The following is a 60,948-nucleotide window of genomic DNA, read 5'->3' on the forward strand; positions in this document are numbered from 1 at the left end:
GTACCAGACCTTTTTGTAGGGCCGGGAAGAGGTCGCTGACAAAGACCATACTGGAAGACTGGCGATTTCGACCAACACCGACAATGTGACTCTTGTGCGCAAACTTTTGAGCTCAGACCGTCGACTAAGTATTCGTTTAATTGTCCAGATGTTAAATTTATCAAAGTCTGTGGTTCATGACATTGTGACGGAGCACTTGAACATGCGCAACGTGTGTACGAAGATGGTCCCAAAAGTGGTCACTGGCGACCAGATATTGCGGCGATGGGAAGTGTGCCATTTGAATATGTGTGAAAGTGACCCCCAATTTTTTAATAACGTAATCACAGGGGACAAGTCATGGATCTTTGAGTATGATTCCGAGACAAAGAGGCAATCTTCCGAGTGACACACGCTACAGAGGGGATCCAAACAGCATGCACCTCGGCTCTCAAGGTTATTCCGGAGAATGCCTTCCGTGACGCGTTCAATGCTTGGAAATCGCGCAGACAGCACTGCATCGACGCAGAAGGAGCCTATTTTGAAAGCTTTCAAAGCATTGTAACGACTGGTAATAAAACTCTATCTGTTAGCCATATGTGGCTAGATAAAATCGGGTCAATACTACGCCTATATTCCATATGCGTGTGTACCGAATGTAGAAATTTCACAATGAATGTTGAATTCTTTCGAAACTATTTTTAGTAAAATAAACATTTAGCAACTACTGAAGGTATTTCGCACTTACCCGAACTCAACACTACTACTTGTTTAATATTGCCAATACTTCAAGGTAGATCGCAGTCTGGACTTTTACATGTAATTTATCCTTAATTTTTTCCAGCAATCATTTTCATAGGATATAAAAACAGTTCTTGTCGAACCCTCAAAGGTGATCTAGTGACTGATGCCCAGAACATACTTAAATTATGGAGGGAACACTATAATGCTAGGAGAAGGTGAACCCGATTCCCCAGTCCAAAACGATGGAGCAGACGATCCATTGCCAGACCTTGAAAAAGTTCGAATAGCAATTACGCGTCTGAAGAACAACAAAGCAGCGGGGGGCGATGGATTGCCGGCCGAGCTATTCAAACACGGCGGCGAAAAGCTGATAAGGAACATGCATTAGCTTCTTTGTACAATATGGTCGGACGAAAGCATGTCCAACGATTGGAATTTAAGTGTGCTCTGCCCAATTCACGAAAAGGAAAACCCCACAATCTGCCCCAACTACCGTGGGATAAGCCTCCTCAACATCGCGTATAAGGTTCTATCGAGCGTATTGTGCGAAAGATTAAAACCCACCGTCAACAAACTGGTTGGACCTTATCAGTGTGGCTTTACACCTGGCAAATCAACAACCGACTAGATATTCACCATGCGCCAAATTTTGGAAAAGACCCGTGAAAGGAGAATCGACACACACTACCTCTTCGTCGATTTCAAAGCTGCTTTCGACAGCACGAAAAGAAGCTGCCTTTATGCGGCGATGTCTGAATTTGGTATCCCCGCAAAACTAGTACAACACAAAAAGCTCCGTCAGGATCTGGAAGGACCTCTCCGAGCCGTTCGGTATCAAACGAGGTTTTAGACAAGGCGACTCTATATCGTGCGACTTCTCAACCTGCTGCTGGAGAAAATAATTCGAGCTGCAGAACTTAATCGAGCTGCAGAACTTAATCGAGCAGGTATAATCTTTTATAAGAATATACAGCTGCTGGCGTATGCCGATGATATTGATATCATCGGCGTCAACACCCGCGCTAGTAGTTCTGCTTTCTCCAGACTGGATAAGGAAACAAAGCAACAGTCGTCGCACTCGCGACTTGGCTCTCACGTCACTGTTGACTGTCATAACTTTAAAGTCGTAGATAATTTCGTCTATCTTGGAACCAGTGTAAACACCACCAACAATGTCAGCCTGGAAATCCAACGCAGGATAACTCTTGCCAACAGGTGCTACTTCGGACTGAGTAGGCAATTGAGACAAACAAAAACCAAACTCTGTAAATCACTCATAATTCCCGTCTTGCTATATGGTGCAGAGGCTTGGACGATGACAACAACTGATGAGTCGACGTTGCGAGTTTTCGAGAGAAAAGTTCTGCGAAAGATTTACGGTCCTTTGCGCGTTGGCCACGGCGAATATCGCATTCGATGGAACGATGAGCTGTATGAGATATATGACGACCTTGACATAATTCAGCGAATTAAAAGATAGCGGCTACGCTGGCTAGGTCTTGTTGTCCGCATGGACGAAAACGCTCCAGCTCTGAAAGTATTCGACGCAGTACCCGCCGGGGGAAGCAGAGGAAGACCTCCACTCTGTTGGAAGGACCAGATGGAGAAGGACCTGGCTTCGCTTGGAATATCCAATTAGCGCCACATAGCGAAAAGAAGAAACAACTGGCGCGCTGTTGTTAACTCGGCTATAATCACGTAAGCGCCAATAAAGAAGAAGAAGAAGATAAAAACAGAAAAAAGTAGCTGCCATGCTCATTGACGATAAGTATGTCTAACACATTCATTACACATTAGACGGCAATGTTGCTACGAACTCAAGAATGAATTTCGTACAAATTCATAACCGTCCACCCAGAACTCAGTTTGACAAATAATACTTATTCTTATCTTTTATAGCAAACTATTATGAAATCAAAACTAAAACAATATTTTGTAATACAAATCTCTTCTTTTCAGACAATCTAACAACTGAAACTCGTTTCTGTCCAAAAATGCAATAAATGTTAAAAGCTCACACAAAACAAAATATTAACGGTTATACATACATACATACTCGTGCATAAAAACTTTTCAAAGACTTGACACGCTCAGCGAAAACTTATCAAAGCTGTGTAATACGAAACGGAAAGGATCTGGATAATTTTTCACAAGGCATACCAAAAAAACGTAGCTTACTGAGAAACAAAATGTCGAATGTAAGTTTCAAATATTTTGAAAGTTATTTGTTCATTTTTAAACAAATTCAAGGAGTAAGTTAGAGAATATTTAGGACTGACCGAATTATTATCAGCTTCCCTAGTGTAGTTTTTTGACTTTCGATTTAAATATACATATGTACATATTTAGGTAGCCGCCTTCGAATCGCCAAGAGTTAGAGAGTAGCGAGACAAACAAATTGCACCATTTAAAAAGACTGACGGCACTTGAAAAAAGCGTCGAGAATTACTTATACCGATTGGACCAATTATTTGAAAACTCTAAGCTATTTCAGTTTTTTAGATCATAATTAACTTTGTGTATCATTTTGATAGTCATTTGACAGTCAAACAAAACTCGGTAGTGCAGAAAAAATGAGGTATCCTCACACTCTCTTGATTCGAATTTAACTCGCTGACTTTGCTGTTGCTTTTTCATGTAAATTTTTAAAGAGAGATTAACGACCAAAGAAAGCGAGTAAAAAAGATGTGCATCGATGTCAGCACATGTATGGTAGCAGTCTCTTCAACTAATAATAAATAGAAATTTTCCAAAGGCAACTTATCTTCATGGCGACTTGGCTTTTAGAATTTATATCTAACAGTCCATGGGGCAAATAAAAATTATAAATCAATATGCGGGGCCAGTAAATATATTTAATCTACATGCTTATATTGAATGACATCTCCAACGCTTCAAACAACCTCTCATAGGCACTTAATCCATAAATACGTCACATTTTCATATAAATTGGTGTCCTTTAATTGTTTATAGTTTTTAACAAACCACACTCAAGCATACGCTGAAATTTCATAAATAACTGTAAAGGCACATCCCTCGGTCACAACTAATATCAATAAAGTATTTAGCACATTTTTCTCTAGCTTACTCCGCTTCTTAATCAATTTTAACTCAATTGAAGTCTATATTCTTATAATCCACCTTAATATATGATGTATGTATATATGTGAAGCAGTATAACCTACCCATTTATTCCCATTTCTAATTACAATAATCCGATTGCTCAATGCCATTGCCAACTTCCTGCTACCGCACACTCACAAATGCCTAGTTGCTCTACATGGATGAAACGAATTGCAATGGCATCTATGCGTCCAAAGTCAATAGTACGGCATCAACACTAACAACAACAACATCAAACAACAATAACATCACTAACTGCAACGAAAGCAGCAACAATATTCTGCATGCAAGCAACATTATTATGAGCACGACCAACAACAGCAACAACAATAGCAACGTTAACGGCAATAGCACCAGTAACATCATAAATAACGCAAACACAAATAATATCAACAACATCAACATCATGAATATAGCAGCCTCGACTGTGGCAATGACAGCGGCGGTTGCCAACGCCAACGTCAACGCTGCCGGCACCGCCACCGGCCTCACGTCGACCACACTACCCACATCCGTCTCGAATGAGGATCTAAGTCAGAGTTTATCCGAGTACACGGATGCGGATGAAAGCATATCAGCACCGACCGAGTTTCTTGCTGAGGTGAGTATACATATGTACAAACATACATATGTACTTAAATATTATGAATAAGTTAAGAATAAAGCGTAGATGAAAAAATACAACGGAGCTGAATGCAGAAGTGCCTGCAGGCTTACAATTCGCTCTACTGTCTGCCAAGTCTATTCACAGTGGAAAATACTCGCGTAGCTGCCAATTGCCCTCTGCCACTTGGCAATTGACTAGCTTTAATAAATGCAAAAAAAAACAATAAAAACGTTAACTTCGGCTGCATCGAAATACCACCCTTCCCAGGTGCAATTTTTATAGAAAAACTGGTACACAACAATTTTTAACTTGATTTAGTTAGTTTACATGCAACTATACTATATGCTTTAGTTGTCCGATCTGAACAATTTCCTCAGAGATTTTAGTGATGGCTTGGATAATATTATATGCCAAAAAAATATACCCTTGATCCATATCTTTAATACGATCTCCAATAACAAACCAGAGCTCCTCAAACATTGTAGTAAACTTAATACAAGAGTACTTTGTTCAGGGTATAAAAACTACAAAGAAGCTCAAATGTTGTATCTTAATGGAAGAATGTATAGTTATATATAATATATATAGTATATACGATAACTCCTAGTTTTATAGCTGCAGAAGTATATTAACTGTACCTCAGATTTTATATCAAAACAAGAACAAACGTTAACTTCGGCTGAACCTAAGCAGCCTTCACAGGTGCTTTCTTTATAGGATAAAGGAGAATAAAAAGATCTTTATCTTGTTTTTGATCGGTCAGTCCATATGGCAGCTATGTGCCGCCACCACTACAGGTCGGAACTGAACTATTTCTTCGGAGATTGCTTTGTTGTCTGAGACGAAAATGTCAAATTTCATGAATATTCTTCGTCACATGAAAAAGTATTCGGTAGGTCAGTTTGTGTGACAGCTATACGTTATAGTGATCCGATGAACTGTTTTCTTTGGCAATCGAATATCGAACGTTCCGACAAATGAGCAACATCTTTAAGAGAAAATAACTTGGGCAAATTTTCAGATCAATATCTTGAAAACTGAAGGACCTCTTTTCTTCTTTACTTGCGTAGACACCGCTTACACGGTTATAGACAAGTTAACAACAGCGCGCCAGCCGTTTCTTCAAGAGCAGCCAGGTCCTTCTTCACTTAATCTCTCTTCCTCTGCTCTCACCGGCGGGTACTGAATCGAAAACCTTTAATGCTGGATTGTTCTCTTCCATCCGGATAACAACGACGGACAGATGGACAGACGGACAGACCGACGTACATGGCTAAATCGACTCAGCTCGCCACGCTGATTATTTATAAACAATTCACTTTCTGGGTGTTACAAACATCGTAGCAAACTTCATTCAGGGTATAAAAAAACCAACAAGCTCAAACGTTGGGTTTTAATGGAATACTGTAAAATATATTTAACACACATATTCCTAGTTTTGTAGTAGTAGGTATTTTAACAACTAAGTCTTCTAATGATAATCTACAATATATTGGTAGGCCACAAAACATCTGTTTTACAGCGAGCTCTTTTCAAATTTTAAAACGTAGTTACCAATGGCGTAGCTACAACTTCGGGCGCCCGGGGCCAAGGATGTTCTGCCGCCCCCCTTTATATATGTACCTACCTACACGTTTCATGAGGTGGTTCGAACAAGTGAATTTTTACAGAATATCTTCGATATTATGCATATAAAATTTAGGAACTAGAAGCCACGCAAATTCTGAAGTTCCAAAATTCTCACAATACGGTTTTTGAGGAAATTGATAGTAAATTTACAAGACATCTTATAAAAGCCATAGAAAAAACCCATTTCCACAATTTGCAGGAATTTTTGCCCGAATTGGAGTTTTTAAATACCATTTTAGAAAATATGGAGAAATAAAAGTATTTGCTACATTCAAAGCATAGGGTAACTGTGAGAGTGACACGTCGCTAGACAAAGCTAGAAAAGTGCATCTTTAAGTTCTATCACTATTTTTAAGAAAGATATAAGCCAAAAGGTATAAGTAAGACAAATTCAAAGACTGAAGAGTATTCGAGTAAAAATTAATATTTTTCATTGTTATTCAGATTATTACATTGTGAGTGTACAACTCTTTATCTTTTATAATAAATTTTGTAAAAAAAATTTGTGGAAGTATTTTTCTGAATATTAAAAAACAGCGAAGATCGTTTTGCCGCCGCCCAAGACGTTGCGCCCGGGGCGACTGCCCCCTTCGCCCCCCTAGTTACGCCACTGGTAGTTACAGATTAAGTTTTACTTGAAGTCCAAAATACAGACGAAACTTTGTTGATCCTTAACTTGCCAAGCTTAGTGTTCTATCCTTTGACATTTCTTACTCGAGGTATTTGAAAACAGCTCGTTGTCTACAATGAATCAAGTGTCGTTTATAGTTGCAGACACTACCATATTAACTTTAACAGGTTCAGCATGACGAGTTTGGTAAGACCTGGGTTTCTTGGCGACTTCAAATATTACATAATGTTTGTTAGAAAGGTTCAGCAAAAAAAGTTCACCCCACCTAACATTAAGACAACCCCTTGCCTGCTAGTATGAGAGCTTAAAGTTAAAGAACCGATTATAAAGGTCGGTGAAAAATGGAGCCCGCAGATAATAAGAAAAGATTTGATGGCTTTTCTCAGAACTGGAGGGACATGGAATGCCTATGTACAAGAGCATATTTCTTAGCAAATTAATCGAAGTAATGGTAAGTGGTTTAAACACAGTTTTGAGCCGTGACACTTTATATGTTAAGATTTCGCTGCACTAGATTAATTGGAACGGGGTCAGCGGCTCTGTTTAGCTCCTGAATTAGTCTATCGCCATCTTTGGATTCAATATATAATTTTCCTTGTTTTAATGTGTGTTAATGTAATGAAACCAAATTACATTCTCCTTAAAATCATTAGAATACAACAAATTTTTAGCTGCTGCGAAATTAATCCCTGTATGCATAATGAATAATGAATTTTCTTTTAACTATCCTCTCTATTTACAGTTTCTCTCTGCGGTGATGCTTAAAGATTACAAAAAAGCCTTGAAATACTGCAAACTGAGTGAGTTCTATTTGAATATCATAAAATTTTGAAATACTTACAAATCAAAACTTTTAATTAACTCGCAAACTTTCGCAAACAACAACTATCTCCACACCTGTCGCAACTGTCAACAGTTTTACAATACGAACCAAACAACGCAACAGCCAAAGAATTCTACCCTCTTATAATCGAAAAGTTACGAGGTAAGTTGCGCAAGTTCGTGCCGACAGTGCCAAAGTAAAGTAGGGAACAGCGACATCGTTATTGAATTTGAAATGCAACTTTATGTATATTATCTTAAAAATATTAAAATTAGTTTCTATTAAAAATCGCAAAAATAGACGCAGCGGCCAGCGACAGTGATGAGAATTACAATAAATCGTCTTCACCCGAACCAGTTTTAGAACTGCAATCCTCGGATCCATCGGCAGGCGAAAGTGATGATGCGGCTTTTGAAGACCAAGCGATCGGTATTATTGATGATGGGATTGATGAGTATGGACTGGCAGAGGACAACTGTCATTCTTTGGATGACTCAAATAGCCACGAACTAAATGTAAGTAGTCGGAGCGGCAGTAGTGACTCGGCGGGTGGTAGTATAAGTGAATCGATGGATGAAGAGGTCGAAGGAGAGGAAATCGATGACGAGGATATTGATGGCATTGATGACGATGATGTCGGAGATGAAGATGAAGACGACGACGACGATGATGACGAAGTGGAAGATGTCAACAGCAGCAGCGGTGATGACTTGCCAATCGATGATCCCAATTCGATTGAGGCTGCAGCAGGTACCGGCAATAATTCACTTTCGTCGCGAAATTCATCTAGTGGCGGTGGCGGCAGCGGACGCAGTCGAAGCGACAACACAACGCACTCATACTCCAGTTTACTGCTAGAAGAAGAGGACGATATAGCGCCGGTTAACCTGAAATTCACCAAAGAGCTGTCATCGCCCGATTTGGATGTCAGCAATGGTGGGTAGCGCTGTTTTAATTTGTTAAGGTTTTTATATATAATTTTTTTGTTGCTATTTGCGCTGTAGGCAACAAATTACCGTCAACTTCATGTAGCGACTCGGAATCACCAACGGAACCGCTAACGCAACGACTCGCTGCCATTTTGCGCTCAAAGTGTGGTGTTTCCAGCGCTGGTGACAACTATTGAAGGCAATGCAATTGACACACAAACAAAACGCATACGCAAACCGCATAGTTATCAGGAAAATACAAAACTTTAGTATGAAATGTATACAAATGAATCTAGTTTAGTTGAATATATAATATATACTAATATATGTACTGTGTATATTTTCATGTATTCACTTGTAGCTATTTAAGCGTTATATACTCGTAGTTTAGTATATGTATATATCCATGTATTTATGTACTGGCATATAACCAATTTCGTATACAACACGTATATTCAGATATATATCCTTGAAGTATATAATGTACACATATTATACATTAGCAACTAAAGAGTTGATTTTCTCAATTATAAGCTTATATTTATCAGTCACCACCACTGACATTTCCCATTAAAACTTGCCAATCACTCTCAAATTTACTCAGAGATTCAGCTTTGCTAAGCTTTTGACGAAGAATGCTCAATAAAGCGTAAAATATCGGAAGGATAACTTATAAAATGATCTACTCACCCTTAAAATACGAATAATTTTCTTATATACATACATATATAAATAATATTTGATCAACTTTTATAAATATATTTACTTACATTCTACTATTATTAGAAACTGCTATGAGATTTTGGAACTATCTTCGCTGAAAGGACTGATATCTAAGAATACCAGTTTACAGTTGGTTCACCTTAAAGCCAGGACTTTTGTATCAAAATCATTAAGATCGTAAATGTTAACGAAATAAGTTTCAAAATCTCTCAGCCAATACTCTTTATCAATGACCTATAAACTTATATACTCTTTTGCGTAATAGTTTAGTAATTAGTAATACCTAGTGCAGAGAACTGACTCTTATTTATGATATTCTAGATCACAAACCAAGTGGACTTGTAGTGGATTTTATATGCATGCTTTAGAATTAGGTTTTATAGGTACTAGCGAATTTGATAAATTAATACAATTAATATTTATTTAGTCTATATATCTATATTATTAAAGTAAAAATATACAAAGACAGGTGAGTTGCTGTCGCATAATCACCTTCTCAAAGACGTTTTGAAAATCGTTCAACGAAACTGCGAAAGAGGAATTCGGAAGTAGGAATTAAAGGAACTATTTTAGACGTGGTATCTTGTTACCAAAACGGTTATAAAGAGAAAACCACACATTCAGCTCTACATCGATCAAGGAAGGTTTAATAAGTCCAACTAAATTTAAAAACATTCAGAAACATCTTTTCATTAAGCAAATAAGATTCACATGGGCTAAATTAATAAAGCATTACTCGTAAAGCATTTAATCAATGATTTTATAAAACCGAAACTATATATTTTTTCTGATTCTGATTGGTGTTTGGATGACACCTATAAACCATTGTGCTTCGATCTGAACAATATGTTCGGAAATTGTACTAATACCTGGGGTAATATTCACGCCACATTTCGTGACGACAAATAAAAAACTTTTTCCAAGAAGGACTTAAGCTTGATCGGTCAGTTTGTATGGCAGTTATATGCTATAGAGGTCCAATCCGAGCAGTTTATTCAGAGTTTGAATCGGTCCCTCTCTGTCAAATTTCTTGAAAATATCTTGTCAAATAAAAAGTTTTCTGTACAAGAACATGAATATCGGCGGTTCGGAGAAATGAGCAATATCTCAACCTTAGGACCTGGTATATATACAGACAGACGGAAGAGAAGACAAACAGACAGTTGGATATAGCTAAATCGACCCAGCTTGTCCTGCTGATTATTTAGAAACGTACTTTCGGGGTGTCCGACGTTTTCTTTTAGGTGTTACAATCATTGTTGCGTGGCAAACTTGTTATACCCTGTTCAGGGTACAACTGGTTAAGTGGAAGTAACATCACAGTGGGAATATCAAAGTAAACAGGTTAAAGAAGTTTTAGAAATTAATAAATTTTTAAAAGAAATGCAACTACCATTTCGTTCAATAAACTGGAAATCAAATTTTACTAACAGAGTCTCAAAATATCAGGTTCAGAAGAAATACTGAATGTAATAATATTTATTAGGCATTATAGAAGCAATAACATTTTATTTCGGAGACTGAGACTAAAAAGTACGTTCAGCGAAATCAAACAAAATTAAATTTGGTATCTAATTTAATTTCTGAAACCATTAAAAAATACGTAGAATATGGGTTGGGTTAGACCATAGGCAAGTATGTATTTGTTTGGTTAGAAGGTACTAGATGAACATATCGTACAAAGAAAACTATATACTTTTGTTAAATTAATTAGAATGGCAAATCTATTTCATAAGCATTAAAACACAAACTGAACTATACTGCATACTAATTTATATCTAATAAATATTTAATAATCACAAAATGAGTAAATTATAGAACTGATGTTCCTCATATAATATAAAAATTGATATTTGAAAATATCACAATTCGACAGTTAAATTGTATTTATGAGTTTAATCCAAAAAATATTTTCCTTTTTTGCAAAACAATATAAGCATTCACAAAAACAAACAACATAGCATTAACCGTTCCCACGACAGTCGGGTCTAAGTATTTGGAACGGACCCGGAATTTTATCCGGCCAAGGACTGTCAACTCGGCACCATTCCTCGAAATTACTTCAGGAATGTTTTCTGCCGCGATAACAACAACATAAACAACATAATATAATATATATGTATTTATTCAAATTAATTTTTTAAATACCTATTATCACCACTTAAATACCTATTTGAAAAATCGAGTATACATAACTGATTTAAAATCGCAAATGTTTCAAAAACATTATGGAATAAGAAAGAATGTTAAACACAAACACTCGTAAAAGTAAGCTAACATTACAAAGACTTCATTAATAAAGAGACTTTAAACTAGGAAGACGGTGGATTGTTGCATATTAATTTCCAAGTGCATATATAATATATATACCATATACATAAGTATTTATAAGTTATAATCTCAACTATTTACTATTTATACTAATCTATATACTCAATTTAGGTGCGTGTAATAACATATAGGCACATTTAGTATGTACATATGTGTATGGATCTATTGTAAGTATTTATATGTAGTTTTCCTGTAAGCATATTTGTTAATAGCAATGTAATATATCAAGGAAAAATCAAGTGTGAAAGGAACATTTCTGAAACATGACACATAGATACATATATACTTATAACACGTAAAACACAACCGCATACATATTTCGTATAAACCAAATAAAAAATATATCAAACAATATTTCGTAAACATGCAAAGAAAGCAGGAATAATTGAGTTCTTCATTAATATCGGCGGCAGGTATGATTTAGTAAAGTCGCGCTGTTGTAAACTCGGATATAAGACAAAACAGGTGTGTAGGCATAACCGCACCAAAATTGGCATATCTTACTTTTGGTGGGAGTGCCAAAGAATGGACCAGTTTAAATCATTTTGGTCTTAAGGGCCATTCAAGATGTTTTAACTAGGAAGACTGTTTTATATGGAAGCTGGGCGGGTTATAAGAAAGAGCTGAAACGTTTCGACCCCGTCTCAACCCCGCTCAAGCGATAACTTGAATAAATTTAAGATACATCGGAACGTTGGCAAATGTATTCATTGGCACTTTGGGCAGGTTAGTATTGCAGATGGGCATAATCGGAACATATCCTCGCCCAGAAAAACTTGTAATCCACTCTAACTAAGCCCCAAATTATAATGCAAAATTCTAGTTCCATACAGGGGATCACAACAGGACAAGTCTCTAAATGCAGAAAATTTTTAAAAAGTTCAATTTATTCTAAACGGTTTCCTCGGAACGGTCATTTGAGTTTGCCGAATAGCCGGAAGTCAAACAAAGCTACGATGGTTGAAAATTTGCGAAAAGCTCACAAAAAGTCTATGCAGTATGCAATGGTGCATTATCTTATTGAAAAACCCGCTCCTAAAATTGAGACCACTGACTCCTATTTTCGGTAGTAAATTTTAATAATATCGACTCGTTGTTGGATCGTATATCTTTCCTCGATGAAATGGCAAACCTTACTGAAGTGAAATGTCAAAAGAGCGGGAAAAAATATGGCGGTGGTCGCTCTACTTTTGTAGTGCCCTACTAAAAAACCCTATAGTTCTTAGTGGCGATAGTTTCTTGATATTTCACTGCTTTGACATTATATTAAAGAAAAGGGTTCGTAATGTGTTTGGTAAGTGGAACTACTGAATTTCTTTAAAATATTATCCAAATTATTGAAGGATACAGAGTTGAAAAAATTTTATGTTGATAGTCGAAAATTTTAACTTGATTAAGGTAATTATGAAGAAATTAAAAAAATATCCTTGCTTTCGGAGTTTAGTAGCAAATATGATTATAAAGTCAGACTATCTTCAGAATCATCTGAATAAAGTCTCTGAAAATTTTGGAAATACTAGAGACGAGCAAAGGTAGAGCGGTTTCACCAGAATATAACCCCATGCGTCGAGGTTGCTGGAGATTGTCAACTGGAGAATTATAAATGAAATGCTCATAAAATGCATTTTATTACAATATAACAAGTGTTTTTTTCTCTCAGTTTACTTGAATGTGTCCATATTTTTCAAAACAAAACTGACATTATAAAAATTACATAAATAATACCGGCCTACCTGATCGCTGCTCCAAAATGCTGCGGATGGTAGGAACGCTTCTATTGATAAATTTTGATATCTCCTACAATGTTTTCCTTCCTTTCGAACGTTAAATATTAGTTTTCTTTCTCCGAATGTGGTTTCTTTTGATTTTATGTATTAACATATTTTGTGATTTTGGTTTGGTCGAGTTTATACCTAAAGTAGTTAGTTCAAATTCATGTTTTTGATCAAGAGAAGTTTTGATTTTCATTTTAGCTCAAAGTTAAAAGTTTATTTGAAGTAATAATAAAGTCTCCAAAACCGAAAATCTTTTAGGTTATTTTTATTGAAATAAATATGTTTGTTACTTTCTTTCATATTTTCTGATTTTTGTAACATAAAGTGGAAATAGAAATTTTAAAATAAACGAGAGCAAATCTTGCAAAATCATTGATAGTTTATGACTTATGAGCCTAAATATATTCAAAATATCTTTTATTATATACAAACCTACTGTAGAGTGTTTTCCTGTGCTAGTACGTATCTTGCCAACAAATGAACAACAAAAATAATTATGGATAAAATTTCGCAAAGACAAAATAGCACTTGTTTTATTCTTTATTCAATATTCTTAATGAAATACGTTAAGTCTGATAAATACGCACATATACTCAAACGAAAAAGGTAAGTAGACAAGATTATTTATTTGAGTTCCGCTGATATGAAGATCAAAATTCCTTTAGATTTCCTAAAGTTTCACTGGTACGTGAACGAACGAAACAATTCCAAATATGCCGTGCTAATGACCTCATTATTTTTCAAGTTGGTGACTTTTGGGTGATATATTGTTTACACAAAGCCATCTATAAAATTATCATGATAATGAAGCATGCGCTCAGCACCTCGGTGAAAATAAAATGTCAACACCGTTAGTCATTCATTGCTCAAAATCATTTTATTTATCCTTTTCACTCTGTTGACATCCCGGAGACGTCGCATAAAAGTTAATCGTTCATATACTTAGAAGACAGAGAACTTTGAAGAACAGGTGTCATCTCTTTGAAAACCTTAAAGTTACGAAATATCAATAGGTAAATCAACTAAGCGGAAGCTTTAAATCTAAGTTAAAAAAAAATCATTTACTTCTAAGTCAACAAACTCATTAATCCGGGTAGACGTAAGCCGATTTAAATGCACTCTCAATTTATAAGAATTGATTTCGATATGTCTGCAAAACTTTATGATAATAACAAGCAAGGAGGGGATAAGTACGGATGTAACCCAACATTTGCAATTTGCAGAAATCAAAGCCGAAAAAATACATTCAGGTGTTAACAAAGCTATTACGTATACTAACAAGTAAGGATGGGGTAATATTTTCAGATGCTGCTAAAGCTTTATTCTAACAAGTAAAGAAGGGCTAAGTTCAGGTAAAACCGAACATTTTATGCTCTTGTAACTAGAATAAAAGCCGGGAAAATACCTTAAGATGTAAAACTCAACAGAGGATCGGAATCTAAGCAATTTTATACCTACATAAGATTTAGAAAAACGAAAGTCACGCTACGTAGTAGTATCGACCCGATGTGGCCATCATCATGCCATATACTAAAAAAACAGTCCCTGAATTTTATTAAGGTACCTCACATACAATCACCAATCATATGAAGCAAAGTCAGCGGATGTTCAAAAATCCTAGCAATAGTTACATACAGGGGGCTAGGTCAAGTTTCCGCCCAATTGTATCTATTTTGGGCACAAAGATATACTGTTATATGTTAGATATATGGGGGCTCAGGGAAGAATTGACCCGATTCATCCCATCTTCTATACATAGAAATACTATTGTTAGGAATTCTATCTGAATTTCAATTGTATATCTCACACATTAACCGATATTTTCGGGGATGATGGTAGACTTGTAGAATTTGGTCCTTGTTCGTCGAGAGAGGACTTTACTTCTCAATTGCCTACTCGGTCCGAAGTAACACCTGTTGACAAGAGATTTCCTGCGTAGGATTTCGAATCTGACGTTGTTGTTGGTGTTAATGCTGCTTCCAAGATAGACACACTGAAAAGGCCCAGCCAGTTTGTTGACGGTAGGCTTTAATCTTTCACACAATACGCTCGATAGAAATTTATAAGCGATGTCGTGGAGGCTTATCATACGGTAGTGGGATGATGCATGCTCCATATCAGTGCTTGGTCGCCGTGTTTCAATAGCTCATTCGGCAATTCATCAACCCCCGCCGCTCTGTTGTTTTTCAGACGGGTAATTGCTATTCGAACTTCTTCATGATCGGGCAATGGCACGTCTGCTCATCTCTATCTTTCCCGCCCCACACGTGTTGTGGTCGATTGTAACGTTGCGAGGTATGCAGTCTGTTTTCTCTTCCAATATTATACGTGCAATTAATTTTTCTAAGATATCTATCATATGGTCCGATATATGTGATCGGTAAAAAGTCAACCGAAAACTTATATTAGGTGTATGGTAGATAGGGGTAGTATTGACCCGAGTTTATTTTTTTTTTTTAGATTTACCACATATTTTTAACAAAAAAACAAGCTCTATGAGTTGCATTAAGGCATTTACTTCAGATACCAACAATGAGCTAAGTGGGGCACACCAAATTTTTAAAGATTTTCCAAACATAGCTGTGGCTCCCTAATGCGATTCATTATACCAATGTACATTTTGTATATTAATTTCCTGGCATAGTTTTGGCAATTTATTATTTTTCGACTAATGGCGTCTTGTGGGCGTTGCAGTTCTCCAATTATCCCCATCTAAAATACTAAAATTAATGTGATGCCAAGTTTCATGAAGATAAAGAGCTTTTAGGAAGGTCCCTAACCTACTCTCTACCCTTACCAGTAGTGTGGCAATAGTGTTCACAATCAAATGTGGTTTTTTGAGAAAATCACATTTTTGTTTCAACTTTCTAAACGCTCTAGCGGCTAAAATATTCGACGCAGGTGGGTGAAATAAATTGCATCGGTTAGATTATTTAAAGAGCTTTTAGGAAGGTCCCTAACCTACTCTCTACCCTTACCAGAAGTGTGGCAATAGTGTTCACAAACAAATGTAGTTTAGTAGACGAATAGACAGACATGCGAATTTGAACTCGTCTCGTCACGCGGATCATTTATGTATATTTATAGAACCCTGCATCTTCATTGATTACTTTTATGTGATACAAACAGCCCTTTAACTAATTAAACTATTATACTCGGTAACAACATATTGCAAGAGTGTAGAAATGACGCACCGACGCCCGTTACGCAAAACTTATTAAACAGCGCTACCGCAATAGTTTTACCCAAATTTCAATAAGTTAAGTAAGGTAAGCTTCAAAAGTATTTAAAAAATTTACTTGAGAATCGGGTTTCTTAAGAAAGTTATTGCCGATTTTATCAATGTTTTTAAGTATTCCAAAGTTTTTTTATATGGATATGTAACGTATATTGTGACCACAAAGTACCTGGAAATTGTAAATAAAACGCAAAATATTCAATTGTTCATCAATATTTATTTCGTTACCTTCAAAGTACTTGTAATTCCCACCAGATGTGATACACTTACGCCAACGAATTCGAAAAAATTCAGCTTTATTTTGGCGTGTCGAGTAATAGCGCGTTTCATACCTAAAATATCAACCAAAATCATTCGAACGGACTACTCATCATTTTACGAGGCATAGAAAGAGACTGTTGAACTCCGTTGCGTGTTATGTTCGAAGGTACTAAGCAAAGAACTAAACCATGGATAAGTATTAGTAGCAAACTTTACTTACTTGGTCTTGGCACCACTAATTGAATAAGAAAACCACATTTATGAAAATTCAATAATCAATTCATTATTTACATGTTGACATTTTTATGTATTTATGTATTTTTTTTTTTCAATTTGATCGAAAATTTCTTTTTACAGCTTGATTATTGCCTCATTAAACTGCTTCCATTACTTTCACTTACAAAATAGTTTTTTTATGTATTGTACAATGCAAAAGTGATAACTAGAATATTACTGTTTCGTATTTATTTGATTTTTTCTCTCGCTTATAAAATGCTATCTTATTTAAACACATACGTCAATATGTGTGGAGGTTTATAATTTATAAAAAATATAATTTTCAATTACTCAGTACTGTTGGAAATACATACATATGTAATTCTAAGTACACATAAAATCTTTTTAGAGCAACTAAGTAAGTAAAGTGTTAATACGTAGATATCAATGCTCTTATGTTTACTTGTAAGTGATATGTTAAATAACGGTCTAACGCGGATTTCAATTCAATTGGTTCAATATGGTCGTGAAAACAATTCATATAACTAAACAGAAAATCATTAGAAATCGATGTCCCTTTTTCTTTTGCTATCTTATTCATTTTCTTTATCTTTGCTTCTTATTATTTTAATCTGTTGGAGTCCAGATCATTTTCTCCCTGACTTCCAAACTCAGTTCATTCAAATGTCAGTTGTCCTCAGTTTTCCAAATGAATCTCAAACTGACACTTCAGCACCATAAATAGATTTCAATAAATGTTTGTATGTCTGTATGTAGCAATGCAAGCATTGCTCTAAGCCCGCAAAGCAGTTCAAGCTTTCAACATAGGTATATGAAATTATGTACATACGTATTTATGCACTATTCGTACTGCTTAAGTGCTTTGTAAATAAATCAGGTATATTAGCATTGCCATAAATAATTTGCTTTTAAATATTATTTGCACTAAATCATTATTATTTTCTTCTTAAATTTTAATAGCCTTAATCGAAAGTGGTAATATTATTTATACTGATTTTTTCTCGTCGTTTTCGCAGCTTACTTTTAGGCGTCTAAACTTTGTTAACGAAAATCAGTAAAACTGTTTCTACAGAATAAAGAGACTACTAGGCGATTATAAAAATGTTTGTATGTAAAGTCGAAAGTTTAAAAGAAATATACAGTAACAAATCGGCAGAGTCAAATATGTTTGTAAATAGACGTTGATATATACATATTTTTAATTTAGGATAAAAATAAGACATGACAGTACTTTCTAAACAGATTTTAGTCAAGGTTACAAGTGGGTGGTATAACCCTCCAAGAAAACTAATTTCCCCAAATGCATACATACATATACATATGTATATAATATCAACTAAATCGGGTATTATTTGCAATAACTGCATTTGTAACTCACAAACAATCATAAACGCTTACAATAGTTAAAAACACAAAGCGTTAAAAAGTATTTTCCAAAATCGCCCAAACTTAGGTGATCCACTAAAACTCAAAAAAAATAATATAGTGAATAAAAAACAACGATTATTCGCTTCAGCACTTATGGTATTACCCTATTTAAATTTTCATTACGTATTGCAACCCCCTATTCACTGTAGCCATTTTCCAAGTTCAGAGAATATACGTTGCGATCAGTTGCTATTTGCAATATAATAAAATGAGTCTGATATACACTTGCCAGAAAAAGTCTGCGTACAAAGTACCAAAAAAATATCTCTATATACTTTCTATAAAAAACTATTTTTTTATTCATTATTATTATGTAGTTTTATGGAAATGTAATTGATTAAATTACCGACAATAAAATAAAACTAAAAGAAAACATGCGGACGAATAGAAAATCCATAAGAAACAATCTGCTTACAAGCTACATAAATCGAATAGAGTAATTCTTCTTCTGAATTCTTTTTAAAACTTTACATAAAACATCGGATAGGCGTTTTGGCAAGGCAAGTTTAAAGTTTTCTGTCAAAGGGATGTGAGCCTATTTCTTGTGCAACAGATCCTTAATCATATCCTTTGAGTTAATTATACGTTGGAGGATTTAAGATATACGATAAGTGAGTCTCATAGAAAGGTTTAAAGTCTGGTAATTCTGGTCGTGTTTGATGTAAGCTTCGGGTCGTTATGTAAAATATGTAAAAAATAGTAGCCACTTCGAAGACTCAATTTTTCCGCTCATTGTTTCATCCCCAAGGTGGAAAATTTGCAAAACGTTACGAGTTTCACGCTGTGCTAGCATTTTTGACCATCCCGAACGGAGCGAAAAACAAAAATAATTTTATATTACTCTTTCTATTGAATAATGTATGTATTTCAACGATTTGAGGACATATTTCGTTTTCTTCGAAAAGTTTAACCATTTTTTCACTTTCACTAGTTTATACGTGTTATTTTCTAACAAAAGAACATAAGATATAAGCGCAGATTTTTTCTGGCTATCGAATATTGTAAGTATGTCGAAGTAGTAGACCAAAACAATACATCTGTTGCCTTACATAATAAAAGTTTAAGTTCTTCTTGATATTTTACACTTAAGGGGTCAGTAGGCCAATCTGGCCTGTTTTTTGACTTTTTTCTTCGTAGAAATTTGTATTCTACAATAGAGTGGAGTGTATAAGCAAATTGTTTCGGAATGTCTGTCGGAGAAATAGCTGGGTGAATGAGATGCGTTTTTTCACTGGTGGACACGATTTCTCTTGTTTGGATCATCCGAAACACAAAAACCCAATTTATTCTTAAAAAGTACGTGAATGGTTATCGTCCCTACTAGAATCATGAAAAAATGTTGATAAATAAAAAAGTAATTAACTTTTTTTTTTTAATTTTCCCATGTTTTTTTACAAAAATTTTGTCATAACATTGTCAATAAATTATAAAAATCTATGAATCTAGTAGAGCGTTTTGTGAACATTTAGAAAAAAAAATTAAGCAAATCGGTTGAGTAGTTCGACCGGAATTATTTCCGCCAGTTTAAAAACGTGTGTTTTGAGAAAAACGCGTTTAAAGTTCGAGGTGTGCACTCCGAGCGCTCCGAACGTCGAGCGTTATTATTATTTTTGTTCCTTTTTCGAAACCTTCCAATGACAAAGTGGGTTTCTACATTAATTCTGTCGATATAAGAGAAAAAAAAAATAAGAATTTTAAAAAAGATTACCCTACTGATCCCTTAAGACATTCCACGCTTAAAGCTTCATAACAACTGTATATATCTACCCCTTCTCTAATAAGTCAAAACTTCAAGATGAATGGAATTAATATTCTTCCGAATAATTTCACTAAATTGTCTTTAAATATAACTGTTAGTAAGAAAAGTTAATCGAAATATACATTATTTACTCTCACATATCCCAGCTTTCATTTCTAGCAATTTTGCACAGACACCAAGTCAATTAGTATCATTTTACTTGAGATATTATTTACATATATTCCCAGGTTACGGACCGACAGCCATGAACTATATTTTGTCGAGCATTAATGTCTCTAAGCGATCCATTTAGTATAACATCTATATCCCTTTCTGAATCAATCATAGATAATTTATCCCTATCAGGGTTTTCCGTTCCACTCAGTTGAATTGGAGTCAAAGCAATCCAACTTTAGCAACAATGGACTTCAGATAGAAAGGACATTAGTTTTAATTTATATTACGATGACGAAAATGATCGGGGGAAAATAATGTGCTGCCTTCATGATGATCATTGGAACTTTCTAATGCCAAGTAAGTCCATTTATAAAAAATATTCGCTATTTTCCTTTAAAAAAGGAATCATTTTGTTTTCTACAAATGTGAACGATATTAAAATTATGCGCAACTCTCCATTTCCTTAACATCCAACGGTAGGCCCAGGAAACGTGCTGTTTCAATGGCGTCGGACCTAAGGGGGAAGAGTGTCGGATGAATAGAGTTAGTAGGGCGTGGGACATATATTTAATATGTTCTGGATAAGTAGGAGTCTAACCTGCTACAGTATTCAGAACGAAGGATCACTATGGTTTCTCGCGGCAACTCTAGCTATTCGTCTGCAATGGATGGTGGTTTGACTCCAAGTACGCCATTCACTGAGAGGGAGTCGATGAAGGTATTAATGGCTTCACTGTGAATGGCGGTCAGTGCTTGTCGGAAGTTAGTTGCGACTGAAGCCTGGTCGGGGTATTGTTTGATGTCGTCAACGTAGTTGAGGAATGACCTCTTGATGCTCCTAGGAGGCGGTTCCGCTCCAAGCAGGTGACTTCAGGTATGATTTCTGCGAAAGTACCCCAACATGAACTGCTTGGAGAGGAGTTCATTATGCTCCTTAACTGAGAACATACGGGCCTCACTAAGCAGGTGTTCGATGGGAGACATCTAGAGGCGGATGCAGGTATCGTAGTCCGGAGTGCAGTGTTCTGACAAGTTTACAGCTTCATCGCCTGCGATACCATATCGGTGCGGCGTAGTTAAGGACCGGCCGGCTAATTGCCGTTGCCAACAACGTTTCTTTGTCCTTTCCCCATGTGCTGCCGGCTAGCGACTTGAGGATAATGTTTCAGCTGTGTACTGTGTCTGTGAAGGAGCATAGACTATCGAAAGTGACACCTACAATTTTAGGGTTATTAACAGTCGGAATCTTAACGCCACCAACTGCAATATTAAAGTCAAGTCTGTACTCCTTCGTCCAGTTTGTGAATATCGTTGATTTAGTGGGGAAGAGTGTTAAGTGCCGTGCATTGAAAAAGCGAGGTAGCGCGAGAGGTCGAAGAGATAGCTGTTTACGTTTGAGCACAAGCCATCGATTCCATTATATTCTAGTAAACCCCAGCGGCATGGAGTTGAAAACCGTAATACCGCAACCGTAAAACCACGAAAACGTTTTTAAACGATTGAGTTAAAATCGACAATATCGAATTTCAAAGCTTCAATTATGTTTTTTTTTCATAATTAGCCAAAATTTGACTAGTGTTCAAAATCGGCTTCGGGACGAAATTTTGTACTAATTGCCGAGAAGAATATAAAATTGACGGCGACCTAATGGTGGTGGAATGGAAACAGGTTTACCACTTTGATAACACACATTAACTATTCATAAATGGAACCCTAAAATCAAAAAACGGAAAGAAACTAAACAAATATGTCGTTTGTGGTGCAACTCAGGATAAGATAAATTGAACGGATAGTGATGACTTTACATGCAAACATTTTTACAAAACACTTTTTAAAATAAATAATCCTTAAGCGCAACGCTATGCAAACGTCGATTTCGATAACTTAATTTGATATTTGAACTTATGTAGCTCCGTATCCGTTACATGTGGCATGTAAGTGCTACGCTCGTATGTATGTATGCTAAGTATGCTACTTAATTTAAGCTAATAAACTCTTAATTATGCTATATTTATTTCTATTTATGTACACGGCTGTTTGAATATATGTATGTATGTATGTAGCAATTACTTTCTAATACTATTTATTAACTTTGTTGTTCTTGTTAAACAGAAACTTTAATTTGAAAACTTTTCAGGTGAATATTGTACTGTTGAGAATAATCATCGCTCATTCATCGTCAAAATATTGATTTATTTATGTAAATAGCGTATAAGTATGTATGTATGTGTATCGTAGCGTTTGTACGATTATGCATGTCGTCTTTTCTGATAAGCACGAGCACTTCAGTTAACTAAGTAAATACTTTGTGTGTGTATCTAAGTGCGGGCGTTAAAAGGTTGGGAGCTGATGGAGTAAAGGTGAGATGACGTTGCGGGTGGTCTTGCGCTAAATTCAGTTAAGTTCGGAGGTGAGTTCTCAATGAATACAATTACTTGGTCATTACATTCTAAACTATGCAACCCCTTCGTATTTAACGGTGATGCAACGAAATTATGCAACGCAACAAAGTTGCGACACGCGTCATCAGACTAAATCGATTCGATTTTTTTATTTTTCGGCTGCCCACGATTTAAAAAATTGTAATATAATTAAATTGATAAGATACCTAATTATCGTAAATTAAATCACATTAAAAAAAACGAGAAGGTTTTGGGGTGTGATCTACAATAGGCGTATCAAACTGAAGAGTTTAAGAAAAGTATTTTTGTCGAATGAAAATCGTTTGAAAAAAGTTTTTAGCCATTTGTTTAAAAAGATTAACGGTATATGGTCGTGGTACTTCAATAATTACTAACTAAGCATTCCTAGAATATGCTGATCAGCTAAGGTCCTTTAAATGTACTTAATTAACTCTTTGCTAACGGTATAAGCGAGAAAACCGGAGATCTTTTACTACACCCACAAATTATGTTTTATATCAACGAATAACTGATTATTATTTAGTCACGGCAATTGTCATTATTCAAAACATCACTTCGTACTTGCTTCAATTTAGCGACTTTTTTTTTGTTGTTCGTATGTCGAGTTATCATTAGGTTCGGGGCTGCTTATAAAATATGTTTACTATTTATTGGCACAGTTAAGTTTTCAGATTTAACAACGTCAAAAACTAGGTTATGTTAATAATAATATATGTGACCTGGTCTACGAAAAGGGAGCTAACGTGCGAAAACTAGTTTTCTGGGAAAAGCTGTTAAAAATAATCGTCAGTTTCTCGTTATCTCATTAATTGTTCTCCTTTTTTTAGACACCTAAGCCCCCTTTCCGTAGACCAGGTCACATATTAAGATATATATAGTATACATATACATACTTAAAAAAAAACAATTAAAAAAATTAAAGAACTAATTTATTAATACATAAACAAATAAAACTCAAATTAAATTAATAATGGCGTTTATTTCAACAGAAACCCTTAAGTTATGCATGCGCAAGGTCATCAAAAATTCCACAAATTTTGAAGAATTCTAGACAAACTGGCGCGTTTCTAAAAACTAAAAATAAAATTACAAAATTTTGTTTGGGGGTACAAAATAGCTTTATGCATAACTCATTGTAAAATGTTATGACTTGCATTACACTTATTTCGTAGCTTAACAGTAATATTCTTTTGTTGGAATAAAATAAAATGTGCTCGCAAATAGTGAATATAGGTGTGTATGTATGGTAAGTGTGAAGAAACATCACAAATGGCAGTACAGAGTTCGAACATATGGGGATGAATAAAATTACATAACTGGTAACAAAAGAAGGCACAGAAATAATATTTAATATAGACGTAATAAAAGAGAATAGTTGATGTCAATAAGGTTGCACATGCATTAATTGTGTGTGCCATGAAATGAGTAAACATTGGAAGCAATAAGCTTACTTCAATGTTCATAAAGGGTTTCAACAACAATAATATGATTCTTTCTTGTTTAACATATGAGTCAGTCGTGTAATTTCTAATTAGAGTGTGTGTTTTATGAGTTACGTAAACCTTAAAAATCTTTTTTGCACTTTCAACATAATTATTTCCTTAAAAAATCTTTTTTTTTGCACTTTCAACATAATTATTTAACTTTTGCTAGTTTATGCTTGTGAATGTATGTACGTGCTTGTGTATTGCATGGTCGTCTATATAACTTAACTAACAACATACTTTAAGCTGCCAGCCAATTTTTACGCTACTTCTTATCTTTCTATTTGTCGAACGTAAAACTATCAAATGTACACTTTAAAATGTATCGATTACTAAACTTTATATATATATGTTTCAATATATATACATATATATGCGGATATGACGTATACCGGTAACTTATCAGCTTAATTCTTATCGCCTTAACATTATATATTGAATCGTAAGTTTTTAGCAATCTTTTACACTTGTTCTCATGCTCTGGCAATCACTTCAGCGCTAACGAAGTGATTTAATACCTTTCCTATAAGCAATTGGCTGTCAAACGCTCTTCCTCGCAATTTGTGTTGTTTTCAATTAGCAGTGGTGTTGCCGTGTATTTGCATAGTTGTGCGAAGCGCTCCATGACACACGACGAGGAGAGGCGTGCCTCAGCATCGTGATCCCAGCACTCTTCCATGGTGTCACAGAAGATATTGAGGCCCTGCAAAAGTACATTAAAACGCAATATGAGCACAACAAGTACATAAAAGTCATAAAGTCAATATTTTAGATAATAGGAATAATTCTGGGGCTTTATCAAACTTGCTTTGCTGGGCTTTACTTACAGCATGTGTACGCCATGTGTTCAGTAAGCGCGGTCTCAATTTCTTTGTGACTACAGTATCTTGTATCTCATCCAGAGTAGGACGCAGTCCAAGCTAAAGGGGAGAGCACAAAAAGTGCGTTATTATGGCATATTTTTCCATTACAAAACATATAATTTACCTCAGCTTCAAATGGCAACATGTAGTCGCCAACAGGTCCCACAGCGGTGCAGCGCGACACCATCTCCCACAATACCAAACCGCACGCGTACACATCGATGCGCAGAAACGCATCACGATTGAAATTAATGGCGCCCTCCAGCACCTCAGGGGCCATGTAGCGGCGTGTGCCAACTTGACCATGAGTTTCGCCGCACGGTTTGCCTACAACAAGCACGAATTCCAAATAATAAAAATGAAAATATGAAGGTTAGCACTTGTGCACTTACCCGGTTGAAATACCATAGCCAAGCCAAAGTCTGCAATGCACGCCGTCAAGTCACCCTTCAGCAGCACATTTGTGGACTTGAAATCGCGATGCGCTATGGATGGCTTCAGCCCGTCCGTCTTGCCGGCTGGTATTTCCTCATGCAAATGCATCAAACCTTGCGACATGGACTCAGCGATTTTGCACAGCTCCAGCCAAGTTAGTGTGTGTGATTTTAAGTAATTACAGAGTGAACCGTTTGGGTGGTACACGGAGATGAGCCAGTATTCCAATTGCACTTTTTCTGTGTGCTTTTCGCAACCAAGAAACTCTAATATATTTGGATGCCGCATGCGTGGTAGCTGTAACAAGTTCAATTATTCAAAATTGTAATTTAGTTCATAGCATTTTACCCAATTTTACCTTATAAATATCCACTTCGGTATTCCAAGACTCCTTCTCCTGCATACGAAATATCTTAACGGCCACATCTTGACTATGCAGCTTACCCTGCCACACATCGCCGAAACGCCCGCTAGCCTTCAGCTCCAACAAATGTATAGGCCGGTTGTTGAGCAGTGGCGAAACATTTGTAGCTTCCGTTTCATTCTGCGAAATGCAAATTGTTACGAGCAAAGTAAATAAATAAATAAGCGCAATGGGCAAGCTTCCGCCGAAGTTCAACTCACCGTAGGTATTTCGTTGAAATTGGTCGGTTTACGCTTGCGGTAGTAGCAAAATGCGAATGGTGCCAATAAAAGCGCCAAACAAACGAACACAATTGCACAAACTATTACGTAAATTACGTTCGTGTTATCCGTTGTTTTTTCTTTCGGCACTATATAGAAAAAGAAAAACATTCATATTATACATACGGTATTTAAGGAAATAATATATTTTGAAAACTCGAAATTATTCGAAACTCTCTTATCATTCAATAATCTCCGTAGCTAGTTCGAATCTATCGAAATCTTAAATTCTCAAAATCCGGTTAGGTTACTAATATATAATTTTAGTGTGTATCCTTAGTTATTTACATATGTATAAATAGATTTGAAATCGGTTGGTTGTTAAATGTCCGATCTTTATTGTGCCGATTTAATTTTGTCAACAAATATTATATTGACGTCGATGAAGGTGTGGTTGGCACCGTTGGTTTTGCGGAAAAAACCACAAATGATACTACTACTACAAACCCTTTGCATACCCACTCAAGAGTACTCATACTACACACTCCTGTCCTTGTGGGGGTCTCATTTCCTTGGATGACAACTAACCTATCCTTCATCCAACAGGTCATAGATATTAGAATTAGAAAAATATCATTCCCCCAACCCCCTATTACATTTGAGGAATGTTGTCAAATTGCCCTTAGACGGATAAAAATCCAGATCCATTTCGATTACGTAGGCTGTAGGCGTGGATTAAGTATTTCCTTACTACCAGAAGTTAAAATAAGGAGTATAGTCCCTCCTAAGGCCCTGGCTTTGGACAACTGTTCTAACATATTAAGGTGTTGTTTCAAACTTCATAAAGACTTATGTTCAAAATACTTTTAAAATGCATATTTTTCATCTTAAACTCGAAATTTCTTTAATATGTCGTGTCGCAGCAACAATTAAAAAGCAAACAAAATTTCGTTAGAATTTTTCTTGACGACAGCAGAACACCACAGGTGAACAACTGCTCAAGTGGCCAAATGGAGAAGGATGGTGTATACCTTTGAATGTACATACATATGTATGCGTTATATACTATATATGTGTATATATGTACATATACTTGCTTAAGTAGAACCAAAAAAAGCATACAAAAATGAAAGTTCTCCCCTAATTTTAGAAACAGCTCGTTCACACACTCAACCATAAGCTCATAAATACACACATAAATGCACACGCGAACATACAAAACGTAAAAATGGTCACGAAACACACGAACGTGCTCCAAGTGAAAAGTGAACACAAAAATGCCTTGCAACGAGGAAAACTAAAATACGGTATTCGCTCCCTGCATCAAGCATTTTTAATATTTGTGAAAAAAGCAATAAAGAAACAACAAAATAGGGAATAAAAAATAGGCAAAAATAAAAACAACATTCAACGCAACAGCTATTAAACTGCGACAGCACATGCATGCCCCAAGTTGCAACTAACAGAGTAACAGAGCTCTGCCCAAACAACCGAGAAGCAGGCAACTGGAAGCGAGTTTTGCTGCTGGATCCTTTGCTGTGCAACCGTTTTGTTATACTTGTTCGTTTTTTTATTGCCGAGTTCGTTAACTCGGCATAGGACGCTGGTAGTTGGGGGTGTTGCGCTGCTCTACAACGACACCACATCAACGATGCGATGCGATGGCAATGCGCCACGACAATATTAGCTGCACCAGCAAACAAGCAGTTTCACACAGCATTCAGCAACCGAAAAGCAGATGCAGGAACCCCAAACGATACAAAGTAGCAAAGCAAAACAAAGTAAAAATTGGGGTAAACACTGTGTGGCGCTCTGTCAGGGCAGCTCACAACTCGCAATTCGCGCGTTCGAACAAGCACACGTGCCACGACTATTGTGGCTTCTGTGGTTGTTGTTATCGTTGTAATTTTTTCTGTTGCTTTTACTTCCCCAACTACTGACAGATTTAAACACTTCAGCGGATGAGCAACAGCATCAGAATCATAGCATTTGGCATACGTGTATTTACGCTTGTGCGGATGTGCATCTAAGTATGTATATACGTATGTATGTATATACGGCAACAAAGGCAATCGTCACTTGAGCTAAAGTCCGCACACGCGGTGGAACAGTGTGACGAGATGATTAGAGTTGTACTTAAAGGTGTAATACTTTACATTTTTAAGAAATATTAAGATCTACAGCAATATTTATCATTGTGTTTATAATAATGCGTTAAACATAGCAGAATTGAAAACGTCTGCGCTAATTTAAACATTTAATTCATTTCTAACGAATTTTAATAATTCAAATATTTACATAAACACTAAATATTTATATTAAATTTTTGCAATCTAGGGATGTGTAAGCGCAATGAACAATTCACTGCCTAACACAAGCTATAACGGTGTTGTTCAAATAAATATTTCTAAAAATGTAGAATAAACCAAAAAATATTTCATCGGTTTGAATTAGTAAGAAACTGATACAGTCATGGACAGAGAAATAGCACACTTTCAAAATAAGTTATTCAAATAAGTTTTCAGTTTTCTCAAGTAAGTGAATCTTAACAATTTTCCACGTTTGTGTATGGCATGACTTCCACAACTTATAACGCTAAGCGCATACAGTTATCATGCCTACTTTTTTGTTGTTACTCGTTTTACTCGGAGAGTAACGAAGTTTGTTTGGACAATGAAATAGCACACTACGCTGTTTTAACTATAACTATAAAAAAAATAACATATTTTCAAAATGGCCAAAAATATGCATTCTACTCTGGAAAAAATGATAATGATATTTGGTCCTTACAAAAAGGCAAAAGTCCAACTCAAATTGCCGAAATTATGAGTTGTTCGAGGAAAATGGTATACAACGCCATTAATTTTATTAAATGGGATCGTAATTTGTTCAAAAATAAAATAATCCACAAAGCTCCAACCATCATTCGAAAAAGCAAAGGTTATCCTTTTAAATCATCACCAGAGATTATGGCGGAAATAAACAACGAATTTGGGCTTAACGTATCCAGTAGATTTGTGCGAAGACGTCGATATGATGATCTGTTGTTTGGACGAATGAGTCGAAAAAAAACCACACCTGGCAAAAAAAAACATAAGAGCACGGCTGGACTTTGCTAAAGAACATTTAGAAAAGGGCGTCAAATTTTGGAAAAGGGTTCTGTGTAGCGATGAAACTAAGGTGAACCGTATCGAATAGGATGGAAAACCATTTCTCCATCGTCCCAGGTGTCAGGCGTATAACTCCAGATACACTACAAAAACTGCTAAGCACGGCGGAGGTAGCGTAATGGCCAGAGGAACGTCTTCCTGGCACGGTGTTGGACCATTGGTAAGGATAGATTGTAGAATGGATTTGCATACCTTAACTTTCTCAAAAATACCACAGAACCATTCGATTTAGAATCGATGCCAATAAATTGGATTTTAATGCATGACAATGATCCAAAGCACGCAGCTTAAGGTATGAAGAACTAGCTCACTGAAGAAAGTAGTAATGTGCCGAGGTGGCCAGCCCAAAGTCCCGATGCAAACTCGATTGAAAATTTATGGAACGACTTTAAGATACAGATTGCCAAGAAAAATTTCAAAAATTCGTAAGAACTTTGTACTGAATGCAAGGAGGCATGGTACGCTATCCCACAAACGAGTTGTCAGATATTAGTGGAGAGCACGCCCAGACGATGCCAAGCAATTTTAAAAAATTGTGGGCACACAACAAAATATTAACGTCGTAAGTGCTTAAACGCTATAATACTTATTAGATTTCTAATAAACTTAATCATTTTTTCTAAAGAACTATTGAATAAATCTTTTTAATTTTTTGTAACTAACTCACTTATTTCTTATTTTATGTGATGCTAATGAAAAAATAAAATTTGTTTTCTGTTTATATCGAACATACACGTCTTTTTATTACATTCTCAAAGTGTGCTATTTCTCTGTCCGCGACTGTATGCCTCTGACATAAATCGGGAAAAGGGCAAAAACAACGTTAACTGCGGTTGCATCAAAATTATAATACGCTTAAAAAAATCAGATATAAACATGATTTTAATCGGGCAGTTTTCAAATAATATTTTTTCATACAAAAATCTAATTTTATTTATGTGTAACCTTAAAGCAACGCTAGTTTACCTTGAGTTGTGGCCTCGGTGGTGGTAGGGATCCATTTGTGCTCCGTATTACACATGGAACCCTTGCAACAGCAAAAGTATAATTTATTTTGCCGCGGCTCCACGCTGGTAATACATTCCGTTTGATTGCATTCATGCATATCTGTGAAGCAACCCTTCATTTTAATTTTGGTTTCACCTTCAACAAAAAAGTGGATCATTGAAATACAAATAGGCATGAATTCGAGGATAAAACCCTTTTGGTTCATTCGCAACATGTAACAGCATTAAAATAAATAAATATACCTGTGTCCCTGTCCATGGTCCATAGCACATAACAACTGGATGTCTTCTCCGACTCCACCTTGCAGTGCTCCACTTTGATCGCGCAATCACCCTCTGTGGTACAATTCTTTTCATCAAAATGCTCACAGTCAATTCTATGGCCATCAGGCAAAACGGCGGCCTGTGTCCAACCCACAAAATCTGCAAAACGAAAAAAACATAACAAATATATTAAATCACACAATATATATCACTATATACTACGCACATACATATACATACATATGTGCTATTACAGTAAATGCAAATGCAGTGATACTTTTAGTGAATTAAAAAATAATAGAGTGATGTTAAAAATAGTAAACCAACAGATCAAACGGTAGCCGAAAGAAAAAGTGCAAAAGATAAAATGGAAAGTTAACAGGATAAAGCCAAACCAACATAAAAAGCGAAAAGTATGGTCGTAGCTTTCATTCCAATCAAGTACTCGAATAACAACAAAACCATACAAATATGCCTAACTGTTTATGTATGGATGTGCCTAATATATACGTATGTATATATACTATGTGCAAAAGTTCTTAGTGGCAGTATTAACTACGGTAAAAGTATTCTGCCGCTACAACAACAACAACAACAACGGTATATGTATGGTTGGCCTTTCATCTTCGGTATGGAAAGCTTGCATTTTCGTGTTGAATTTAGCCGGCAGCAAGTCTTATACTTGGCGCTGCTGCACAATATTCACTTTGTAGGCATATCGTATGCCCCACAGTAACTGGCGTATATGCATTTAGCAGCAAGTTTTCATTCACAATTCACTATACCTTTCTTCGCAGAAAATAGTGTGCGGGTAATTTGAGCCGAGCAAGGAATACGCTTTGAGCTATGTTAAGGATACAACCCCTGCTGAAGAGTACAATATGATGACATAGCATATCAATGAGGCGTTCAGTAAGGAATGGGTGGTTTGTTTTAAATACGAACTGCAAACTGGTTTCATGCATAAAATATAAAATAAAATGGGAAAACAACAAAACTAGTGGGGATATGTTTATAGAGATATTACATATTTATTACAAAATACATATAACACCGACGTTGTTGTAGAATATTATTTTGTAATAACCATATAATTAAAACAAATTAAGGTATTATGTATTTAAGTTTGTTAACTGTTTTATCGGGACAAAAGAAGAGGTTAGTATTTATAATCCTTAAAAAAGCCGATAGGTAGGTAGAAATAAATTGAAGCTTGCACCGCGACCTAAGGTGTATTGGGCCTTCAGCCCCGCACTCTAATAAATATCTTGAATCTGCGTCTATAAACTGAGGTTTACAATCAGGTACTCGACAGTTTCCGACAATAAAAAAGACAAACTAATTATAAAGATCGTTCTCAGTATATTTTTTTGTCAGTAACCGGAGTGCCAGGCATTGCATCAAATAAATAATTTACCTATATAAAGAGGATATTATTATAATACAATATAAATTTTACTTACTTGTCATCAAAACAGGGTAAAGTAAGAGCAGCATCATTGTGGTTTGCTGCCAAAATGGCAGCGAACACCATAAAGGTTTAATTTTGATCATTTTAAAATTTTGACGTATTACTTAATACAGATACTTAATCGTCACTCCAATAATAAATCTGGCACATGGAAGGTCGTTGTCAAGATCTGTTAAGGACCACACTTTTATCACCGTATTATCGACAATTTATATGTGAAAATTCATTTTTAAAGTAACCCAAAACCTATTTTGCATATACGAAGAGAATGCATTATCACAGTATAGAATTTTTAAATATTTTGAAGAATATTAAAATGCTGTGTAATTACGCCCCGTGATTGCGATGAAATTTTATCCTTTATTGCTTTACACAATTCCAAACATTGTGTATACGTTACTTCACAGCGTACTTTTATCTATTTACTGCGTCAAGTATCGATGCTTGTTGCTTTTTATTCGGTAATTTATTGTTATTTTATTTTTATTTCGCAAAAGTAATTGATAAGCTTATTTTTTATCATTTATATGTAGGCTTTGCGGAAGTCCAGTTATCATTAAAAATTTTCATAATAATATAGTATCAGAATCACTTTTATACTCGCTCACAAATGACCTCTTTAGCACTTGTAATATGTTCAAGCACATGAAGTTTTGTAGGCTTATGCTAAAAGATCAGTAGAATTATTTTATATGAGACTTTTTACATTTTGTAAATCACTTATGAATATCACTGTCTTCAATTAATTCGTATGAAATATGTTCTATTAAATCAAGTTTTTCCGTATTATATTGCTCAAACAAGATTTGTGCTGCATCTTTTCGCTGGAACGTAGTTATTTTGCTGTCATTTTGACTTTTCTTTCTGCATTTGATCTGTGCTCACTGAGAACACTTATTGCAGTCCGTTTGACACCATGCGTGGGAGTGAAAAAGAGTGTTCAACAGCACGACTGATAGTCGCCGATAAAGTATATCGCAAGCGGTAAAGTGGGATAGACTGTGTATTTTGTTTTTATTTTGATCAAACATCAGAGTTACCTACATTTCGAATAAAGTCCACAACAGAATTTTAACTCCGTGCGATTCTGCACACAAGTCTCTAAATATGAGATTTTAAGTTAGAGACAATTTTTGTGACTTGAGACGATTTTTCTATTCAGTCAATAATAGTCACAAAATCTATTACATTTCATTATTCAGATATGTTTTTACACTTGAATGGAAATAAATATGTCGACAACAAATATTAAATTCTTTATAACAGTCAAAAAACATAATTACAAATAGAAGTAAAAATATATGTTGACTTTGTTTCATAATGTTTGGAAATTTATGTAAAACTGATTTATTTCGTGTTTGAGTTGCTTACAAAATATAAAATCCGACAATCGAATAATATGTACATATATGATCTCTATTCAGTATAATCAAAAAGGCAAACAAGAGTTCTTTTTAGTTTTGTGACCTGCTATCAGGTCTCAAATTTGCGTCAATATTTTAAGACTAACGCTAGAGACTGTTTAGTGAACAGTAACTAATCACAAATTGAGACTTTACCTCAAAATGTTTCAAATAGGGACTAGAGACTGCTTACAGAATTCCACTATAAATCAATAATTTCGAACAAAATCGTTACACGTTTTATTATTTAATCAACTATATTGAAAGCTTCAATGTACAAAACACAGCAGATGCAAACTGTTGTTGTTAATACTATATTGTAGATGGGGCAGGTAAGTTATGTAACAATATATGGATTATAGAAAATGGTTTTTTCTGATAACTACTCTTACATAAAGTAATTTTAATGCAAGAATTACAAAGTTTATTGACAATTAAATAAATAATGTAACATTTCATAATCCAACAGAATGCCTACCACACGAAAGTTGTGGACCAGAGGTTCAAATATATGTAGATAATAGGCCTTTTTATATACAACCCTGCGTTCACGCTAGAAATGGTGTGCGAAGAATATACTGTACTAGAGTTCCGCTATAGTCATTTGTTTTCCTTTTCATACACGAGCTGGCGGAGACGAAAATATACACAACGAAACTAAAACATTAACATCGTCATTTGTGGAAAATCAAAGCACTGTCTGTAAGGTAAGAGTTTTAAATTCTGTTTTTTTTTTGTTATATATATGGAATATTATTTTGTATTAAGCACATAATTAAAACAAATTAAGGTGTTATGTATTATTTGTGTAATTGTTGCATCGGGACAAAAGAGGTTAATATTTATAATCCTTAAAGAAACCGATAGTCAGAACACAGCGAAAACATTAACTTCGCCATTTGTGAAAACTTAAAGCAGTGTCCGTATGCTAAGAGTTTTAAATTCCGTTTTTTTTTTGTATATAATATATATAAAGGGTTTTTCAACAGAAACTGCAAAAGTAGACCAATAGGGACCGCAAACGACGCCATATTTTTTCCCGCACTTTTGTTTTTCAATAAAGTTTGCCATTTCATCATGGAGAGATATACGATAAAACAAATCGAAATATTAAAATTTACTACCAAAATTCGGAGTCTGCGTCCTAAATTTTAAATCGCTACATTCAATTTAAGGTTGTCATAATCGTCCTGTTATATCAACAATTGGGCATCTAGTGGAAAAATTTGCATCCACGGGCTCAGTACAAAATGTTCCCGTGCCAGCGAGACAAAGAAGTGCCAGTAATGTCGAGAATATAGTTGCCAAGTATTGCAATTATTTAAATTTAGTGCCGAAATTCGGAGTCAGGGCCTCAACTTTAAGAGCGCTATGTCCAATTTATAGTCGTCATATTCTTCCTGTCCGATCAACAGCGTCTAATGGAAAAATTTGAATCCATATTCACAGTACAAAATATTTCCGAGGTGCCAGTGAGGCAAAGAAGTGCCCGTAGTGTCGAGAATGTTGTTGCCGTTAGCGCATCAATTGAGGAAGCCCCTAATCGTCGTTCTCAAGCGTTGGGCATCTCTGTGACGTATTTGTGGCGAATTTTACGAAAAAATTTGGCCGACATCGAACGTAATGGCATCGAATGTACTTTCAAAGGAAAAAAAGTTTTGCAGCGCTCTTATTGAAAACCCCGTTATATTTATATATTACTTATTAAACATTAAAAAGTGGATACCAAATATTACAATTATATTTAAACATTATATTACAGTTGCAGCTGATATTATTAAGAGACATATTCAAGTAAAACAATAACGAAATGACTGGACGCGGAAAAGGTGGTAAAGGCTTAGGAAAAGGAGGCGCAAAACGCCATCGTAAGGTAAGTAATTGTTGGTCGGTTGAATGCGTCGATTTGTGGTGTAAGTTATAGGGTTGATTGTTGTGAAATTCGAAAATTGAGCTGACTACTGTATATATATTATAACTCGATACGCATTTTTTCTCTTCTGCAGGTGCTACGTGATAACATCCAAGGTATCACCAAACCGGCCATTCGCCGTTTGGCTCGTCGTGGCGGTGTAAAACGTATTTCTGGATTGATTTATGAAGAAACGCGTGGTGTATTGAAGGTAAGAGAACCGCTCAGCCTCAAATTGTATTTTGATTGCAAAAGTTAATTATTTCCAGGTATTTTTGGAAAACGTAATTCGTGATGCCGTCACCTACACCGAACACGCCAAGCGTAAAACGGTCACCGCTATGGATGTTGTATACGCCTTGAAACGTCAAGGTCGCACCCTGTACGGCTTTGGCGGTTAAATATAAATGCATGTATTAATGTATCGCAATGATTACCGATTCCCAACAATGAAATAATAGCTATACACTTTGAATTTAAATGATAAAATGTTCTCGCTTATTACAAACAAAATGCACATTTAAAGTGAAATACATTACTTACTATTCCATTTATTGAAAAGCAAAAAAAAAATAGTTCAATTCATTAAATTTAGGCATGGAGTTCCAATATACAAGCACAGTGGTATATACATAAGTATATATTTATGCTTAGTCTGTGGTTTATTGTTTGGTTTATAATAATTTTCTACGATTTTTTATAAACGTTTATTTATTGCAACATAATATTATACAAAATATATACATATGCGTATACACAGAATTGAGAAAAGGATTACACAAGAACTGCTGTAAGCAAGAAAAAATATACGAAAATATATTTCGGACGCTACAGAGAATTTTGTAGTGTGATTTTACAATATTTGATACACATATCTCTTCACCATACTTCCTAAGAAAAAACTAGGAAGAAGGAATGAGGAGTGAGAGACCTTAATGTACTTCTCGGCGATAGCTTTAAAAGAAAAAAATACTAAATTCAACAAATAAAATAAAATAAACTTCCATATAATTTTCTGAGCTTTCTTGCGTCCTTCTTTTCCACAGAATTGTCACCTCGTCAATCATCGCACAGTCCCATAAAGAGTGTACGAGGCGACTTAATATCCATAGTCAAACCCTCGCCTTGACCATGTTTCAATTGTTGTTGCGACGTCAACGACTTGTTGCGTCGTATGAAAACCTTTAACGGTTGAAAATCTGCAACACTATTACGCAAAGTGTCCGAATCGCTGGAACAGCCATCGCTGGTTTGACTGCGAGATGTGGATATGGACAAATCGTCCATTTCAATTTTATTACAAAAATTATTGCGACTGCTGCTGGGAATGGAGCAGCCACCACCATTATTTAACGGCTTCTTATCAATGCGCGCCGTTATTTGTGTTAGCAATGGTGACGAAACGCCTGGCATTGGTAGCATCATCGGAGACAAGTTGTTCGCTGCCGAATCGCCGATATTCGTCTCAAAATGCACCGCAGTGAGTTGAAACTGCAACAAATGAAAATAATGGGTCGAAATTAATTGTATTTAAGCTAACCTATTGAACATAACTTCTTGTGCACAATGTACTTATTAATTTGTTTAAACAAATGTGTGTGTTGTTTAAATAAGTAACACGAACCTGAATAAAGATACCCGACTTGTTGACATTTATTCATACATACATTCGCATAGAGCCACTATCTAATTTCTATTATTTTTTTCGGCCTGTGAAACGCGTATTTCGATTTGCAAAAATATTACCAAAAAATGCTTACAATTCTTTTTCGTATCCATAAGAGCGAATATATAATATATAACGCCTAAGTATTTAGTTTTTTTGTTTTACCAATAAATTATTCGCGTTTATTAATATTTTTTGTTAAAAGGTTAATAAGAAAAGATTTAACTTACTAAAGTGTAATAAATACATACATAGATACAACAATAAAAGAATATATGTTATAAACAATATCACAGCAAATAGGTAGCTAAGATATCACAGATTTGCTTCTGGAATTTCCTACTTACATCAGTCTCATTGGCGAACTCATGATCCGATTTAGAGTCCTTCTTTTTGGACGAATCTTTTGGAGTTGGTTCCACGTACTTCATTTCACTTTTTACTTTGCGCACTTTGAGAGGCTTCCGGGGCATCTCCTTCACAGTCGAAGTAGGTGATGGTATTTCTCGGTACATCTGCACGTTCTTCGCGCTTTCAACAGCATTAACATGACTGGAAGTGTCATCGCCTGGTGGCAATATACTCGCACTATGACTTTCTTGTAGCGACATGTGTGAACTTTGCATTTGCAATGCATTCAGCTGCTTCGATCGGCTGTTATTATTGCGTGGTGAGTTTTTGCGACACACGCTGCTGGCCAGCTTCTGGAAATCATTACGTCTACAATTATACAAATATAAATTTTACTATAACAACTTTCAACATTGATGCAGGCATGCACTGACTCTTTGATAATAGACTGCAGTGATTCATTTTTCACAACAACGTATCCTTCAGGTATACGAGCATTAGCTTCATCCTCCATTTGGTTCTCGTATGCAATTATCTGTTGGTTGAGTTTCTCATTCAACTGTTCAGCCTTTTTACGTAACACACGCTCGAATGCTAATTGTTCCTCAAGCGTTTTGAGTTGCTCTTTAAGCTGGGCTAAGGTGACGCGATTCTTTTTGGACTGCGAATTGGGCCCATTGCCACTAGTGCTCTGTTGCATGTGGCCTTCCAGCATCTTCATATCCTCATCCTCCTTTCCCAGTTGCTCACGAATGTTACGTTGCAGGAATTTACTGATACCTGCATTTCCACGTACATTGAAATCAATAATGTAGTTGTTGACCTCGAGACAATCCAAGATCATGTTAGCGGCACGATCAGTCAGACCACAATTCTCCATATCGATAACTGCATGGAAAAGCACACATCGTCCTCAACAATATTCCAATAGCAATGTTGTTCAATTACCTTTTACCCATACATCCTCCTTTAATATTTCTACGATTGCTTTAACACCATCATCGCCGATTTGTGGATTACGCGCCAAGGCAATCGAACGCAGTCCAGGTATAGAGTCCGGATCTACATCCCGATAGCGTAGCGATTTTTGCCAACCCTCCGTGTAGCGGCTGATCTTTTGTATCTGTAAAAGAGATAGACGAGTGCCTCGAGTTAATATGCATACATATGTAAGTATATTGTTCACGAAACGACGAGCTCGAAACTTATTGATTGTCGCTTTCGTACCTTAATCATATCGGCCACATGTTCGGCACCCTTTGTTGATAGCTCACACTCAGATAAATTTAACTTCTCTACATTTTCCAGATATTTTATTGTATTGCATATAGCCTCACATCCTTTATCATAAATATTCGAACGCTGAAAACTTATTTCCTTAAGGCTTTCATTCGAAGACAGAGCCTGCGAAGTCGTCGAGAGAAATAACGCATTTTCAAGTCAAATTCAAAGATACACTTTAGAAAGCAAAGCTTACAGATTTCGGATCTCCGTGTGTAATTCACATACCTTAGCTATAGATTCCACGTATTTATCATTGAGTGGCAAACCTTCGAGATTTAGAATTCTTAAATTCTTATTGAACTCAATACAATTTGAGACCGCCTCCACGATACCAGAAAAAACAAACTTAGTACAGATCACCGGCTTCTGCTTAAATAGACGTGCTTTCTTTTCCGTATCCAAATGCTCCAACACTGTCAGTATTCATACGTACAATCAGTTCAAAAAAATTTGGTATACATACGAATGCTGTTAAGGTGGTACACTTACCCGAACCCAGGGTCTTGCGTAAGCGGATGCTAAGCGTTTGGAGCACTTGATCATAGTAAAGAGCTTCTATGATGAGTAACCAATCAGTAACACCTAATTTTTCTCCAAAAAAATCTAACATCGATGTTGCATTGTTTTTAGTACGAATATCTGGCAAAGGAGTCAGATTCTTCGCTCGACAGAGCTCCAAATAACGGAAGTGAAAGGAACGACAGCGATTGAATTTCTTCGTCGATGTCAAACTGCACACGTCACGTAATTCCAAGTTCTTCTGCATTATTCTAGTTTCGACTTATTTTATAGTTATTGCTTTGATGTTGTTCTTTTTAATCCTGGATTACGATTTTTATTGCGATTTTTGCTTACGAGTGAGATTCGTGCGACGGACGGTTATTATCGGGAGGGAGGGAGGTAAAAAGTTTGACAGTTTTTTTTAATAAAAAGGGTAGAATGAAAAAAAATCTAAATAATTTTGAAATTTTTGAATTGATTGATTAAAAATCTGTGGTTTTTATGATTTTTCTATTTTTTTATGTGATTAAAATTTTTAAGTTTACTATTTTTATTTGTCTCTCTAGAGATGCTATTGCTTTTCGAAAACTTGACAGCTCTACCTCTATTCAAATTTGTTTTAACTATTTCGAACATAAAATTAAAATTGATTTTTAAGGAATTTTATTGGAAATACTAAGTCCTTAAAGGGCAGTTACAACTACTGTAGGTATGTACATATATATACATTAGATCGGGTCGATTTACAGGGTGCCAAAAAACGGACATTTTTAAAGTTTAAGTTGTTTAGGGATTATAAATATTTGTTCGTCAGTTTTTCAGATATCAGAATATAAATTAAAACCGTTTATTCACACGTTCTAAATTTCGCCTTAAAGAACGCTGCCTCCAAACCAGTTTTAGAACCCAATTTTTATTTAGACCCTTAGTATCGTAAGCAAAGTTGTTCAAAATTATAAGTAGAACATTTTCCCGGAGTTTTATAAAAAAACTGACCCGCGATAATATATGTATGTACATATCGTCACCTGAAATACAAAATAACGTAACATCACTTTTCGTAGGTTTACAGGAGAAGCAAAAAACGGTATAAAAAGAAAACCACTTGAGACATTGAAACAAATTTAAGTTTATTTTAGAAAAAAAATAATGAAAATATTAAGCAAATTTTATAGTAGGTGTCTTACGTTGTTTTGAATTTTCATATCTGAAACAAAATAACGTATGATCAATCTAAATTTGTATAAAAATTAAAAATTTAAATATTTCAAGCTAAAAAATGAGGATAATGTTTAATTATTATTTATTAAATAACTAATTATTCAAAAGGTATATTATCATAAAAGTAATAACAGTCTGCTGGAATTAAGGCTTCTAGGTCCTGCAGATGTTGTCATTTCTTCTTAGTTATTGTTAAACCTTGGAAAAGAATAGTCTGCTGAATTCCTAGAAAAGCACGGGTCTGATCACTTGGATCATGGAGTCGCTAAACGGAACTCTGGCGGCTCCTTCTCTACCCATATACCGTGGGTGGGAAGAAGCCGTTGGAGAAAAGGGACAGTGTCTTCCAGGCCGAGATTGGAGCCATTAAGGTAGCAGTAGATTTACTACTCCGGAGTGCAGCTTCCTTCAGAGGAGTGACCATCGACTCAGATAGCAGAGCGGCGATTCCAGCCTTGAACTCATTAACAATGAGAGAATTCAGAGCTGATCGAAGACCTAACCTCGCTATCAATAGCATCGAGTGCCATGAGCTAGCAAGAAGAGTCTTACCAGACGCCATCTGCAGAAGCTGTATGGAAAAAGATTAGGTGGAAACAACTCAACACTTCCTTCTTGGCTGTCTTGAGTTAGGGAGGTCAGGACTTAATCACTTGGGGGCGCATACCTTCAGACATCCCACCGAACTGGCGGGAAGCGTTTTGTTAATTTATAAGTTCGAACACAGGAGTTCTTATTTTCTATGGCCTCACAAAGGACTACATATACATATGTATGTACATAGTAGTCCATGTTCGATCAACGATGTAGCCTAAACTAACCAACATTGCACATTGAACTTAATCACTAAAAATAAACGTAAACAATAAATGAAGGCTAACTTCAATATAAAAAAACACTCTGTTATTTTTACATACTTGAGTGATGATACGTTATTTTGTTTAACGAAATCAAGCACTTGATGATACGTTTTTTTGAATTTTTAATATAGCTTGGGTATTTTTGATCGCAGGAGCTTAAAATTTGCGACACATATGTAATATGATGTGGTGAATCGTAATCAGTAAAAAACTCAATTTTTGAATTTTTCGATGATACGTTATTTTGCATTTCAGGTGACGATTCATTCATGACATTCATATACATTAAAACTTACATATTTCTTGAGTTTAAATACCCTTCTATTTATTTCGCTTAAGATTTTTTTTGGCGCACAATATACTTATAGTTTAATATAATCCTTTCAGTTTAAAAAATATCTCAAAGTTTCTCATAGTTTCTTATGGATAAAATCAGAGTGACCCAAAGATTTTGACTAATTTCTGTCTATATTAGATTAGGGAGACACCAAAGGTTTAGAAACCATTTTGGAAGCTGTGAGATATTTTACTGCTTTATTTCTAATTCTTAACCTCCCCTCTGTAAGTGACGTATACGTAAAACCTACTTACAGTGCGTTAAAAAAATAACATTTTCGAATCAATTCGCTGAAAACAATTTTTATTTTTTTTTTTTTGCAAATTACCACATATACAATTGTGATCACTCACGCCTATAATTTTTCACTTTTCACAAACACGTCGTTCCGTGAAATAAGAAAAATGGGCGTTCAGTATAAGAAATGTTTTGAAGCAGTCTTTTTAACAAAGTAGCCTAAAGGATAACATCAACCGTGATTGGAGCTATGTAATATGCAGATGAGTCAACTTTATTGTTCAATCCCTTGAGACGTGTTTGGCTAAGAAAAGAACAAACAAAGGAATGTTTTACGGCAAAAAAATCATGATCGGATACAGCAAGAAGACAATGATCCAAAATATAGGAGCTGTACTCAACGGAAACAAAAAATCATATTTTACTTTAGATCACCACAGTCACCAGACGACAATCCAATATACGATGTATGTGAGTTAATGAAAGCCAAATTTTCAAGAAACCACTCTCGCTACTCCACCATATCTGGAGGGCGCTTCTTGTGGAATAAGCGGAAAACTGATTTGCAAATTGCCATCAAAGATGTCAGGCAATAAACAATGCGAGAGATCGGACACCAAAAATGCGGAGGAAGTTGCTCTCATACATGCTCTCAGTTTTCTGCAAGTTAACATATCGATTTTTGTGAGTTTGTTTGATGTCAATAAGGTATGCGATGTAGTAAGGAAGCTTGGTTACATTCAAAGTAAATGTATGATCTAGCAAACGTTGTTTTGCCATACACAGTTGAACTTCCCTAACTTGAATCAGTATAATCCACAAAAAAAAGCTCCGAGTTATAGAAGTTTTTATTAAAACATACAATTTTTCAAAAAACTGTAAAATATATATTTGTACACTGTTTTATTTTTTATACAAGGTGGGTTCCAAAGTAAACACGACTTTTTGAATCTAGCGCCCCCTGGTGGCGCCATTTATATGTCGACTGATGCGTTAGAATTTTATGACATTTCATTGATTGGAAGTGAAGTTATCGCGTTTTAAGTGTCAATATATTTGTGTTATCGGTGCGAAAATGAGCTTGGAACAAGGAGCCAACGTTAAATTTTGTTTTAAAATTGGTAAAACTATTACCGCAACGTTTCAATTGCTGAAACATGTTTATGGCGATGATTATATACCCCGTAGCAGAGTGCACGAGTGATTTCAACGTTTTCAAAGTGGTCGTGAGGACATAAATGACGATCAACATGTGGGCCTATCAAAATCCGTGATCACCGGAAATTCCATCGAAACTGTGCGTGAATTCATCATAATCAGCAGAAATCATTATTGAAATTCATGGAAATGGAATTGAATATCTCCAAAACATCGATTTATCGCATTTTGATCGAACATTAGGGCTTACAAAATGTGTGCACGATTTGTTCCGACTGACGACCAAAAATTGCTCAGAATCCAACATTCGAAGGACGATTATTTAACCAAAAATCATATTTCAACCACTAACCACTCCCGTATTCACCTGATATGGCACCGTGCGACTTCTTAATTTTCGGAAAAATGCATTTGCCCATGAAAGGAGAGCGTTATGCAGCAAAGGGGCCATTCAAAAGGCTTGCACCGACATACTGGCGGGCATACCGGCCAACGAGCTAAAACACTCGTTCGACATGCTTTTGGACCGTGCAAAAAGCTGTATTGAAGCAGAAGAAGACTATTTTGAATAAAATAAATTGATTTTGCCGAAAAAAAACCATTATACAATAATAATATTCGTATATAAATGGGAATTTAAAATCGCAAAAGGATGCTTTACATCATTTTTGGAAGGCGCTTGAACAATTTCTAATTCAGAATTCTTATCGTTTCCCATGGCGCTAGAAGTCAAATTCGTTGGGTCTGAAATATGCAGTTCGACCACATAATTTGTTATAAATCCGGCTGAGCAAATCTCATTTCCTGCCTCAATATAATCTGTAATAATAACATTTGAAATTTATAATTGAAAGGGGAATGAAGAGTTGTTGACAATTAAAATATGCATTATTTAAGTTAATAAATTATAACTTATAGTATACTACATTTATTATAATCGATTGCTATGTCGTGGTTCTGTGAATGGAACAGAAAAAGTCGCGAATTAAAATCATGGGTTGATGGTAATGATAAAGGTGAAAATTTAGAATTGCATGAATTTTTCAAAGCTGAATCATGAAAAGATAAAAATAAAGTTTGGGGTGGTCTAATACATTACCTATGTATAACATGTTGTCATAGAGCAGAGTTGCGAATTTTTAACTCAACAATTTCGGATTTAAAGTAAATGTTTTATTTCTAATCCAAATTTATTTTAAATGTTAATTCAATTACTTTTTAATACATTATATGCAACCCTGTTATAGAGCATACGAGTTTTGTTCAACGAACGGTTGTTTGTAACCTAAAACTAATCGAGCTAGATATACACATGATCAGAATGACGAGACGAGTTGAATCCATATCTGTCCATCCGTGTCCATCCTATGTTAATTAAATATAGTACACGTATTCCTTGGAACCCGAGATGCAATTGGGAAGTATCTATAAAATGCTTTAATTATGCCACAAATTAAATACAAAACCTTGATTTAATCTAAGTAGGGAAGTGTATCTTACGCATACAGTGCAATCGCACATCATAATTTAAAATTTTCAGAAAAAGTATCGAAGCCAACCTTTGCAAAAATAGTGCTTCAAGGTAGTCAATTTAATGTCAAACAATTGTCGAAATGACCACATTTTTTCCGAGTATGTAGGCCTCAGCGCTTGTGTTAATTTTCAATATCAATATTTTGTTATGTCAAAAATTGGGTAAAATCTTATCAATACTACTAGACCATATATATATAAAATAGGAATTTCGAGTTCCAACTAAAAGCTCTGTCCTGCTGTGGGTCCGGTACCAGACTGCAGTGAGGCTCGACATTCCACAGAATTTTCAATTCTACCTGCCTTCAGACTTAACCACTACCAGTTGAGCACCCATCAAACTCAATGACTCAATGAATATTTTAATGAAATTAAATGGACAAGTTTTCTTAAAAATTATGTGGGTTAGCGCTGAATATAAATGAAATATCCCTAGTATAGTGATTTGCTATCTCAAAAACTACTTAGCCAATTTGAGTTCGTAATATTTCCATAACGTCCTTCTAGCACAATATAGACAGCAGCTCCGATCTCTGACCATAGAACGCCCATGTTACTATTTCCTATATTTTTCCATGATTTTGAAATTTATCATACCTTTTGCAAAATATAGTAGAGCCGTGGATATCTATACTTATTTATTGACTGTACTTTCCCGATACACTTTTCTGGAAGAGTAATACGAAGCTATTTCTTGATGGTTCTTGAGGTTTATAAGGATTCAGGCACATATCACTGATTTCAATGAAAACATCCACTGACGACTTATTTGTTCCATTGAGAGTTATGACTGCTCCCATCGGGTAATGTACTGACACTACAAGTGTTGGTGGACAAACCGAAAACTAATTATTCACATTTGATATTTCATGTTTCTTATGCACTTTACAGTTAAGAAAAACAAGTTCCATAACTGAATAATAAAACCATTTACCATAAAAACATCCATAATTTTCCACTGCGATAATTTATGAAAATCAACACCTTACGACGACAATTTTACAGTTCATTTGTTTTTAGTTGTTTGCCGTTATTAAGCTTAACTTAAAACTAACTTTTTACATTAAAACAGAAAAGCGAGAAATGCACGACTCCAGACCCAGTGAAGTTACTGTTTCCGCATGCATGTGTGACAATATACCGAGCTCATGAACCCGACGGCCTACAGCACTGGTAACACATGGGAGCTTGTCACATAATTTGGCTCAAGCAGACACATACACCCGGCTTACTTATTCATATAACATAAAAACACATATTTATATAAGTATGTGCATCCATAAAGTTTGAATTGTGTAACTCTGGACAGGTATTGTTCTTGCTCCACATGTGATAATGATGACCTTAACTGGAATTATGAATATGAAAAAGGTGACACACATACGCACTTATATTTACATATAAATACATATGTACCTCACAATTGTTCTTGAGCTTCGAAGCATAACCATAACGCAGGTGCTGGATGGACTTCTTTTGGTGCTAATGCGAATAGTTACGAACATGTGTATATAAACTCCAAAAATATGCCATTAAAATATGGGCAAAAAAAAAATACCCTGAAGAGTGCAATATTTTTGAATTGCGATTTAACAGTTATAACTCGAGTTATTAAAAATGCCTTTGAACGAAAAAGTTTGCTCGGCCGTCTTCCTCGACGTTTCTAAAGCTTTTGATAAAGTTTACTGGTGTTCCTCAGGGTAGTGGGTTAGAGCCCATCCTTGATTTACTCATGTCTCAGGCAATGACAATTGTATTACAGCAACATTTTCAGATGTTCTGCGGTTTTGTCTGTCGGCAAAACACAAACAGCATTAATTGTAAGATTCTTCTTCTTTACTTGCGTAGAACCGCTTTCGCGGTTACAGCCGAGTTAACAACAGCGCGTCAGTCGTTTCTTCTTTTCGTAAAGTGGCGCCAATTGGAGATTCCAAGCGAAGCCAGGTCCTCCACTTGGTCCTTCCAACGGAGATGAGGTCTTCCTCTTTCTCTGAAGTGTTTTCGTCCATTCCGACAACATAACCCAGACAGCGGAGCCGTTGTCTTTCAATTCCATCGAATGTGCTATTCGCCGTGGCCAATGCGCAAAGGACCATAAATCTTCCGCAGAACCTTTCTCTCGAAAACTCGTAACGTCGACTCATGCCTCCGCACCATATAGCAGGACGGGAAAAATGAGTGACTTATAGAGTTTGGTTTTTGTTCGTCGAGAGAAGACTTTACATCTCAATTGCTTACTCAGTCCAACAACAGCGAGGCATTTCTGCGATGTAGCCAGGGATAACCTACAAGTGGCCATCATAGACAGAAATTCCTCCTCACCGAGCACAATTCAGGAAAGATGGGTGGAGATCGACGTCAGATTGTCGAGTATGGTGCTAAGCTTTTTACTCGACAATCCTGCGGGATTGTCTTCCTCACCCGGAGTTTGACTCCTCTGAGACTCGCAGGGGTTACAGGATCATCAAGTGCGCGGACCAGGCCTCGCTAGATTTCCTGACGAATAGGGTTGCCAAAATAAGCAACGCTTTTGAAGGCCTCCAATTGGGGCTTATACCCGCCAGGGTATACCGAAGAGACCTCGTGCTCGCATTTGGCTACCCTCTCTAGAGGAGCCGGACGAAAAACTCTTGAGGTGCATCAAGCTGCAAAAACAAAACCAAAAAAAGCAAGCATACCACTTCTGGTGGCCATTAGCGATGAGTCCATTGAGGCTCTTAGGGAGACTGACTACAAAATCAGCTTCAGAATTCGCAAGGCCAGGCTTAAAATCTTCCAAGGCGACAAAGCGGCTGACGAAGACGACATGGAAGAGGTCAACGACGCCATCCAGTTGTGTGCGGAGTAGGCACGGGGGTATTGTCCGCTGATCTAGGCATATCTCTCTCTATACGTCTACCGAACTCGGCTAGCATCTTCCAAGCAGAAGCACTGGGCATAGAAAATGCCTGCGAAGTTCTATTGGAAAACCACAAGAATATACGAAAAGCAACTATATTTACGGATAGCCAGGCGGCACTCCTGGCCTTGCCTTCGCCCATGACAAATTCCAGTATAGTCCACAACTGCAAGAAAGCACTAAGCTCAATAAAATACAACCTCCATCTAGACTAGGTAACGAAAAAGCAGACGAGTTGGCAAAGGCAGGAGCTTTCCTTAACGAATCCGAGACGGAGCTAATACCAAGCCCGCTAGGATCCATCAAAGGAGAGATCAATAGACAATTTCAACAAGTTTCAAATAACAGATAGAAAAACCTTACAAAATGCATCATAACTAAACAATTATGGCCAACATATGACAGGCAAAGAACCAACGACTTCCTAAATAGGACAAGGAAACGTGGGGAACATGCGTCCAAAATGGGTATGCCCTACAACAATATCTGTCGAGGCTGCGGAATAGCAGGGAACAAGGAAAAAAATTTCCACTTTCTCTGTGAATGCCCAGCCCTAGCACAGATCCGACACAAAACACTTAGAATCCATCAAGCATCAAACCTTGAATAGATTTCTACTAAAAGCATATCAGACATAAAAACCTCCAAATGGTTTGTGAGAGAAGGTGAAACGTGATAGCAGATACAGAAGGTTCTATGAATAGTGTATCAAAATGGCACATCAAGTGCTAATTGAGCCCGACAGACAACAGGGCTGCACTCCTACCTACCTACCTACCTACTCAGTCCGAAGTAGCACCTGTTTGCAAGAGTTAATTTGCCTTCGATTTCGATTCAGACATATTGGTGGTGTTGATACTGGTTCCAAGCTAGACCAATTTATCTACGACTTCAAAATTATGACTGTCAAGAGTAACAGATTGAAGAAGTCACACGATAGGGAGTCGCCTTGTCTGCAACTTCGTTTGGTATCGAACGGCTCGGAGAGGTCCTTCCCAATCCTGACGGAGGTTTTGGCATTGCTCAACGTCAGTGTACACAGCAGTATTTGTTTTGCGGGGATACCAAATTCAAACATGGCAGCATAGAGGCAGCCCCTTTGTGTGGGTGGTGTGTGTTGATTCTGTTTTCACGGGTATTTTCCAAATGTCTGATCAGTTGTTGATTTTCCAGGCCTAAAGCCACACTGATAAGGTCTAATCAGTTTGTTGTCGGTTGGCTTTCATCTTTCACATAGTACGTTCACCCACTGGGGTGAATGACAGTACTCGGCGATGGCGTCTCTCTCCACGAGACTTAGATGGAGTACAAATGTCAAAAGGAAATAAAAAACAGAAACATCTGTATCATATAACAAAATTCTTGTTTATAAACAAATGTTCAGACAAGTTTGGATTTATGGATTTATATTGAATGCGATCTCGGAATTGACGAGTATACTCATCTGACAAAGCCATCGGCCGAACAAAATTATTGCATCCGACGAATCTAACACAATAGCACATTCTTTAGGTTCTTCTTCTTCTTAATTGGCGTAGTCACCGCTTACGCAATTATAGCCGAGTTAACAACAGCGCGCCAGTCGTTTCTTCTTTTCGCTACGTAGCGTAGCCAGGTCCTTCTCCACCTGGTCCTTCCAACGGAGTGGAGGTATTTTAATTCGCTGAACTATGTCGTCGTATATCTCATACAGCTCATCGTTCCATCGAATGCGATATTGCCGTGGCCAATGCGTAAAGGACCATAAATCTTTCGCAGAACTTTTCTCTCGAAAACTCTCAACGTCGACTCATCAGTTGATGTCATCGTCCAAGCCTCTGCACCATAAAGCAGGACGGGAATTATGAGCGACTTATAGAGTTTGGTTTTTGTTCGTCGAGAGAGGACTTTACTTTTCAATTGCCTACTCAGTCCGAAGTAGCACCTGTTTGCAAGAGTTATCCTGCGTTGGATTTCCAGGGTGACATTGTTGGTGGTGTTTACACTGGTTCCAAGATAGACGGAATTATCTACGACTTTAAAGTTATGACTGTTAACAGTGACGTGAGAGAGAAAATTACCATTTTTTAGGTTATTAAAATTAAAAACAAGATGAGGCGTGAAAAGCAAAGGCTCAACACCACGTGAGACACTATCGAACTGGTACCCCTTTATTATCATTTGACTCGCTAAAGACTCAATTCGAACAACTGAACCCAATAGGGACAAAACTGTGCGTATTTTACAAGTATTGCCACCAGCTCATCCGTAAGGCAGACAACCCCAACCCCAGTGAATAAAAGCCGGCTTGCCGTTTGCCGGTGGCTTTCTGACATTGTTTTTATTTCCATGTAAATAAACAAATACGAACAACGCTCCACAGACAAAACAATAAAATCGACAACAACAACAGGTCTAGTGACTGTGTAAAATTTCAATAAGAGAGGAAGTACCTATACAGCCCAGGCAACGTTACTCAGTACGCTCTGCTTTGGTTGTATGAGAATTCACGCTTGGCTTGCGTCGGTATATCCATGTGCCGGAGCGCCATATTGCACGCGCTTGGTTTAAAGTGTCGTCGGCACGCTGGTTGTCAAGCGTTATGGATTTCAGTGAGCTTTAACGCTCGCGGTGCACGTGAATACGGCGAAAGAGGTAGCACGGCGGCACGACTTGCCGAGCGCTTTGAGTTAGAGTTTTAGTTGGAGTTGGACCGCTTTATATTGGCCACATTTTGAGCCCAATTTACAAATGTGCAACAAATTGAATTTGAACTTCAGTTGTCATGGAGCAGTTGAGGCGTTCAGTTGGTTTGCAATTTGCTTTGCGTGAGAAGTGTGTGAGTTGTGAAAAATTATAACCACAAGCAACGTTTAGCTGAATATAGTTACAACTATATCATATAATTAGAGTGCAATTAAACGAAGATGCGTCTTTTGTAAGACACAAGGCATCGACGCACTAAAAATCGTATAAACACATATCTCACTCGCTGAAAGCTAATGAAAATTAGTGAGTGAAGAAATCGCAGATACTCGTACAAATGAAATGAAAATCAGATCCAAAAAAATAATAACCATTGAAATATATACATAAATATTTATTTATTTTAAATTGGGCAAAATCGTTAGGTATGAGTGTATGTGAAATGAAAAATACCAACGCTTCGTGCTGTAATAACAATACACCCGCGAAACCTTATTAATATGGTATATTTGGCTTCCCTTAAGCCCGTATGTCACGCTTCGTGTACCAATTCTTTTTCGGGGTTTTTGACTTCTTCAAACCAATCACAGCACGAATTGTGTCACGAGAATTAAAAAAAGCACAATATTCTAGTGTTGATGATGAAAGACATGTGAAAGCCCTCAACTAATGGCTACACACCAATTAGTTAGAACACAACCTGAAAAAGTAAAAGAGTTTTTTATGGAAACGAAGTGAAATAAGACAGCACAATAACTAAACTAAGGAAGGAAGGAAGGAAGCACTAATGGAATAATGTATGAATGAGCCTTAACTCAATGGATACACTAGAAGGGTAAGTTTCAAGTTATTACATCGTTTTGCGGCTTCCTTCCTCTTTTTTTGAACGTGATCCGTATGATAATTTATCATTACTTATGGTGTGTAACGAACGAAAAGTGTTCGAAATTTTGTAAGTACACTAAAATCTTAGTAAAACACATACATACTCGTATTTACATATGTATACATTTAGAGGACCATTAATTTATGCGCTCACATTCTTGAAAAATTGAGGCATATAATTAATAAATACGTATGTATACTATCGAGAGTAGTCGATAGAAGATTTTACGTCCACCCACTGGCGTCTCACTTTAAAAGATGGCTCTTGGGAACACTTTCCTAGGATTTTAGGGACAATCTACATTTTGAAGTTTTCTACTTCATTTTTATTTTCGGATTGAAACCGTGACAGCTACATTTCTGATATTTGTGAAGCTTTCTCATAGCAGCAGTTTAATTTTATTATACTACTATGAGCAAAAGATTGTAAGACTTTGCTCATAATTTTAAAATTCTTAATTTATTATTCAAAATCTATGTTGTCCTTTTCAAAGTAATCCCCTTTGGCTTCAATACACTTATGCCAACGTTTCTCCCAGTCCTCGAATCAGTTGTTAAAGTCACTTTCCGGAATATCCTTCAATCCTCGTAGCGATTCACGTTTAATGTCTTCGATTAACTCAAAACGGTTTCCTCGGAGCGGTTGGGTTTTCTGAATAGTCAGTAGTCACACGGAGCTAAATCAGACGATATTGGTTGATAATTTGGCGAAAAACGGAGTGAACCACACCTCGTTAATCGAAAAACACTGTCAATACAACTTTGATTTTTGATCTGCTTTGGCGTGGTTTCTTCAGATTTGGTTCACCTTAGATACGATATTCGGCCGATTGATCGTCTGTCGTATGGGTCGTAAGCATAGATCCAAGACTCTACACCAGTAATAATACGTTTCATGGTATCCTGGTAGTCGGAAAGCATCGTATCACAGATGTTAACGCGACACTGTTTTTTCGAAAAAATTTAGTGATTTTTGAACCAATCTTGCTTTCACTTTTCTTAGAGCCAAATGATCTTTCCAAATAGTTCTAATTGGTCCTTCCGATATTCCTCTATTTAAATGATGTGTTGACCATCAGTTGATTTTGAAAGATTCGGACCACATTTTGGCACCAGAAATTTGATACCGAACACGAAATTTAATTTAATAATTGCACTCATCGTCAAAATCGCCGAATGCACTTTATGTATTTCATAAACACAAGCTTATACTAAACACTTATGATTATTTTCATGTGTCATTTGGCACGGATGTCGCTGACAGTCATACCAACCTAGTAAAAAAGAGAAGTGTGAGTTTACGCGCTAAATTTAAATTAAAAAGTATTATTTTTTTTGCTCACTATGGTGCAGCATACCTGCTGTCTTTCATCTTTGCCATAACAATTAAGGCGGAATACATACGTTTATTGAATTGATCGCTACAAGACAACCTGTATGAAAATTGTATAAACGTCCAATAATCTGCTAATGTTGACGTGTATGAATGGGTAATCAAGTTAAAAACGAATTGGTACTTTGACATTTTCCCAAAAAGTCAATATGCAATAAAAATCTCCCATTCAGACACCTGCAAATAAACAACTCAGCAAATGGAAATACGAAAATTTTAGGCAAGTTATCATCTACAAGCAGATATTTCATATAAATACATGTATGTACGTATGTATATACCAACTCAAACAAGCAATTATTTGGTGCGTTGAGTGATGCCAAGAAAGTCAAAATTCATAAACCAGTAGTGTTTATGTTGTTGTTATTAACAAAATATGTTCATTCGTAACGAAAATTCCTGCAGCAGCAGTGACGTTGTTTATGTATTTATGTATTTACGGCGTTTTACGCATCACTTCGCCACCGACAACGACATCTACACCACTGTCGACGCTGCCGTCACTTCCGCCCGTTCCAAGCGTACAGCTCATTTCACCCCAACTTAAACACTTCGAGCCACTCAATCAGTCATTCATAAATGCAATAAATGTATATAACGTGGTCGCTTTATTTACGTATGATCATTTAGGAATTCAGTATACACACTTGTCTGTATAAACCGTAGATTCACGCAGGTGTTTTTGAACCAAATTGCTGCCTCTTTTGTCATTTCAGCATTTCCGTAACCGCCAACAAAGCATCCTCAGCGGCCAACAGTCAAGTTCAACGCCGACGCTGTCGGTCGTTATGTTGGAGTTTATGCTTTTCGTTACAATTCGTATGGGTACGGATGTTGGTTGTTAGTAATTTGTTATTATAGCCAAGCGTAACATGTCGCTTAGGGGTATTCTTCCCGGAATATATTTTAAGCAGCTTGTTGGAATAGGAACATGCCAAAAATGCCGAATACGTATAAGAATCTCTGACTAATCTTAATATATATATTGATATTCATTACATAAGTTTATCTTGCAATCGGATAAACAAAACCAAGAACCTCTTTCGTTTTATTGACTACCTAGCTTTCATCAAAATTTCATATTTATATCTCACAAACTACTAAAATTATACTAACCAAACTTAATGGAAGCAATTAATTTTAATATTGCATGATACAGTATGAAATAAATAAAATAATAATAATAAGAATCGGTTAAAAATTGGACGCCCTTTAGCACCATCTATGTATTATTAGATGAACTCTCATATTTCAGCAACATTTTTTAATGTAATTTATTTTATAATTTTGTCAGCACCTGAAAAAATTGTGCAATGAAAATACTGTTATCATTAAAAGAGTTCGTAAAACTGGATTTGTTACTCCTCCGATACCAACCCTCCGTTGAAGTCTCTGGATAATTACAACTGACTTTTAATGAATTTTGCTTATGGCAGTGAATTGTGTCACACATAATTATTGACCTTTAAAAAATTAAAGCTAAGAATATCGCCTTAACTAAATTTTGCGCTAAATACGTTAAAACTTTATATCGTTATATTTACTCCCTTATATATCCTGGCGTAAGAAATATATAAGAATCGAATCTTGACGCATTACTTTGATCTATTTTCAAACATATTTCAAACGTTAAATAGCTTTTCAAACACCATCAGCCCTTCGGGAGACACTACAAAGCACATTAAGAGTAGGAGAAGAAAATCTGTTCCGCTTTTCTATATTTCAGCTTGCGTCCGAACATATACCCTCCTTACCTTCTTTTTATTGAATTTTTAAATAACATCAGTAGCGCCACTGCGGGCAGCGATAATAGCCGAGGTAAACAAACCAACAAACGAAGGAATACAACCGTTGCGCTGCTGTGATTTCGACTCATAGACCACCTCATCCCATTCCAACGTATCCAATAGAGAGCGCTACTTAGGGTAATAAATGGTGGCTTTTTAGTATGAAAATTAATGTGTTTATATGTAAAATGTGTTGAATTCTTTTACCATCGCAATCTACACATGTTTATTCACATATAGTTACGCTCAAGAGGGGCTTCGGAAACACACAAAGCTTTAATTTGTCCGTCACACTTGAGATAATTTCTAGCAGCAGTTTCTAGCTTAATTATTTGCATCTTTGTGGCGGGCAGTTGTTTTATATGCTAGAAAGAATTTCAATTGTTTAGCAAATTCAGCGAAAGAAATGGTCGATGGTAAAAAGAAATTCACAAAAAAATTAGAGCAATTAGAGTAACTGAATTGGGTACAGCGCGGTAAATGAGAGCCCAACCATATCGTACAAGCCGAATAATGAAGACGAGTTGAACTTTTCCTCAATCATATACAACTGACTATAAGCTGCCGTTACAGGCCACATGTGTGTGTGTCATAAGTATGTATGTATGTAAGTAGTATCATCTTACAATGGAGTGGCCTATGATTTGCGAAGCATAACTGTTTTTTGTGTGATGTCATTAGCACTTATTACCACCCATCTTAGAGCGAATTTTTGTACAAGCACACGTTTATACAACCATACATATGCAAAAAAGCATACCATATATTTGAATTGATTTCCTGAAGAAATTGCCCGGTAAAAATTTATGTGTAGCTTGTGAAGCGAAATATGACCGTGTTAGATCGACTGTATCCGTGAAAACATACCAAATTTGATTTATTCGATTCTTTTCCTTAAAAAAGTATTAATCATGTAATAAACTATTCAATACAGTATAAAAGTATAAGAATTCAAGGAATTGTAGTTGAGATTTAATTCTGAATATGTTCATACAAATAAGTTTCATTGGAAAAAATAACGAATTTAAGGCTGCTTTCTCAATGTCTGGTTACCAGCCTTTCTGTCCAGTTAATAGAGTTGTCCGCTTAATAGATTGTTTTTAATATACATCGACAATGTGCATGAGAGATGTTCGCTTAACAGGGCGTCCATTTAAAAGAGCTTTCACTATATTCTTTATTTATAAATTGTTTTTACTATCCTATCTTCTAAGTTGGTTCGAACTGGACACAGTTTGATAAATTTTACTAAAATCGGTTCAGCAGTTTAGAAGTACAGCGCGGACAAACAACGTGACCCGTACTTTTTATATATAAAGATTAGACAAACTTTATCATTCATTATATCTACAAGGTTCATTCGAAATTTTTATTTGCTTGTGTGTTTGTGTCATACACTACACGTGAGCCCTTCTTTTTAACGAAACAAAAGACAACAACCACAACTTTTGCTTGGAGAAATCTGGCAATTATACATACATATACATATAGATTTAATTAAGTTAATCAAAGAGAAATGTCATTAAGGAAAACGTGCGCAGGCGTAAGTGACGCATGTCACACCTATATATCGTCAATTTAGGTATGCAACCGCATACATACATAGCACACAAAAACACATAAAGTGAGTACTTCTAATTTCACTGAGCTTTCCAAGTTCATCATATAATCTTACATAACTCAAAGCGGCCTGTGAAAAGTATATTTTATGTACAAGTATATAGATATAAGTTGGCACTTTTATTAGTAGTTGTTGTTAACATGGCAGTAGTAGTTGGAAAATATTGCTCGAATAATATTCCCCGCTTAAACTCCGAATACTTTCCTGTAACTTAGGCCTTACAACATGTATGTATATTAGATATAATATAGTATATAGTATTTGGGAACTACGGAGAGGGGGGTTCATACCACTCCTTTGAATGAACGTTTGTCCTTTTCTTAGCTAAACACGTCTCAAGGATTGAACAATGCAATAGTTGACTCATCCGTAAATATTGCATCGCCCGAATCATGGTTGATGTTTTCCTGCGCCTAATGCAATATTTTTTTAAAGTAGTAATTTGATTTCAGTACTGTTGCGTTTGTTGCCAGATATCTGAAGTCCTTTCCGTGCTTTATTTAGAGATAACACTCATTTTAAACAATTTTTGTTTGTTTCTCTTGGAGTAAGCAGTGTTTTCTTCTCAAAAAGGGGAACAATAGCTTTATCTTCTTCCCTCTTTCTGGGTTATCATCTACGTTTCCAGTTTCTCCATATTGTAATAATCCATTTGGAACCTTTACGATATTTCCTTAAAAAGGCTACTTCAAAAAGTTTTTTACGGTACGACGTGACACATCAGTAAAACCGAATAAACTGACAGCATTTTATGCGTTAATGTCGCAATTAAAAATGTGTAAATTTGTGAAAAACATTGCACTTTTCCACGAATTGATTGCTCAACAGAAAAAGTTAATTTTTGGAAAGAATTGTACATATGTATGTATGTAGAAAGAGTAGGATGATATTAATACTTCAATTGTGTCAAGAGTTCGGATACTTTGGAGTGGCTAAAAAATAATTATATTGCAACTACTCATTTTCATCTTGTCTCGCATTTAAATGGCTTAAAATTTTGGTGACTAGAGGATGTTTCTCTCTCCCTCTGTTACCGTTTCCAGAGCTGGAGGGTCTAATGCTGGTGTGGCCTCCGCTATGAGACAATATTGGAAAGGTCACAGTCACCTGACTGTAGGCAGAGTTAATGCGTTATTTGCCGTAACACACTCTTATAGGTAGAAAAATATTATAACAGTAAATGATGAGGAACTGTTAATTTTCAAGAAGACATTATTTCTCAGCTGCATACCTATTACAAAAGAACACTTACGGATAAGATTGGTATTTAATGGGATTTAAATGTTTTCAGTGTACGCGGGTGTGCAGACTGTTTATTTACTTTATATACACCTGCCAGAAAAAGTCTCCGTACACTAGATCAAATATAGGAAACACGAAGGATTTTTTGGCTACTAAAAATGTTATACACATTAGATATAATAAACATATATTAATAACTTAAATTCATAGATTATATTAACATACCGATATATATTTTCTTAAAAATAATTCATTCAAAAATACCAGAATAAGTCTCCGTGCATAACATAATTAGTTTAAAGTAATCAGGTTTTCTTTTAAAAAATATATTTTAATAGCTGGTAGGATAACTTGAGAACTTCTGGGGTGGTGTACGCAACTGGTGCTTAGGGCTGTAGAGCAACCAAAACCTTACACTGTTTGCTGAATGCTTTGGATCGTTGTTATGTTGAAGCCCAAAATCGCTACCAAGCTCCAACTGTTCAACGCTCTCCTTCATATTTGTTTTCAAAATATTTAAATAAACATATTGATCCATTGTTCACTCAATAAAAACAAGCTTGCTAACACCTTCAGCCGCCATACATCCCCAGACCATTACACCACCTCCTCCATGTTTCAGTCGGTAAAAGGCTTTCCCTTTCTAGGGCTGTAATATTTGCTTTCATCTGATAATAGGACCTTTTCCCAAAATTCGGAAGATTTATTTATATACTCATTTGCAAAATCAATACGTTTCCTGCTATTGACGTCTGAAATGTATGGCTTCTTTCATAATACACGTGCATGATTTCCATTATTCTTCAATATTTTCCTTACAGTATCCTCATAAATGTCCTTATTAAACGTTTTTTTATATTTTCACTTATTTGAGAGGCGGTTACCTTAGGACCGCAATAATCCACGTTTTTCGGGCTCTGCTAACTTGCTGGGTCGGCCAGAACGAGGTTTTAGCGCAATGGAACAAGTTTTTTCGAAAATGTGTACGACGTACTTCACAGATGAATGAATTCTTCCTATACTTCCTTCCCTTCAGTTATGCAAAGTATCTCAAAATTCTATCGGCTCGTTGTTTTTTTTAATTTGGCTCTGAGCTATTCCCGGGAGCAGAAATGAGAATAGATAATCGTATGGTAGTCTGTTGCAATGGCAGCTGTTCCAAGAATAATAGACTGCGATCACGCACGGACTTTTTTGCCGCTTATTATTTGAAAATCTCTTTTGGTGTCGCTCGTGTGAACTCAATGAGTGTCCGACAACTTCAGTCGGGCATTGCCTTTCTTATCACATTCTCAATTTTATGAACGCGGCCCACAATAATATTTTTGATTAGCTAATTTTTATACTTATTCTTCCTTTTCGAAGGAATACCGAATGACGTAGCAGTGAACCATTACGAACCGATAAACCGTGTCAACCGAAAACGTCCCTTCATATTTCCTTCTTCTCTCCTAGTCCACAAAAAATCTGTTTGGGCGACAAAAGAGCCCTCGTGTGAACGCAATCTTACACAACGCGCCTCTTTTATTATCAGAATAACCTAGTTGCGCGACCTGTCAATCAGTTTGTTTACAGCAGCAGCTTAAGTCGGAACACCTTAGTAGTGCGTTGCGACTTTTACAATGGATAAAAATATCTAGCAAAGAATTTTTCTCAAATTTTGCACTTCCAACCGAATTTCGTGTGTGGAATCATTGCGAATGTTGGAAAAGGCTTGCAATGATTCAGTTTTATCAAAAACACAAGCGAACGAGTGGTACAAAGCCTTCAAAGATGGTCGAGAGATCGGTGAAGCCATGCCTCGTTCTGAACGACCTTCGACCTCTTCAATTGAGGAAAATATTAGAAAAGTGGAGAATATGGTGCTTGAAAATCAGGCAAGTGTTGGAGAGATGATAAGAGAGCTCAACATCTCTCGCGAGTCTGTTCGAATGATTTTTGTGAATATTTTGGGTATGAAACGCGTTCTTGCTCGACTCGTCCCGATAAAGCTGATTTTTCCTTTTCAAAAAGAGTACCGTAAACAGGTATCTTTGATCACGCTTGATCGTACGAATTCTCATCCCAAATTCATGAAAAGCAGCTAAAGAAACATGGGTTTATGAGTTCAACAATTATCGGAATGTAAGGAAAAAACGAGTCGAATTCAAAAAGCCACACCAAAGCCGCTCAAAAATCAAGATGATGCTCATTTTTTCGATATACGTGGTCGGTGCATCATGAATGTGTTTCGGAGGGACAGACTGTCTATAAACGAAAACGGCTGGAATTGTGGAAGAACGATTTATGGACTTTACACGATGATAATGCACCATCGCGGAGTATGCCGATGGTATTGATATCATTCGCCTCAACATCCGCGCCGTCAGTTCTGCTTTCTCCTGACTGGATGAGGAAGCGAAGCAGATGGGTCTGGTAACAAACGAGGGCCAGACGAAATATCTCCTGTCATCAAACCAACAGTCGTCGCATTCGCGACTTGGTTCTCACGTCACTGTTGACAATCATAATATTGAAGTCGTAGATAATTTTGTCTATCTTGGAACCAGTATCAACACCACCAATAATGTCTGAAACGAAATCCAGGGCTGAATAACTCTTGCAAACAGGTGCTACTTCGGACTGAAGAGGCAATTGAGAAGTAAAGTCTTCTCTCGACGAACAAAAACCAAACTCTATAAGTCGCTCATAATTCCCGTCCTGCTTTATGGAGCAGAGGCATGGACGATGACAACAACTGATGAGTCGACGTTGCGAGTTTTCGAGAGAAAAGTTCTGCGAAATATTTATGTTCCTTTGCGCATTGGCCCCGGCGAATATCGCATTCGATGGAACGATGAGTTGTATGAGATATACGACACCATTGACATAGTTCAGCGAATTGAAAGACAGCGGCTACGCTGGCTAGGTCATGTTGTCCGAATGGAAGAAAACACTCCAGCTCTGAAAGTATTCGACGCAGTACCCGCCGGGGTAAGCAAAGGAAGAGGAAGACCTCCACTCCATTGGAAGGACCAGGTGGAGAAGGATCTTACTTTGCTTGGAATCTCCAATTGGCGCCACATACTGAAAAGAAGAAACGACTGGCGCGCTGTTGTTAACTCGGCTATAATCGCGTAAGCGTTGTCTACGCCAGTAAAGAAGAATAATAATGCACCATCGCATCGAGCCACGATTGTGACCCAATTTAACCATACCACCATCGTATTCCCCAGGTTTGACTCAGTGGAACCCGTTTTCAGTCGATCGAAGAGAAGAAACCAAATTCTCGGAAGGAGCTAAAGGCCATCCCAAAATGTGTTTATGAAAATTATTTCGAGAACTGGAAAAATCGTTGGTGTAAGTGTATTACATCTGGTTAAAATTTCTTTGAAGGCTACGGAATAAATATTAATGATTACTTAAATATTTTACGTTTTATTTGCAATTTCCGTGTACTTTCTTGTCATATTGTACATGCTGTACAAGAGTGCTCCTACAATTTATAGTGGTAAAGTTTCATAATTCATATTTGGGGTTCATATGTACATATGTAAAAGCTTAGGATAAATGAGATTTTTTACCGAAATGCCTTTACCGTAATGATGATGTCCATTTATTTAAAGAGGTTGCCCAATAAGCACGCAGAGTATTTGCGGCAAAAATAAAAACAGCTAGCTTTGCACTATGTGCATCAAATTTATGTGCGCAACAACAACAATAACAACGTATGCACACAATTGCAGTTATAAGTAAAGCACTTGCAACATGCAAAACCGCAGCAATCAACCGCATATACACACCTTTATATGCGATGACGCATGTAGACGCTGTACATATGTATATACTGTGGAAATATAAAATTGTTAACCAGCCGATG

The 60,948-nt window shown here is 36.2% G+C and overlaps 4 protein-coding genes across 4 annotated transcripts; 2 read left to right on the forward strand and 2 right to left on the reverse strand.

Moving 5' to 3' along the window:
• The first annotated feature begins 2,682 nt into the window (after positions 1-2,682).
• LOC120781283 (putative uncharacterized protein DDB_G0286901) lies at positions 2,683-10,855 on the forward strand. The gene is made up of 6 exons (XM_040113483.1): positions 2,683-2,921; positions 3,995-4,447; positions 7,456-7,513; positions 7,630-7,698; positions 7,837-8,472; positions 8,541-10,855. Exons 1-6 carry the CDS (start codon positions 2,913-2,915, stop codon positions 8,660-8,662), a joined length of 1,347 nt encoding a protein of 448 aa, XP_039969417.1. The 5' UTR covers positions 2,683-2,912; the 3' UTR covers positions 8,663-10,855.
• A 12,900-nt stretch (positions 10,856-23,755) lies between these two features.
• Positions 23,756-32,974, reverse strand: LOC120766431 (activin receptor type-2B). Its single transcript, XM_040091935.1, has 9 exons — positions 32,107-32,974; positions 30,623-30,802; positions 30,339-30,515; positions 26,203-26,351; positions 25,937-26,122; positions 25,536-25,875; positions 25,268-25,470; positions 25,108-25,200; positions 23,756-24,983 (listed from the first exon to the last, which is right to left on the reverse strand). Exons 1-9 carry the CDS (start codon positions 32,195-32,197, stop codon positions 24,804-24,806), a joined length of 1,599 nt encoding a protein of 532 aa, XP_039947869.1. The 5' UTR covers positions 32,198-32,974; the 3' UTR covers positions 23,756-24,803.
• Positions 32,975-34,117: 1,143 nt separating this feature from the next.
• LOC120766432 (histone H4) lies at positions 34,118-35,967 on the forward strand. The gene is made up of 4 exons (XM_040091936.1): positions 34,118-34,224; positions 35,280-35,390; positions 35,524-35,640; positions 35,699-35,967. The coding sequence occupies exons 2-4, from the start codon at positions 35,328-35,330 to the stop codon at positions 35,828-35,830; spliced, it is 312 nt and encodes a 103-aa protein (XP_039947870.1). The 5' UTR covers positions 34,118-34,224; positions 35,280-35,327; the 3' UTR covers positions 35,831-35,967.
• Positions 35,968-36,019: 52 nt separating this feature from the next.
• On the reverse strand, positions 36,020-39,665 carry LOC120766430 (protein Cep78 homolog). Its single transcript, XM_040091934.1, has 7 exons — positions 39,220-39,665; positions 38,956-39,143; positions 38,674-38,850; positions 38,395-38,569; positions 37,881-38,334; positions 37,443-37,815; positions 36,020-36,920 (listed from the first exon to the last, which is right to left on the reverse strand). The coding sequence occupies exons 1-7, from the start codon at positions 39,494-39,496 to the stop codon at positions 36,489-36,491; spliced, it is 2,076 nt and encodes a 691-aa protein (XP_039947868.1). The 5' UTR covers positions 39,497-39,665; the 3' UTR covers positions 36,020-36,488.
• Positions 39,666-60,948: the final 21,283 nt, after the last annotated feature.

Source organism: Bactrocera tryoni, chromosome 1 (genome assembly GCF_016617805.1).
Source record: "Bactrocera tryoni isolate S06 chromosome 1, CSIRO_BtryS06_freeze2, whole genome shotgun sequence".
Taxonomy (NCBI): domain Eukaryota; kingdom Metazoa; phylum Arthropoda; class Insecta; order Diptera; family Tephritidae; genus Bactrocera; species Bactrocera tryoni.

Coding starts and splice junctions, on each gene's coding strand:
- LOC120781283 (XM_040113483.1), top strand. Junction 4,448..7,455: donor CGACCGAGTTTCTTGCTGAG/GTGAGTATACAT, acceptor CTCTATTTACAG/TTTCTCTCTGCGGTGATGCT. Junction 7,699..7,836: donor TATAATCGAAAAGTTACGAG/GTAAGTTGCGCA, acceptor TCGCAAAAATAG/ACGCAGCGGCCAGCGACAGT.
- LOC120766431 (XM_040091935.1), bottom strand. CDS start 32,197: ATGATCAAAATTAAACCTTTATGGTGTTCGCTGCCATTTTGGCAGCAA. Junction 25,201..25,267: donor TGTTGCCATTTGAAGCTGAG/GTAAATTATATG, acceptor TCTCCCCTTTAG/CTTGGACTGCGTCCTACTCT. Junction 24,984..25,107: donor ACACATGGCGTACACATGCT/GTAAGTAAAGCC, acceptor GTACTTTTGCAG/GGCCTCAATATCTTCTGTGA.
- LOC120766432 (XM_040091936.1), top strand. CDS start 35,328: ATGACTGGACGCGGAAAAGGTGGTAAAGGCTTAGGAAAAGGAGGCGCA. Junction 35,391..35,523: donor GCGCAAAACGCCATCGTAAG/GTAAGTAATTGT, acceptor TCTCTTCTGCAG/GTGCTACGTGATAACATCCA. Junction 35,641..35,698: donor AAACGCGTGGTGTATTGAAG/GTAAGAGAACCG, acceptor AATTATTTCCAG/GTATTTTTGGAAAACGTAAT.
- LOC120766430 (XM_040091934.1), bottom strand. CDS start 39,496: ATGCAGAAGAACTTGGAATTACGTGACGTGTGCAGTTTGACATCGACG. Junction 39,144..39,219: donor ACGCAAGACCCTGGGTTCGG/GTAAGTGTACCA, acceptor GAATACTGACAG/TGTTGGAGCATTTGGATACG. Junction 38,851..38,955: donor ACGTGGAATCTATAGCTAAG/GTATGTGAATTA, acceptor ACGACTTCGCAG/GCTCTGTCTTCGAATGAAAG.